Below are 72,089 nucleotides of genomic sequence, written 5' to 3' on the forward strand. Positions count from 1 at the left end.
CTTGGTGAGGGAACAGCAAAGGACAGGGGCAGGTAGAGGACACGTGATTTCAGTGGGCTTGGTCCCGGGCCATGCCAACTAACGGTTGTGTCTGACGTACCCACCGACCGTTGGCTGTAGGTGTCAGAGGTGACCTGGGAAGAGGAAGACGACCGAGCCAACCAATCAATGACGGCAGGGTTGTCGGTGGAGACACGACCGCTGGATGACACCGGGAGCACTGGCCTCTGGCTGCGAATACTGCTGCCTCGACCCCTTCCTCTGCTGCCACGTCTGCTCGCTCCTAAAACATTGCCTCCTCTGCCACTCCTCTGCATGTTGTCTGACATACTATTTAATTCAACGATTAGGTGTCCCTGAGTAACAATTCTCTGGCACTCAGTAACAATTCTGTCTGTCCCTGAGTATGAATTCTGTGGCCCTGAGTAACAATTCTGTGTCTGTGCGAGTAACAATTCTGTGTCTGTGCGAGTAACAATTCTGTGTCTGTGCAAGTAACAATTTTGTGTCTGTGCGAGTAACAATTCTCTGGCACTCAGTAACAATTCTGTCTGTCCCTGAGTAACAATTCTCTGGCACTCAGTAACAATTCTGTCTGTCCCTGAGTAACAATTCTCTGGCACTCAGTAACAATTCTGTCTGTCCCTGAGTAACAATTCTCTGGCACTCAGTAACAATTCTGTCTGTCCCTGAGTAACAATTCTCTGGCACTCAGTAACAATTCTGTCTGTCCCTGAGTATGAATTCTGTGGCCCTGAGTAACAATTCTGTGTCTGTGCGAGTAACAATTCTGTGTCTGTGCAAGTAACAATTTTGTGTCTGTGCGAGTAACAATTCTCTGGCACTCAGTAACAATTCTGTCTGTCCCTGAGTAACAATTCTCTGGCACTCAGTAACAATTCTGTCTGTCCCTGAGTAACAATTCTCTGGCACTCAGTAACAATTCTGTCTGTCCCTGAGTATGAATTCTGTGGCCCTGAGTAACAATTCTGTGTCTGTGCGAGTAACAATTCTGTGTCTGTGCAAGTAACAATTTTGTGTCTGTGCGAGTAACAATTCTCTGGCACTCAGTAACAATTCTGTCTGTCCCTGAGTAACAATTCTCTGGCACTCAGTAACAATTCTGTCTGTCCCTGAGTAACAATTCTCTGGCACTCAGTAACAATTCTGTCTGTCCCTGAGTAACAATTCTCTGGCACTCAGTAACAATTCTGTGTCTGTGCGAGTAACAATTCTGTGTCTGTGCAAGTAACAATTTTGTGTCTGTGCGAGTAACAATTCTCTGGCACTCAGTAACAATTCTGTCTGTCCCTGAGTAACAATTCTCTGGCACTCAGTAACAATTCTGTCTGTCCCTGAGTATGAATTCTGTGGCCCTGAGTAACAATTCTGTGTCTGTGCGAGTAACAATTCTGTGTCTGTGCAAGTAACAATTTTGTGTCTGTGCGAGTAACAATTCTCTGGCACTCAGTAACAATTCTGTCTGTCCCTGAGTAACAATTCTCTGGCACTCAGTAACAATTCTGTCTGTCCCTGAGTAACAATTCTCTGGCACTCAGTAACAATTCTGTCTGTCCCTGAGTAACAATTCTCTGGCACTCAGTAACAATTCTGTCTGTCCCTGAGTAACAATTCTCTGGCACTCAGTAACAATTCTGTCTGTCCCTGAGTATGAATTCTGTGGCCCTGAGTAACAATTCTGTGTCTGTGCGAGTAACAATTCTGTGTCTGTGCAAGTAACAATTTTGTGTCTGTGCGAGTAACAATTCTCTGGCACTCAGTAACAATTCTGTCTGTCCCTGAGTAACAATTCTCTGGCACTCAGTAACAATTCTGTCTGTCCCTGAGTAACAATTCTCTGGCACTCAGTAACAATTCTGTCTGTCCCTGAGTATGAATTCTGTGGCCCTGAGTAACAATTCTGTGTCTGTGCGAGTAACAATTCTGTGTCTGTGCAAGTAACAATTTTGTGTCTGTGCGAGTAACAATTCTCTGGCACTCAGTAACAATTCTGTCTGTCCCTGAGTAACAATTCTCTGGCACTCAGTAACAATTCTGTCTGTCCCTGAGTAACAATTCTCTGGCACTCAGTAACAATTCTGTCTGTCCCTGAGTATGAATTCTGTGGCCCTGAGTAACAATTCTGTGTCTGTGCGAGTAACAATTCTGTGTCTGTGCAAGTAACAATTTTGTGTCTGTGCGAGTAACAATTCTCTGGCACTCAGTAACAATTCTGTCTGTCCCTGAGTAACAATTCTCTGGCACTCAGTAACAATTCTGTCTGTCCCTGAGTAACAATTCTCTGGCACTCAGTAACAATTCTGTCTGTCCCTGAGTAACAATTCTCTGGCACTCAGTAACAATTCTGTCTGTCCCTGAGTAACAATTCTCTGGCACTCAGTAACAATTCTGTCTGTCCCTGAGTATGAATTCTGTGGCCCTGAGTAACAATTCTGTGTCTGTGCGAGTAACAATTCTGTGTCTGTGCAAGTAACAATTTTGTGTCTGTGCGAGTAACAATTCTCTGGCACTCAGTAACAATTCTGTCTGTCCCTGAGTAACAATTCTCTGGCACTCAGTAACAATTCTGTCTGTCCCTGAGTAACAATTCTCTGGCACTCAGTAACAATTCTGTCTGTCCCTGAGTATGAATTCTGTGGCCCTGAGTAACAATTCTGTGTCTGTGCGAGTAACAATTCTGTGTCTGTGCAAGTAACAATTTTGTGTCTGTGCGAGTAACAATTCTCTGGCACTCAGTAACAATTCTGTCTGTCCCTGAGTAACAATTCTCTGGCACTCAGTAACAATTCTGTCTGTCCCTGAGTAACAATTCTCTGGCACTCAGTAACAATTCTGTCTGTCCCTGAGTAACAATTCTCTGGCACTCAGTAACAATTCTGTGTCTGTGCGAGTAACAATTCTGTGTCTGTGCAAGTAACAATTTTGTGTCTGTGCGAGTAACAATTCTCTGGCACTCAGTAACAATTCTGTCTGTCCCTGAGTAACAATTCTCTGGCACTCAGTAACAATTCTGTCTGTCCCTGAGTATGAATTCTGTGGCCCTGAGTAACAATTCTGTGTCTGTGCGAGTAACAATTCTGTGTCTGTGCAAGTAACAATTTTGTGTCTGTGCGAGTAACAATTCTCTGGCACTCAGTAACAATTCTGTCTGTCCCTGAGTAACAATTCTCTGGCACTCAGTAACAATTCTGTCTGTCCCTGAGTAACAATTCTCTGGCACTCAGTAACAATTCTGTCTGTCCCTGAGTAACAATTCTCTGGCACTCAGTAACAATTCTGTCTGTCCCTGAGTAACAATTCTCTGGCACTCAGTAACAATTCTGTCTGTCCCTGAGTATGAATTCTGTGGCCCTGAGTAACAATTCTGTGTCTGTGCGAGTAACAATTCTGTGTCTGTGCAAGTAACAATTTTGTGTCTGTGCGAGTAACAATTCTCTGGCACTCAGTAACAATTCTGTCTGTCCCTGAGTAACAATTCTCTGGCACTCAGTAACAATTCTGTCTGTCCCTGAGTAACAATTCTCTGGCACTCAGTAACAATTCTGTCTGTCCCTGAGTATGAATTCTGTGGCCCTGAGTAACAATTCTGTGTCTGTGCGAGTAACAATTCTGTGTCTGTGCAAGTAACAATTTTGTGTCTGTGCGAGTAACAATTCTCTGGCACTCAGTAACAATTCTGTCTGTCCCTGAGTAACAATTCTCTGGCACTCAGTAACAATTCTGTCTGTCCCTGAGTAACAATTCTCTGGCACTCAGTAACAATTCTGTCTGTCCCTGAGTATGAATTCTGTGGCCCTGAGTAACAATTCTGTGTCTGTGCGAGTAACAATTCTGTGTCTGTGCAAGTAACAATTTTGTGTCTGTGCGAGTAACAATTCTCTGGCACTCAGTAACAATTCTGTCTGTCCCTGAGTAACAATTCTCTGGCACTCAGTAACAATTCTGTCTGTCCCTGAGTAACAATTCTCTGGCACTCAGTAACAATTCTGTCTGTCCCTGAGTAACAATTCTCTGGCACTCAGTAACAATTCTGTCTGTCCCTGAGTAACAATTCTGTCTGTCCCTGAGAATGAATTCTGTGGCCCTGAGTAAGAATTCTCTGGCACTCAGTAACAATTCTGTCTGTCCCTGAGTAACAATTCTCTGGCACTCAGTAACAATTCTGTCTGTCCCTGAGTAACAATTCTCTGGCACTCAGTAACAATTCTGTCTGTCCCTGAGTAACAATTCTGTCTGTCCCTGAGAATGAATTCTGTGGCCCTGAGTAATAATTCTCTGGCACTCAGTAACAATTCTGTCTGTCCCTGAGTAACAATTCTCTGGCACTCAGTAACAATTCTGTCTGTCCCTGAGTAAAAATTCTGTGGCCCTAATAACGTTTCTGTGGCCCTAAGTAACAATTCTCTGGCACTGAGTGAAAATTCTGTCTGTCCCTGAGTATGAATTCTGTGGCCCTAACTAGCGTTTCTTTGTCCCTAAATAACGATTCTGTGGCCCTCATTAACAAGTCTGTGTCCCTGAGTAATGGTTCTCTGTCCCTAAGTAACTTCTCTCTGTCCCCAATTCTCGTTTCTGTGGCCCTAACTCTGTCCCTGTCCCTAGTACAGAGCGGTCTGCCTCTGTTCAATGACTGCAGGCAAATGAAGATTTCCAAAATGGCCGCTATATATACCTCGACCATTACACAGTGCTGGCTGGCTGGCTGCTGATTGGCTGATGCGATCACATGTCGTTGAGGAATGCATTATGGGGCAGCGCGCCTTGTCTGCGCGCCTTCCCCGACATCCCCGCTCCGTCGCCGCACATGTCAGCCACCATTTTCGGAAAAATTTCGATTCGCGCGTCCGAATTAGGCTGTTTTTCGGATTCGGCACGAATCTAAATTTTTCCGATATTCGACTCGAATTCCACTTCGGATACTTCGATTCGCTCATCTCTAATGGTAACTCTAGAGGAGCTGCAGAGATCCACAGCTCAGGTGGGAGAATCTGTCTACAGGACAACTATTACTCATGTACTCCACAAATCTGGCCTTTATGGAAGAGTGGCAAGAAGAAAGCCATTGTTGAAAGAAAGCCATAAGAAGTCTTGTTTGCAGTTTGCGAGAAGCCATGTAGGGGACACAGCAAACATGCTTTTCTTCAGCAGGGACAAGGAAGCTGGTCAGAGTTGATGGGAAGATGGATGGAGCCAAATAAAGGGCAATCTTAGAATAAAACCTGTTATGACTTGAGACTGGGGAGGTTCACCTTCGACAAGGACCCTAAACATACAGCCAGAGCTACAATGGCTTGGTTTAGATCAGTGTTTCTCAACTCCAGTCCTCATGGACCCCCAACAGGTCATGTTTTCAGGATTTCCATTATTTTGCACAGGTGATTTGATCAGTTTCACTGCCTTATTAATTACCACAGCTGCTTCATCTGAGGGAAATCCTGAAAACATGACCTGTTGGGGGTCCATGAGGACTGGAGTTGAGAAACACTGGTTTAGATCAAAGTATATTAGAATGGCCCAGTCAAAGTCCAGACCTAAATCCAATTGAGAATCTGTGGCAAGACTTGAAAATTGCTGTTCACAGATGCTCCCTATCCAATCTGACAGAGCTTGAGCTATTTTGCAAAGAAGAATGGGCAAAAATGTCACTCTCTAGATGTGCAAAACTAGTAGAGACATCCCCAAAAAGACTTGCAGCTGGAATTGCAGCAAAAGGTGGTTCTACAAAGTGTTGACTCGAGGGGGGGGGGGGGCTGAATACAAATGCACACCACACTTTTCAGATATTTACTTGTAAACAATTTTGAAAAACATTTATCATTTTCCTTACACTTCACTATTATGTGCCACTTTGTGTTGGTCTATCACAGGGGTCCTCACACTTTTTAAACAGGGGACCAGTTCACTGAACCTCACATTGTTGGGGGGTAGGACTGTAGTTTGAAAAAAAATATGAACAAATTCCTATGCACACCGCACATATCTTATTTGTAGTGCAAAAAAATTGAAAAAAAAACAATACAATATTTAAAATGCACTCTACTCTGTAACACACTGAACATCAAAGTGCACTGTACACTGTAACGCACTTGACACCGCAATGCACTGTACATTGTAACGCAGTCGTCATCCTAATGCACTGTACTCTGTAACGCACTTGACACCGCAATGCACTGTACACTGTAACGCAGTTGACATCCTAATGCACTGTACTCTGTAACGCACTTGACACCAAAATGCACTGTACACTGTAACGCACTCGACACCGCAATGCACTGTACACTGTAATGCAGTTGACATCCTAATGCACTGTACTCTGTAACGCACTTGACACCAAAATGCACTGTACACTGTAACGCACTGTACACCGCAATGCACTGTACACTGTAACACACTGGACACCGCAATGCACTGTACACTGTAACGCATTGGACACTGCAATGCACTGTACACTGTAACGCACTAGAAACCACAATGCACTCTACACTAACACACTAGACACTGCAATGCACTGTACACTAACGCACTGGACACCGCAATGCACTGTAACGCACTGGACACCAAAATGCACTGGACACTGCAATCCACTGGACACTGTAATGCACTGGACACCGCAATGCTCTGTACACTGTAACGCACTGGACACCAAAATGCACTGTACACTGTAATGCACTGTACACTAACACACTAGACACCGCAGTGCACTGTACACTAACGCACTGGACACAGCCATGCACTGTAACGCACTGGACACTGTAACGCACTGGACACCATAATGCTCTGTACACTGTAATACACTTGACATCAAAATGCACTGTAACGCATTGGACACTGCAATGCACTGGACACCGCAATGCACTGTATGCTAATACACTGGGCACCACAATGCACTGTGCCTGGTGTGCTCTCCTCCTCTCCTGTTGCTCCTCTGGCTGCAGCAGGTGAAATCAGGGGCTTCCAGGCTGCCGCTTGCCGGGTCCTCACGGCCGAGGACCCAGCGAGCAGCCTAGCTATTTGCCGGCCGGTGCCTCTTTTTTTTTCCGGCTGGCTGGGCAGGATAAACGTCTTTGGCGGGCTGTATCCAGCTCTTGAGTCATAGTTTGAGGACCCCTGGTATATCACATAAAATCCCAATAAAATACAATTACATTTTTGGTTGTAACATGACAAAATGCGGAAAATTTCAAGAGGTATGAATATTTTTTCAAGGCACTGTAGATGACACAAATACAACATTAATTTGTGATCAGTGCTACTACAGTAAGAGCAACTGATAACAAGGATAGAAACAAGCATATCAGCTGGCTGATGTACATTTTCAGTGCAGTGTTACACAAACACTTTTATTTAAAGCTGAAGTTTAGTATTTGTTTTGTGATACGGCACCAAACATATTTGTTATGTGTAATGGTGTGTGTTGCACTATCTGCAGGCTTCTGCTTGTTATTAAATATTTCCCTTCATTGCCTCCATTATAGCCATCAGATATTGCTCTGAATAGCTATCTTTCAGTGTTGTATGGGTTAAGCTGCCTCTGCTAATCTTAAAGTAGAAATAACTTTTTTTTTCATTTTGTGTAGAGTCTGGGAGGGTTATAACCTCTGTAAGATTTATGTTTGCCATCTGTGTTCCATTGGGGAGATTTACCTTCCCCTCTTGTCCTATAGCCAACCCAGGAAGTGTGAGGAAATCCCTGCAAATTAAGGGAGTACATTGTGCCTCCCCTCACCAAAACTAGTGTCCCCATTGGAAGATTTTCCTTCTATAAGGCTCCATGTACACTAGCATTTTGTTTAAGCTCCTAGAAGCTATTGTCAGCATTGCTGTTTGTGCTCCTAGCAGCTAAATTGTGTTATCCTATGTCCATGTGTGTCCATGCACACTATTTTAGGCTATTAGCATTTTTTGAGCTTGAGTGTCTAGGAGCAGAAGAAAAATAGTTTTTGTAGAGTTTTTTGGAGCATTTTTTCAGTTGAAAAAAATGCTAAACGCTCCTAACAGCTTTTTTTCTCTCTACATGTATTGTAAAAACGCAAACACTCCTAAACGCTTCTGAATGCTACTAAAATGCTACTAAAAGGTGCTATTACCAGCATTTTTTATCCAGCATTTTTTGTAGTTACAAAAAAAAAAACATTAGTGAGCAAGGAGCCTTTACTTTTCTTGGGGGAACCCAAAGTTTGGGATTTTCTTTCACTTTCAATGATAATGGTAAACAGGACAAATTGAGAGGTTGAATATCCTTAAAGGGGACAGAGGTAGCAATAAAAGCCTAATAGGTGTTCAAATCCATCTCTGTCCAAAACCAAAAAAAAAAGTTTTGCCTTTAGTTATACTTTAAAAGTTGCTCCACTTATCTGCCCCTTTTACCATTTTGTCATATTGCTCATATTACTGTTCTCCCACAATACACTGCATTCTGAGAATGGGCAGTGCAGTTCTCTTCCATTCACGGAACACAATGCATTGTGAGAGGATAGTAATACGAGTTTTAGGAATGACAGTGTAGAAGGAGGCAGGGAGTGCAACTTTTCAGACAGGCAGTGGCAACTTCTGACTTCCACAGTGTCATAAGATGGCCACTTTAGGGCAGTATTCATCAGCTATGAACAAGGCACTGAAGGGAATACACACAATTACACATACCTAATGTATTTGGTGCCATATCCCCCCCCAAAAAAAAAGAAATAGTAAACTTCATCTTTTAGCATCTAATGAAGAAAGTGCTGTGTTTTGTGATGCTTAAGGGTTTTTTTTTGGTTTGAATTGCCTTGTGTTCCAGAAGTGGGCATTTACATTGATAAGGGCTCATGTACACTGCAACTGCTAAACTGACATTCAGGAGCTGTTGAGCGTTTTTTTCAGCAGCCCCTGAACTCTCCTTTATGTTTTCCTATGTGTCCATGTACACATAGTCATTACAGTCATTTACAGGCAGTTGAATTTACAGTCCTTTTTTATTATCGCACCAAAATTGCATTCAGCAGTAGATTTTACTGGAGTTTCAAATGCTTGTAAACGCGGTTAACAACATTTACAAGCGCTTGCGTTTAACCTCCCTGGCGGTATTCCCGAGTGTAGCTCGGGGTAAAGTTTCAGTACCAAAAGCGGTAACCCCGAGCTACACTCGGGCTTACCATGCAGCGTTGCACAGGGATTCCCTACAGCACTTACCTTGTCCTTCGCTCCCGCGATGTCCCCCCTGCAGCCTCCCCGGCAATCTCCTCCGGCCGATGCCGGCATCTGGCTTCCGTGTTGCGGTCCCTGTGACGTCGGGACGTACGGGCGCCGGAACCGGCGGCAAATTTGAAAATTTAAAAAAAATGACTTTTTTAAAAACTATTATTTCATAGCAAAACATTCCTGTATCAAAGCATTTCACATACATTTTGTCCCTACTGCTTTGTCCTGTGCCCTGCCTGTGTTTGACTGTTCTTTCTGCCTGGAAACGTAGAAAAGTCCACGGCGTCCAAAAAGCGTCCCTTTAGGTCAAAATCGGTTTTAGACCGGCTAGAGAACAGCGATAGTAAATCAGAACTACTTGCAGAATTGAGTGATAATGATTTGTGGGGAAATTCGTCATCAGACAGTGAAAACGATTTTGCGACTTTGCTCAGCAATGTACGAACTTGGCGCTATATTTCAAATTTCAGTGTTTTTGGTTTGATTATATTATTGAATTAAATTTATTATTATTATATTATTATTTTTTATGAGTATTTATTAAATTATAATTTATGATTTCGTGCTTCAAGTTTTATCATATCCAGAATGTTTACTAGACTCTTGTTCGGACAGATTTCAGGGAGTTATTCCTAAATTACAGCCTACAATAAAAAAAATACATATTTCCATGCAAAAAAATGGTACCGCTTTCAGCACCAAAAATCTGAAATAATCATACCGCCAGGGAGGATAAATGTGTTTTTTGACAGGTCCATATCTAGATGCTGTCCAGAGCCTTTTTTCTTCATCAAAAATGCATACAAAGCGTTTTCCATGTATTCCAATGGACCCAGTACACCAGCACAGTCAGTTCCAGGTTTTGCGTGAAGGAAAAAATTGTATAACGTGCTGCATTATGCTCATGATGGGATCCATAGTGATTACAACCAGAAAAGATAGGTAATCTCAACACATACTGCTCTCTCTGCTTCTGCTCTCTCTATTTCTCTCAAAATGTCTGAAATAGTTAATTATTATTTTTCAGTGCATTCTGGGAATTTGGGAGGGTCTCCTGAGGTTATCTTTTAAAAACGCTTCTAAACGCAAGCGCGCATAAACGCGGTATGCAAATACGGCTAAACTGACGTTTTTAACCTATATTTTCTAGCAGTCAGTTTCCAGCAGTCAGAAGACTTTTCCAAATGCCCCGTGTACATGAGCCCTAAGGTTGAATAAAACACAGACAAACTACACTGCTATAAATAGACAACCAGGCAAACATATACACATGCTAACATTTCCAAGAATCTACCATGTTTTCCGATGAGCTGTCTTTACTCCAGTATCTTGCGTTTTGTGTACTCATTTACAGCAGCCTGATTAGTCATGGCTTTAAATAGAAACGGCAAAGACTGATTTGTTCAGCTCCTTCATTCATTCATTTAAAATCTTCATCCAAATGGTTAACTGAAAGAACACTTCCTGTACAAATAAGCATGGCAAGTGTGCACATTGTTCAGTTTAACAAGGGAAAAAGAAAAAAAACAGAAAAGGCCTATATCTTTGGTGCAGTGGTTTTATAATTCACTGACTAGCTGCTTTCACACTGACCAGTCTTTGGTGCACTTATGTTAGGCTTAAGGCTACTTTCACTGCTCTGTATGAAACTCATCAAACCACATATGCGTTTTTGCTGCGTTTTTTTTAAAACTTAACGCAACGCATAATGCATTTTTGATGCATTAGGTTTGCAGTTTCCCTATATCACTTTTCACTAGTCTAATGCTATTATCATGTGATTTCCAGTGCCGCTATTGATGCGACTTCAATGCAACTTTAGAAGTTTTCAAGCCCGGATTCACAGAATTCCATGACACGGGAAACCACATTATATTCTGACTTCACTGCAATTTAGACTTCTGTGTTTAGGAGGGAGAGGAGTTGAGGGTAAAAAAAAAGAATTCATTCATCAAAGTCGCATAGGAATGCTTCTTATCTATGCTGATGCTATTACTTCTGTTAGATAACAAAGACGTTTGTGGGGCTAGAATTGTACTGAAGTGCGCAAGAAACCTTTTCCAAAATTGCACTGTGCTGAGTTGATTAGATGGGCACTACTGGATAAAATGTGATTTCCCTTGTAATGCGATTCTGTGAACCTGGGCTTGAGAACTTCCCACAGCTGTGTTATGTTTTTGATGTGATTTCCATTCACTTCAGCGGAGGGATGCTTTTTTTTTACTGGACCAAACATGCACCAAAATGCAGCAAGCAGGTTTTTTTCTTTTATTGCAACTGAAGTACAATGGACCAGTGTGAGGAGCTACAAAGGATTTAAAGTCATGCAGTTTTCTTCCACTTTTTTAACAGAAAAACTGAACAAAAACAGATCAGTGTGAAAGCAGCCTTCAGGCCCTTCCCCTCTCATCAGTTTTTTTATGCACTTTTGTTCAGCCTAAGGGCCCTTTCACACTGATCTGTTTTTGCTGCGCTTTTGCTAACTTACCATTGCCCTTTCACACCGATCAATTTTTCAGTTAAAAAAAGCGTAAGAAAAATGCATCCCTTTAAATCCTATAAAACACTTCACACCCAGGTCAGTTGTGTTTCATTTCCATTTTAAAAAATTCTGCTTGCTGCATACTGATGCATGTTTGGTGCATGTTTATACAGATTAACTACAGTGAAGGAAATAATTATTTGATCCCCTGCTGATTTTGAATGTTTGCCCACTCACAAAGAAATGATCAGTCTAAAAATCGAATGGTAGGTGTATTGTAACACTGAGAGACAGAATAGCAACAAAAAATTCAAAAGAAATGCATGTCTAACAAATTATGCACTGATTTGCATGTTCATGAGGGAAATACGTATTTGATCCCCTTCACAAAACATGACTTAGTACTTGGTGGCAAATCCCTTGTTGGCAATCACAGAGGTCAGACGTTTCCTGTTGTTGGCCACCAGGTTTGCACACATCTCAGGAGGGATTTTGGCCCACTCCTCTTTGCAGATCCTCACCAAGTCATTAAGGTTTGGTGGCTGACGTTTGGCAACTCGAACTTTCAGCTGCCTCCACAGATTTTCAATCGGATTAGGGTCTGGAGACTGGCTAGGCCACTCCAGGACCTTAATGTGCTTATTCTTGAGCCACTCTTTTGTTGCCTTGGCCGTGTGTTTTGGGTCATTGTCATGTTGGAACACCCATCCACAATCCATTTTCAATGCCCTGGCTGAGGGAAGAAGGTTCTCACCCAAGATTTGACGGTACATTGCCCCGTCCATCGTCCTTTTGATGCTGTGCAGTTGTCCTGTCCCCTTAGCAGAAAACCACTCCCAAAGAAGAATGTTTCCACCACCATGTTTGACAGTTGGGATGGTGTTCTTGGGTTCATGGGCAGCATTCCTCCTCCTCCAAACAAGGCGAGTTGAGTTGATGCCAAAGAGCTCGATTTTGGTCTCATCTGACCACAACACTTTCAACCAGTCCACCTCTGTATCATTCAGATGTTCAGTGGCAAACTTCAGACGGGCCTGGACATGTGCTTTCTTAAGCAGAGGGACCTTGCAAGCACTGCAGGATTTCAATCCTTGTCTGCGTAGTGTGTTACCAATTGTTTTCTCGGTGACTGTGGTCCCAGCTGCCTGGAGATCATTGACAAGATCCTCACGTGTAGTTCTGGGATGATTCCTCACTGTTCTCATGATCATTGACACTCCACGAGGTGAGATCTTGCATGGTGCACCAGACCTAGGGAGACTGACAGTTGTTTTGTGTTTCTTCCATTTGCAAATGATTGCACCAACTCTTGTCACCTTCTCACCAAGCTTTTTGGCGATAGTTTTGTAGCCCAGTCGAGCCTTGTGTAGGTCTACAATCTTGTCCCTGACATCCTTGGACAGCTCTTTGGTCTTTGCCATGGTGGAGCGTTCGGAATCTGATTGTTTGATTGCTCCTGTGGACTGATGTCTTTTATACGGGTAACAAAATGAGATTAGCAGCACTCCCTTTAAGAGACTGCTTCTAATCTCAGCTTGTTACCTGTATGAAAGACACCTGGTAGCCAGAAATCCTGCTGAATGATAGGGGATCAAGTACCTTATTCCCTCATGAACATGCAAATCAGTGCATAATTTGTTAGACATGCATTTCTTTTGAATTTTTTTTTGCTATCCTGTCTCAGTGTTACAATACACCTACCAGGGGCGGACTGACCATTTGGAAACTGGGGCACTGCCCGAGGGCCTGGGTTAAGTAGGGGGCCCCATGAGATGCCCCTGGTACCTTTTTCATAGGCTTTTTTGAGTTTGGGCAAGGACACGGGGCCCCATAATCCCCTATTGCCCGGGGGCCCCATGAGTTGTCAGTCCGCCCCTGACACCTACCATTCGATTTTTAGACTGATTTAAAATCAGCAGGGGATCAAATACTTATTTCCTTTACTGTATATACTGTACATTAATTTGAACATTTATATGGCTGGTAGGGATGAACCGAACGTATTTGAATGTGATTCAAAACAGGTTTGCAGAACATGCCTAACGTTTGGTTGCTGAATCCAAACCCCATTGACGTCAATGGGAACCGAATGTTAAAAAATAGTAATGTTTTAAGCAAATAGACAAGGGATTGTCAAACAAATGACATGGAGGACTGGGCCCCTCGGAACAAGTGCCAAAACAAGAAAATGTTTTTACAAATTCTGTTTGACAGAGAGCAGCAAATTTAATAATTATTTAAAATGCAAAGTTCCTTTATAAAATATGTCTGTGGGTGCCCTAAACCTACCTGTGAAGTGGTACAGCTTACTAGATCAAAACCGATATTTGCAAACAGAAAAAATGCTGTTTCAATTTCCAGGCAAATGACAGCTTTGGCCTCTTTACTTCTGATGGCAAACAACTAGTTGGGGATTCCTTTCATATATACCAGACCCTTATGTTAGATGAGGGTCTGATATAGATATTAATGTGGTACCTCTAAAAAAAAACACACCAGACCCTTATTCGAGCATGCAGCCTGGCAGGCTAGGAAATGGAGAGTGGAAGTGTGAAAAGTAAATAATAACACACACAGTTTCTGAGAAACCATTTAACAACTTGCCCTCAGGTTTTACCTCCTTCCTGATCAGAGCATTTTTTTGCTATTCAGCACTGTGCTGCTTTAACTGGCAATTGCTCGGTCATGCAACACTGTACCCAAATGACATTTTTTATCTTTTTTTTTTCACGCAAATAGAGCTTTCATTTGGAACTATTTGATAACCATTGGGTTTTTTATTTTTTATATATAAACAAAAAAGACCAAAAATTTTGAAAAAAAACTACGATATTTTCTACTTTGCTTTATCTTTACACATCACCTCATATTTCACTCTTGGTTTTTTATGTACCCATATAAACCTGAGTATCATTCTTTTTAAAATCTCAAAAAATGTCTCCGGTAGATGTATAGGAAGCATATGAAATTTATACAGTATCTTTGGTACTATCACCATCTTTACCATGTTTATTCATCCAAACCAGGAAAGCGATCCTATTGAAATTTTTCTCAATTTGTCCTTTATCTCATTTATTAGTGGAATGTAGTTTGCCTGATATTTAGTTCTTTAAAGATATAGTAATATAATACTTTAATTTTATTCCCAAATAATTTAGTTCATTTTCCCTCCATGTGAAAGGAAATTCTTTCTGTAAGGCCTGTTCCTTTATTCTTGGAAAGTTGATATTTAATATCTCTGACTTTGAGGGATTCATTTTAGGTTTTATAGTTCTCCATAATATTTTAATATTCTCGTTAGGTTACGTAATATTAATCTACGGTTTATGATATAAAATAACATATCATCTGCATACTCCGCAACCATGTGTTCCACATCCCCTATCAAAATTCCTTTTACGGCTATGTTATTTCATACCGTCGCTAACAACCTATCCAGACATAAAACAAAAAGCAGGGGAAAAAGTGGGCACCCCTGCCTTGTCCCATTATACAGTTTGAAGAACTGTGATGGTGAACCATTATCCTTCACCGCTGCTGATGGGTGACTATATAACTTTATCCATCATCCCATTTTGGGTCCAATTCCTAATGGCTCCAATGTATCAATCATAAATCCCCAGTCTACCCTGTCGAATGCTTTTTCAGCATCTATCGACAGGACCAAGCTAGGAGACTTCTCCCTCTTAATTTTTTGCAGTAGGAGCAAAGATCTTAATCCATTGTCCCTTCCTTCTCTGTCTGGAATGAATCCCACTTGATCTAAGTGTATCCATTCCGGCATTAACTCTTTCAACCTAGTTGCTAGGACCTTTGCCTATAATTTGTATCTATATTTAATAGTGATATAGGTCTATAACTGGCACATTGGGACTGATCTTTCCCCTCTTTAGGTATAATTGTAATATATGCCTGCAACAACTCCTCCCTCATTTCCATCCCCTCTCCTAATGCATTCATATAACTACACATTTTGGGAACTAGTTGTTCTTTAAATTTCTTATAGTATCTCACTGTTTACCCATCTGGTCCAGGGCTCCTTCCTGCTTCTGTGCTCTATAATGCAGTTTGAATTGCTTCCTGTGATATACTATAGGTTTTTCTAAGGCAACTAATCCTTCTCCTTCTAATCTTGGCAATCTGGCCTCCTTTAAATATTCCTGCCTTTTTTCTTCTTTTTTTCTCTCCATTTCTTTCAAGTTCTTAGGTTTTACCTTGTATAATCTACTGTAGTATTTATTAAATGTATTGGCAATATCAGTGATTGAATAGACCATTTCTCCTGTCTCAACTTTAATTTTCTCTATATAATTCCTCGATTTCTTTTCTCTTAACCCTCTCATTAGATATTTTCCTGGTCTATTTTCCCACTGATATCTCTCATTTGCTACCCTATTAAAGGTTCTCCTCATTTCCTGTTCCATTAGGTCCTTTAACTCTTCTCTTTTTGGAGTTATCTTCTGTTGTATATCTATTTCTATTTTCTTTTTATGTATTTGTTCTAAGTCATATAATTCCTAAGTTATTAAACTTATTTTCTTCCCACGTTCTTTCTTTTTTTTGGCCCCTATAGAAATCCTGATTGCCCTAATGTATGCCTTATGTGCTTCCCAAACTGTTGCAACCGATACCCCTTCAGTCTCGTTAGACAAAAAATAATTCTTTATTTCCCTCCTTAATCTTTCTTCCATCTCTGGTTCCTGTAGGAGCGTCTCATTTAATTTCCACATATATATTTTATTTCTCTCCCCTCCTAATTGTAATCTCATTGTGACAGGTGCATGGTCTGATATTGACATTATCTCAATTTTAGATTTCACCAAAGACTCCAAGGGGTTTATTTACTAAAGCTGGAGAGTCCAAAATCATACTCCCTTCTGCATAGAAACCAATCAGCTTCCAGGTTTCATTGCCAAAGCTTCATTGAACAAGCTGAGGTTAGAAGCTGATTGGTTTCTATGCAGAAGGGAGTCTGATTTTGGACTCTCCAGCTTTAGTAAATAAACCCCCCAGAGTCTATGTTCTATCATTATATAATCCAATCTTGAGTACATCCCATGCGCAGCAGAGAAAAAAAAGTATAATCTCTTTCTCTTGGGTAATTAATTCTCCAAGAATCTATCAACTGACATTGATGTAACATAATTTTAATGGACTTTAGATTTCTATCTCCATCTCTCTGCTTACGTGATGATGTACCCATCCACGGATCCATGCAAACGTTAAAATCTCCTGCCACAATCAGCTTGCCCCTTTTAAAGTCCATACGTTTTCTTAGCATATCCTTGAGGTATACCATTGGATTTCTATTAGGACAATAAATATTTGCTAATGTGCATTCTATTCCCTGCAATTTCCCTCTCAAGAACAAGAACCGACTCTCTGGGTCCACCAATCTATCCTCCAAGTTGAATCTTACATTTTTTGATAACCCAATTGCAATTCCTTTTGCTTGATTTATTGAGTACTACCAGGTTGGATAGTATTTGGAATATAACTTAATATTTGCATTTCGAGATATTAGCGTCTCTTGTAAAAACACTACTTCTATAGAATCTTGTGCTTTTTTTACTGGAGTATTCAGTCCTTTCACATTATAGGTCATAAAGTTAACCACATTCATTCCTACTACTGATCTAACTTAATTGAGTGCATGTATATATAATATGGAGCAAGAAAATGTCTTCAAAATATTCTTTACTACCCATCCCTCCCATCCACCACCTCCCTCCCCCATGCCCACACCTCCCCTCCCTTCCCACCCGCCCCTAAGCTTAAAACCCTTTGGCCTATTTCTAGCCCTGGAGTCAGCTGTGGTTCTGGTCCCACTGTTGACTCCTATCCCAGGGTGTTTTGGATCATTGTCCATCTGTATTGTAAAGCGCCGTCCAATCAACTTTGCTGCATTTGGCTGAATCTGGGCTGACAGTTTATCTCTAAACACTGCAGAATTCATCCGGCTGCTTCTGTCTTCTGTCACATCAATAAACACCAATGACCCAGTGCCACTGGAAGCCATGCATGCCCATGCCATAACACTACCTCTACCATGTTTTACAGATGACGTTGTATGCTTTGGATCATGAGCTGTTCCAAGCCTTCTCTGCACTTTTTTCTTCGCGTCATTTTGGTACAGATTCATCGTAGTTTCATCCATCCAAAGAATGCTTTTCCAGAACTGGTCTGGCTTTTTTAGATGTTTTTTGGCAAAGTCTAATCTGGCTTTTCTATTCTTCAGGCTTATGAATGGTTTGCACCTTGTGGTGAACCCTTTGTATTCACTCTCCTGAAGTCTTCTCTTGATTGTAGCCTTTGACAATGATACTCCCACCTCCTGGAGAGTGTCCTTCACTTGTCTGGATGTTGTGAATGGATTTTTCTTTACCATAGAGAGAATCCTGTGATCATCTACCACTGTTGTCTTCTGTGGGTGTCCATGCCTTTTTATGTTGTTGAGCTCACTAGTGCGTTCTTCTTTCCTCAGAATGTACCAAGCTGTTGATTTGACCAGTCCCAATGTTTCTGCTATCTCTTTTGTTTCATTTTTGAAGCCTTAAAATGGCCTGTTTCACTTGCATGGACAGCTCCTTTGAACGTATGGTGTAGATTCACAACAATAGATTCCAAATGCAAATACCACGCTTAGAATCAACTCCAGACCTATTACCTGCTTAATTGATGAATAAATAATGAAGGAGTAGCCCACACCTGGCCATGAAACAGCTTTTGATTCAATTGTCCAATTACTTTTAAACACTGGGGATGGCTACTGTTAAGAGCTGTAATTCCTAAACCCTTCCTCCAATTTTGATGTACAAACCCTCAAATTAAACCTGAGAGTGTGCACTTCCAGCTCATATCCATTATATAACTATAACTTGAATGTTTTGGTAAATACCTGAAAAAAACTAAAATTGTGCCTGTGTCCAAATATATATGGACCTAACTGTAGGTTTCACCCCTCTGCTTTTGAGATTCTACTGTCTACTGAGAAATACTGAGAGTAGGAGGGGTTACACCAAGCTGCTCACTGTTTTTGTTTGCCAGTGTCTTTGAAATATCTGAACAAAGCATATTGGGTTTCATATTTTTTTGTCCCAAACTTTTTCTGGGACCAACTTAGGTTCAAGGTTAAGCAGAAGATACTTATAACTTTTACTGGCCAGTGCAGAATTGACTGCTACTAGCTCCCTTTCCCTGTCCTCTTACCAAAAAAAGGTCATCAGTATAGTCTTATAATATGGCTTACCATCTTTGTTTCTGTTTCTTCTTCATTATGGCTAATTAAAGAAGTATAGCCAAAACTATTTTGACTATACATCTCCTGGGGATGACAGGAATTCAGTTCATTCTGTGATCCTTTTTCAGCCAAAACCCAGCTAAAGGCAGCTGTTGGCTGACATCACAGAGCCAGTCCAGGGTCTGAAAAGATTTCAACCATTTGGTCAAGTTCCAACTAGATGTCTGGTTCTGACAGCTGGCTCAGCCTCTCGCACTGCTGAGAGCCTTAGACATCCACTCCCGCCCCCTCCACAGCCCAGCGCTCCAGTGAACACTGGAGGGGTAGAACAGAGTTGGTGACTGACAGTCACTGCTCTCTGCTAAGAACGGAGGGGAGAACTGAGCAATCAGCAGACTGATCACTCAGTTCTCAGTCTTAGAATAGGCTGGAGACAGATGCAGCATCAGATTGATGCTGTTTCCACATAAGTATAAATGTTTTTTGTTTTTTTAAACTCATACTTCTCTTTTAAATGTAATTTAATGAGGAAAAGCTTTGTATAAGGTGTTTTTTGGAAAAGATCTGCGAAATATCCCTAATTAAATAGTCTAGAAGAGCTATGCACTATTAGCTTTTGTACATACTAAGAATACAAGATAAAAATGATTTACTAAAAATAATTGTGTGAATATTTACTTCATTTACTCAATGATAGGAAAAGCAAATGTTGGTTAACTTTGAATGCCCAGTCATCTGCAGATGCCGAACATTCTCCAGTCCTTAAAGCAGAATTTTACCCAAACCTTTACAACTTGAAAATAAAAAAATGTTCTTTAACAAGGGACATACATTCTGCATGAATAATTATACTACCAAAGTTAGTGTGTGCTGCAAATTGCCTCCAGTATTGTTCCTGTTTCTTCTAGCTGGAGGCTGCTATTTTGCCCAGAGCCCCTTAGCAGCAGTAAATCTTTTGGCTGTCAGCAGATCAGCCTCTACATTTTTGGCTGTGCCAAAAAATAGAGAAAAACTGAGCATGTGCACAGCAGGGTAAGATAGTATATTACTGGATTTTAATCAGTATAATCACTCACTTTTAATGTCTTACATAGTTATACCTGCACAATGGGCGAATTTAAAGTTCCACTTTAACTAAATCAATATTCCAATATTGTTTAACATTGTATTTAAATCAGAGCTTCAGTTGCTGCTGTCATCCACAGACAAACCACTTCTGTTCTTGACTAACACACCTCTTCTGGTTTGAATGACCCCAGCCTGGGCTCACAGTATTAATGCACAAAACAGCGCCATTACTTTCATTGTCATTACTTCAGCCATTAAGTATCATTACTTCAGCAATGTGCTGAGCATCAGTAAGGACTGCTTGTTGCCGCCACCATAGAAGGAGGTTCAGCACTGTGGCTAAATGGTTAGCACTTCCACCTGGTAGTACTAGGGTTGTTGGTTTGAATCTCAACCACTGTACCACCTGCCTTGAGTTTGCATGTGCTTTCTGTGCCTGCATGCGTTGCCTCCAGGTGCTCCGGCTTCCTCCCACACTCCAAAGGACACGCTGGTAGGTTAATTGGATCCTGACTAAATTGGCCCTAGTAATTATATGTATGAATGAATGTGAGTTAGGGATCTTAGATTGTACACCCCTTGAGGGTTAGGGACTGTTGTGAATGTACAATATATATATATATATATATATATATATATATATATATAATGTAAAGCACTGCATAAATTGACAGTGCTATACAAGTACCTGAAATTAATGAGGAGGAAGAGAGCTATATTTATGGTAAGCTGGATTTCTTTTAACTATGGGGTGGGAAGAAAGGCTGAAAGTTCTGCTATTTGAAATATCATTATTGTGCAGTTATGACACAGACAACTTGTTTAACCTTTATTACTGTTCATTATTTTACTAGTACCATTGAGTTATGATCATTCTTTTACCTGTGTCTTTGGGTTTTGTTTTTTGATGTCTGTAGGCATATTTAGAGCTTTCCCTAGATTCCACTAAAGCAATATCATGGGGGTAATTAATAACAAATGTCTGCAACAATCAGCCGGTGCCTTTGCCTATAGCAACCAATCAGCTTTTTCTATTGATTCTCCCCAATGTTTAGAAACAATGCAAAGCCTTAAATGTTACAGATTCCAAGTCACAGCCAATGCATAAAACAGATAAAGATGACAGGAATGTTTTTATATAGAGGTCTAACTGAAAACAATATTAGCACAGGGCCTTTATACAGAAAGATGCGAGCAGTGTGATGTATATTGTGTGTCTGATAAAAGGAAATTGTACAAATTTTTGCTAAAACATAAATATCTGTTAAACTGGTACATCCTTTGTTCAATTTATTCTGTTGTGCTTGATCTGTACTTTGTGTATGACCCAAATAAGAAGTAATGCAAGAACTGACTTGCTGTTTTTCTTTACTAATGTATGTTGATTGATATTTACTCTGACCCAAGGTTCCCACTAGGCATAAAAGCAATAATTTAATATATTGCAGGTAACCAATTTTAGATGTAGTGGCTGCATTAATTTTTCTTGGCTTTTTTCCTTTATTTTCACTTGGTAATTATGAAAATAGCACATTTCCTGTCCCTTTATGCCTACACTCATTTTCCTACTGTATCTACGGGAGGGGCCATGGTTGTCACATTCATCTCCACTACATGGTGGATAGAAGCATTAAGCAGAACAAGATGGAATATGTTACATTTTCAGCTTTTTTAATATTTGATATGTTTTAATGGATTTACCTTACTTTTGTTGTGGCCTTCAAATTAGAAAAACATAGAATACAATTCTGCAGGGTGTTGTAAACCTTAGCCCAGATCATGCACACTTAAAGCAGAGCTCCACCCAAAAGTGGAAGTTCCACTTTAAGCCTTTATCCCCCGCTCCCTATTAAGGATTGGCACATTTGGGGAGCAGGTACCCGCTCCCACTTCCGCTGTGATAGTGTAAGGCGATCGGAAGCGGAACTTGTCCTCCCCCCGCCCTCCCTGCAGTCTTCTGGGACATGTGACAGGCCCCAGAAGACTACAGGGCCATTCAAAAAGTGCAGTAATTCTCGCGCATGTTCAATGGGCACCCAGCTGTGAAGCCGCAAGCTGTCACAGCCGGGTGCCCATACTGAAGATGGCGGCGCCGGGGAGAGAAAACGGCCAGTGAAACCAGCCGTGGTGAGGACACCACTGGACCAAGGGACAAGTAAGTGTCTGTAATTTAAAAGACAATAGCTACAGTTTTTTTTAGCTGCTGACTTTTATTTATTTTTTTCAATTGGAACTCCGCTTTAAGTATTTGCACAATATTAACAAGCAGTAAAGACACTTTAAAACAAACAAACTTAAAGTGATGACTTGTTTTGAAGCCCATTTACTGCTTGTTGGTAAAATAAGCTGGGCATTTTGGATATAATGTGGACTGGTTGGAATCCCTTCTGTTTATATACGATGAGTTTTCCTGTGTGGTTACCAGGACAGAAAGAAAGGAAAAATTAGTGGCCATGCTTGTCAATAAAAGCACTTTATACTTCAGGGCAGGGGTCTTCAAACTTTTTAAACAGGGGGCCAGTTCACTGTCCCTCAGACCGTTGGAGGGCCGGACTATAGTTTAAAAAAAACAAACTATGAACAAATGCGGACACAATACAGGAGATGACCAAAGACTGCGGACATACAACGGCGGCGGGAATACTGGGCCAGCGGCTCCATAAGATGCACAGGCATTTCCCCCCAAGTGTATCTTATGGAGCGAAATAGTGCCCCATCATTGGTGTCAGTGGGAGGAATAGTTCCCCTTCATTGGTGTCAGTGGGAAGAATCGTGCCCCATCATTGGTGTCAGTGGGGGGAGGAATAGTGCCCCATTGTTGGTGTCAGTGTGGGGGGGGGAATAGTGCCCCGTCATTGGTGTCAGTGGGGGAAGGGGATAGTGTCCCATCATTGGTGTCAGTGGGAGGAGTAGTGCCCCATCATTGGTGTCAGTGGGAAGAATAGTGCCCCATCTTTGGTGTCAGTGGGAGGAATAGTACGTCATTGGTGTCAGTGGGGGGGAATAGTGCCCCGTCATTGGTGTCAGTGAGGGGGGATAGTGTCCCAACATTGGTGTCAGTGGGAGGAATAGTACCCCATCATTGGTGTCAGTGGGGGAAAGAATAGTGTTCCATCGCTGGTGTCAGTGGGTGGTGGAATAGTGCCCCATCGTTGGTGTCAGTGGGGGGGAGGAATAGTGCCCCATCGTTGGTGTCAGTGGGGGGGAGGAATAGTGCCCCATCGTTGGTGTCAGTGGGGGGAGGAATAGTGCCCCATCATTGGTGTCAGTGGGAGGAATAATGCCCCATCATTAGTATCAGTGACACCAATGATGGGGCACTATTCCTCCCACTGACACCAATGACACTTAACTTGCAGCAGCACCATCTGCACAGCACAATTACCTGTCAGCTGTCCTTTTTCACTCCGGCCTCTCCCTCACTCGATGTTCGTGGGGCCGCTCGGCTCTGCCTCCTCGCAGGTGATTGGCAGTCTGTGTGCCTTTCCTGAGCTACAGTGCTGGCACCCAATCACCGGTGAGGAGGCGGAGCTGAGCGGCAGCATGAACATCAAGTGAGGGAGAGGCCGGAGTGAAGGACAGCTGACAGGTAAGATAAAGCAGCCCCCTGCCCGCCCCTGTACTTAGTGTCCCTTCCTTGCGGCAAATACGCCCCTGCCGGTGGGCCGGATAAATGTCCCCGGCGGGCCGTGTGTAGTTTGAGGACCCCTGCTTCAGGAATCCTAGTGATGGATGGCAAAGAAGAACAATAGACTGTGTTAATATTCACTTATCAAAATCATGTGAAAAGTAAATTTGTGTTTACTTCTTTCATTTGCACACAACTGGACAACTGACGTTAATATTTGCAGAATCTGTGAGGCTGATTTACTAAAAGGAGTTGAGACTCATCACACAATTTGTGTGAATATTCAGTTTAGTTATTCAATCATTTACAGATAAAATAAATCACTAAACAGGATTTGATTTTCACGGTTAGATTATTGAAGTGAATCTTCACACAATTTATTGTGTAATCATTCTCAACACATTTTGTATATCAGCCCAAGAGAGTCCATGCTGACCCATTATATGTATTGTGTTTTTTTTCATCCCTTTGTTAGGTAACATAAAAACTTGCAGAATTGATCTTCCTGAGGCTTCTGAACTTGAGTAATCTGAACAGAGCACATGCACAGGCAAAATATTTGCAGGCATTAAGAACAGAAGTTTCTAAAACAGCCTTTTTCAACCAGGGTGCCTTGACGTTTATTCTGGGGGTGCCTTGGCAAAATGCCTAAAAATTGCCCAAAAGTCAAAGGTGGATCAAGCCTGCCTTTTAGATACACAAAGCCACAGGTTTTCATTGTGCACCATTACGGCCTTCTAGCTGCCATCATCACATCACAACCAATGACATCTTGAGTTGATAAGAAGGATGTTCGTTGTCTGCACAGCATTCTTGGTTGATCCTCCCCTGCCTCTCTCCATCAGGGGTCACATTAGCTGAGTGAGAGAAAAACGGAGGGAGAGGAGAAACACTGGAATCCTAATCAGTTCCAGTGTTCAAAAGTGCATTTAAATTTGGAAGAATAAATTATCTTTAATGTTGGGTGTCCTACATGTGTGGATGTTGATGCATTATGTAAAACTATTAGAATATTTTTTTACATTTTAAAATGGGGTGCCTCAAAACTGTCCATAATTTTAGAGAGTGCTTTGAGATAAACACTCTCTAGAATTCTTCCTATTCACAAAAGCTCCATGCAGAAGTCTTTGGAAGTCTATCCAAGGACAAAACCGAAATTTGGAAGCTGCAGATATGCATCATAAGCCATTTCCTCACCACAGATGCAGTGGTATATCATCTCTGTACTATATCTCAAGGAAGCAAAAGTATGCTCCTGGCTGCAGGGATACAGTATATTGGTATAAGACTGTCATATCAATTACATATAATAGACCTACCGTATTTTTCGCTCCATAAGACGCACTTTTTTCCCCCCAAAAAAGGGGGGAAAATGTCAGTGCGTCTTATGGAGCGAATATGGAGCGGCCGGTCCGGTATTTCCACTGCCGTGTCAGAATACCGGGCCGGCCGCTGAGCTCTGCAGTGGCGCCTTACCTGTTCCTCTATCCAGCGGCGCGCTGTCTTCCCGGCTTCTGTAGTGTGCGTGACAGCCGGGTCCCAAAAAGCGGAGCTCTTTGTGAATGGTAAGGCGGTACCTGGGACACATGACAGATCCCAGAAGCCGCCGGACCAATCACAAAGCGCAGCGCTTCTCGCACATGCGCACTGGGCATCCGGCTGTCCGCCGAGCGCCCACACTACAGAAGCCGGGTAGACAGCGTGCGGCTGGATAAAGGAACAGGTAAGATCAAAGAACAACTCCGCGGAAGTAAGAGCGGGTACCTGTCAAATTCAGGTACCCGCTCCCCCTCCCTCCCCAAAGGTCAGCAGTCATCTCCTGTACTGTCCGCAGTCTCTGGTCATCCCTGCACTGTCCGCAGTCTCTGGTCATCTCCTGTACTATGTCCGCAGTCTCTGGTCATCTCCTGTACTATGTCTGCAGGCCATTAGTTCATCATTTTTTTTTCCTGTTTTCTGCCTCTAAAACCTAGGTGCGTCTTATGGTCAGGTGCGTCTTATGGAGCGAAAAATACGGTATTTTATTTACACTGAGTGTAGAGAACTATGGAGCCTTGAAAAGGTCTGCTGTTATTGGGATAAAACCGTAAATGTGGCATAGGGTGCGGAACTTTTGCACAAAAAAAAAAAAAAAAAGCAAACACAAAACCTGAAGGTTGATTTAATAAAACTGAAGAGTACAAATTCTGGTGCAGCTGTGCATGGTAGTCAATCATCTTCTAACTTTAGTTTGTTCAATTAACCACTTGCCCTCCAGGGGATTTACCCCCCTTCCTGACCAGGCCATTTTTTGCGTTATGGCGTTGCGTTATTTTAACTGACAAATGCGCGGTCATGCAACGCTGCACCCAAATTAAATTCACCTCCTTTTTTCCCACGAATTGAGCTTTCTTTTGGTTGTATTAGATGGCCTGTGCGTGTTTTTATTTTTTGCGCTATAAAAAAAGACAAACAATTTTGAGTAAAAAAACTATATTTTTTAATTTTTGCTATTAAACATGTCCAGTAAAAAATAAAATTTTGTCACATTTAGGCCAAAATGTGTTCTGCTAAATGTCTTTGCTAAAAAAAAAAATCTCAATACGTGTAAATTAATTTGGTTTACGTGAGAGTTATAGCGTTTACAAATGGTGGTATATATAGTGGGATTTTATTTTTTTTTTAAATTTTACTAGTAATGGTGGCGATCAGTGACTTATAGCGGGACTGCGGCGGGCATTCTGACACTGTACTAATCGCACTGGGCAGGAAGGGGTTAACATGTAAGGTGATCAAAGGGTTAACTGTGTGCTGTTTTACTAAGGGCTGTGTGTTAGTGCTTCACTGTAAGCACACTGCTTTGCATGGCTGTGCTGTGGGACCCGATGATTGACAGCCAAAGCCACGAATGGCAGCGCAGATAGGGTGCACGCCCCCTACCCGGAAATGCAAAATAACGTATTATATATACGTGATTTTGCACACCCGTGCTGGCCTGTAGCAGTATATCTGCTATAGGGCGGACGGGAAGCAGTTAAGTTTTTCCAATAAAACCTGGAAGCCGATTGGTTTCTATGCAGAGCTGCACCAGATTTTTCACACTCCGCTTTTAGTAAATCAACCCAATAATCTGTTGGATGCATGCAAAACAGAGTCACATATTTGTCACCAATACTTTATTATACATGGTAACTTGCACAGTTTAAAACAGACCAGCAAAAATAATGTATAAGATATTTACAACCTTGCAATTGCTACCTAACTGTACACAAGGCAAAGTGATCATAATAACACAATCGGCAGAATAATTGTGCACAAAAGACAATATTTAGTAGACATATTACAGGAACAGAACAGTGAATGACATCACAAGTCCAGTGAAAATAAGAATTTTACAAAACATATCAATTTACTGCAAACAACACCCTTTATTACATTAAGCATCAAATTTAATTTCAGTAGTAACTTAGCTGGAATCTGAAGTACAGATTTCTTGAGCAACTATAAGTCTTTTCAGAGTGGCAACCTCAGCAGATAAATTTGCAATACCTCGTTTTAAATACAAGCTTTCTGGCTCAGAAGCCTTGTAAACATTGTCTGTCATACCGACAATTCCAGCAGTTTTGCAAATATCTGGGATTTTATCAAGTTCCTTATGGTGCCACTGTCCTGATTTAATAGGCCAGTCTGGCATATTAGTCACTTGAACTGATAAAGGGGACAAAGATGTATGTACCACATTTTCACCATTATGGTTTTCGAGTGGAAAGTGCTTTTTTGAGGACATGTCAATTGGCAAGGGCAGTTTTTGTGTGGCAGCAAGCTCATTCTCCAGTGTTTCCGCTTTGACCTGCATAGCTTTAGTCTTAATTCGCAGTTTGTGTGGCAGTGCAGAGGAATTCACTTCAGGAACTTTTATAACTGTTGTATGACCATTTTTTAGTTCAACAGGGGAATGAATTGGACCTTTAGGAACCTGCTGCTCATCCTCCCCATCAGAAGTTTTTCCCACCACACCCTCATCAGTCTCTGATGTCCTTGGAGAGTTACTGGAGGAACTGTTGATTTGCAGTAGAGGAGGAGAATGGGAATAACTAGGAAATGTGCTTCTAATAAAGTTCTGATAAATAGATGGGGTGTAGGAAGGGGTTTCCTCTCTAGATTCCCGAGGAAAAGTCTCTATCTCTAAGGGTTCCTGCTTTATCCTTTGGAACTTCATTTCTGGCGTTCTGCAGCTGTTGTGAAAGGGGTTTGGTTGAATATGATCTCCAGATGATGTCTCAGATGCATCTGACAGAGAACTCTGAGGGGAGTGCTTGATTACAGAAATGCAGCTACTGGTCATGAGAGGGTGTTCGTGTTCATGATCTCCTGAGAAAGATCGTACATTGGATTTGGCAGTTGCGTACTCCTGAAAATATACAGCTGTGCCACTTGTAACCTTTTGTATCTCTTGAGCATATGATGCAGAACTTATTAAACCAAACTTAAGTTTTAAAGACAGCAGTTCAGTTTTCAGGTTAGCATTCTCCTCTCCCAGTGCAAGAAGTTTATTTTCTAAAACCATGTCATTCAGCCTGCGTTTCTCTCGTGATCTTTTAGCAGCCTCGTTGTTTTTCCTTCTCTTCTCCCAATACATAGCATCTTTCTTTTCATCAGGAATGAATTCCCTTTTTCTGCGACATGATGCTGACTTGTTTTTTCCAACACCTTCATTGTACAACATATCATTACTAGAATCCATTGATTCAGATATATCTGCCATATTAGAATTTAACACAAGGATGTTCTCCATACCACTTCTTGTATCTGTGCATTCCTCTTTTTTAATGGTTGGCATTTTCCTTAGCTGCATTAGCACCAGTTGGAGTCAGTCACCATTCACAGTTGCTGGAGAGAAGAATTCCACAGCATTTGTTATAGTAAATCAACATGAAGACACCAGTTATACAAAATTCCATCTGCTATCGATATTTCTTTCCAGGTGCTGAAGTTGTTCATATATAGCCATTTTCTCTAAATGATCCATATAGGCATTGTTGCCTGCAAAAAAAAACAAAAAAACAACACTTTAAATATTAACCAATGACATAAAAGATCAAATGAATGTACAATAACTCAACCTATATGTGAGGGTTTTGGAAAGTCTGTCTATGAGTTGTCTAAAAGTCCCTCTTGCGAAGAAGAAGTTATGATACCACTAGAGAAGTTGGTTTGCTAGTACGACCACAAGTTCATACACTTCTGCATTTTCACAGACCATAATATACAAGTCCTATTTGCGGTTCATATGGAACAGTAATCAGGTGCAGTAATCTTGTTATAAACTTAGATATATTTAACCCTGACATACTACGCACATGCTCGCAACATTGCATGTCTCATTTGAAATCATGCAATAAAAAGAAAGAATTGAGACCGAGTAGAATAATTGGTACTTGAAATTCAGAGAGAAGTAGAAAAAGTGGACTTTTGTGGGAAAAAACACTTCATGAAAACAAAACACTACAAATCATACTTTAATATCTCTCTGCATAGAAATGTTCTCTCTAGTAATAGGATGGTTCTATTTATGGCACATAAATCAATAAACCAGCAGCACAAGGGTATTACTGGCTTTATACATGAAATGCAGGAAGTTTTAAAATCTAATTGTGTTATGGCTGTCCTTTAACACGGACTACCTTTACTACTATATTTAGTAACTTGGGATTAGCACAGTTCACGGATCAAGGTCAAAGGTAAGAATGGATGGAAATACAGGTGGGTGTCAAACAACAACTGACAGTACGTGTGCAGAGTCAGGTAGCTTTCATTTTACACAACACTGTCAGCAAACATAACTCTTGTTAAAAATCCTCAACTCAAGTTATCTGCTATCAGTCTTTATTATTCAGATTAACTGCTATTAGAATCTTCAGTGTTCACTGATGAATACATTATTTCACACGCACAGCCTTTCTGTGTACTGTTCTATCTGCAGCAATTAAAAACTTTCATCATCTCATTTAATTTACACCTTCACTGGTGTGGCAATGTTAGCAATATGTTAGGCATTACAAGCTAGTGCAAAATCAGGAAACCAAATGATTTTAATTACATGACGGACTGGAATCTACAATCTGAAAATGAATTCAATTGCCCATAGCAGCCAATCAGACTTCAGTTTACATCAGTTTAGCACAGTCAACAAATTGTACGATGATTTCTGAATAGTGTCTTTGCATATTAGCTTTTGCTTCATTAAATAAAACCTGCCAACATACTGAGAATTACAGTTGGCTTATTGCTCAGATTATCCTTAAGGAAAAACAAAAGAGTGATTTCTAGCTCTGGAAAACTGAGTTTAGGTGATTCATGTCTGATAACGATATTGCTGCTAATTAAAAATAACAAACGGCGATCATGTGACTTCCTTGCACAGGCAATTCATACCACAAAAGATTAGCCAGTATGTGAAATGGATGGCTTGCCGACTATGACTCTGCTTGGCAGAAAAATGATGCTTCTGCTTTTTGTGACTTACAATGGTTTGTTAGATTTTCAGTGAATCGAAAATAGTAAAAGAACAACTGTTCACATGAACATTTTCAGCCAGCTAATGCTCACTGTGTTTTCTGCCAAGGTACACAAAGGCAGCCAACAAGGTTAGCTCTTCACTCATTTACAACAGCTCATTAATCTAATTTTATCTCTCTCCGTAGTATAAAAACACTCAAAGAGTAAAAAAAACTATTTGAAAAGATAAAGTCAAGAGGCAAATTGAATGCAATGTACAAGCCATCTTTAGCATAAGAGCAAAGAAATTTACTTTATTTATGTTAATGTTTGACACAGTTTTATCCTGCCATAGATCTGATGATCCTGTGTTGTAAATATCAATGATTTGTTTACTTGTCCAATCCACTCTCACCATAACATGACATAATATCCAACTGACAGCATACACATCCTCAGATATTGGACCACATCTATACTGTATATAAAAGATCAAGTGGGGATCAATGCTGGTATTTCAGTTTGATGTGAACATATTTAATTTATTTACAACAGTTACCAATGCTAATAGTGACCTGTGTATTGCACTAAATTGAGTTTCTAATTGCAACATACATCAGGGATGTTGAATTCCTATCGCCCAATGCCTAGGACATGCATATCCGGGCGCCAGACAAGAAGTTTTTTTATACATTTAGCCCTGCTGCAGGCAAGCAGCAGGGTTTAGAGCCAACAGTCGGATCTTGTAAAAGCGTTCCAAGCGGCTCCAGAGAAGTGGGGAGCTGTCCCCTCCTGCTGCCTTCTGCAGGCTGTCTGGACGTCTTTACATTGTATTTTATTTACATTTTATATTTTTGTGGGTAATATCTGATTATTATGTGCAGATTATTATATGTTTTTTATTTAACTTATTTTATTTTTTTTTTAATTAGATTTTTATTTACATTTTTAATTTTTGTTATAATTCAGTTATCTGCAGCCTTGTACTGTCCGAGTCCCATCCACTGGGAAAGGAGACAGAGCCTGTCCAATCCAGGACACCCGAACAACCAAGCAGTGCTTCTGCTGGCTGATCATAGAGGTGGACAAAGACCAGCACCACTCTGTCCGTCTCTAGGATATAGGAAACAGGAAGCGATGAGCATACATCACTTTGCTGGATGGAAACGGCACCATTTTTAAAAATGGAAAGCATTTGACACACCAATCTGTGACCAAATGCTTTTCAGGGCAGAGGAGGGATATGGGATCTTACTGAAAATTTTCCAGCGAAAAATAAAAAACAAGTTTAAGTTGCCATACAGCGCCTTTCATTTTTAAAAGTCCTAGATATTTCTAAAAGCACCTGCCTAAAAAAAAAAAAATGTAAAAATTAAAAAATAATATCAACCTTTTGTATTTTACATTCTGATAATTGTTTTTTTTTTTTATCAAGACAAGTAGATTGTATTGAGGGACAAGTAGATTGGGACCTCGATTAAGTCCCTTGGACAAGTAGTTTTTGTTTTTTTTAATTTCCACCCCTGATGCATGTTTACCCACATCTGTAATTTACTAAGTCATCATATCTATGAAAACATATTATAAAGCTTAATTTGCTATATTTATTTGTAGCAAATTACCACACGTGTGAAATTAGGCATTACTGGGGTAAATTGGTTTCTTTTTACCATTAATGTCCTCCCACATAAAATGAAATTCAGTTATGTTAAAAAAAAGAAAAATTATTTATCCTTAATGCCTCAACCTCACATCAAAAAGAGTCCAGTTAAGTTAAAAATGTAAATAAATCTAGAAAAATTTAAACAATGATCATGTAAAAAGAAAAAAAAAAAAAAAGAAGCATTCCAATAATTGTGCTGCAAAATAAAACCCAAATATAACCACTAGGCACACAAACAGGTGCTGAATCTTTCCCAACAGACACCATGCCCACTGATTAACTAGTTTGGAATGTGGCATGGTGCCTCATTTGTATTTTAAGCGGACAACTGCCAGACTATGTCACATGTATTTCCAGCAATGAAAGATAATGTATTCTAAATATATATATATATATATATATATATATATATATATATATATACACACACACACACCTATGTTTGTAGTTTTGTAACAATGCCATGTCTTCTATAATATCCAGATAGGCTATAGCTAGTTTGCTTTAAGTGGCTATTCCCCTTTTTTTTCTTAAATAACAGACACGTCTATACTTACCTGCTCTGTGCAGGGATTTTGCACAGAGCAGCCCCGTTCCTCTTCTTTTCGGGTCTCCGATAATGCTCCTGGCTCCTCCCCGTTAAGCAGTGCCCCAGGGAATGCCGATTGCCCTGAATGCAGCACTGTGTGCACATCCCCAAGCTGCTGCTCTATCTGTTCAGCAGCATAGAGCCGTGCCCCCCCCATTCTCCGCTCTCTTCACATTGTCTCACTGGCTGTGATCATGGGTTCCCGCAGCTGTCTCGGCCAATAAAGAGGAAGAGTCCCCAGAAAGCAGAGGCTGTGGAACTTTGCTGGATCAGAGGGGGGTCAGGTAAGGTAAGATAAAAAGGTAAGAGGGATGGGGGGGGGACCGCTGCACCAGAAGGTTTTTTTACCTTCATGCATAGAATACATGAAGATAAAAAACCTTGAGCCTTTAGAACCACTTTAACCTACATGTGGTAGCTATTGAGCCTGTGTACATAGAGATCATGCAACCCGGAGGCTTTAACTAAACCCATAAAAGGTCATCAGAATACAATGGTGCAGCAGGGGAGCTCCCTGCATCCACAATTTGTCCTGAAAAAAACAAGGTATAATCCACCTGGATACACTAGGTAGTTGTGATGATATGGGCAGTTTTGCTTATGCATGTCAAAGTTGCAAAATTGGGTTTGGGCATTAAGGTTCGTTTTTACCTTGGTCATGAAGGGGTTAAGGAACACAGGTCCTACCCCTTTGTAGTTTTGGCTTTCTAGTGGAAGGTCAGAAATTCATTGTATTTTTTTGTTGTCAGTGTCCAAATAATCCTGTCTAAAAAAAAAAAAATGCTAACAGGTAGATGTTTATGCCAGAATGGTGCTATTGGTTACAACTGCTTCTTCCTGCCTGGCAGTATTGATGTACACTGAGCTGTGGCCCAGCAAATCAAGCGCCAGAACAGTCCGAACTCGGACGGAAGAAGAAAAATGCCTGTGACTAGTACAGAGGTGGAGGGGATCACTTGTCAGTTAAGTTTGCCAAAGTGTGCAACTATGCTGCATATACTAGCACATGGTGGCTACTAGCTCCTTTAGGCCTATTTAAGAAAAAAAAACCAGCAGCGTTCAGTTCCACTTTAATGAACGCCAAGAAACTGATCTTACGGTAAGTATAAGAATCCTATTTTTTTTAAACTCCTGGCATACTCATCTGGTTCACAGATTTTGCAGTTCCATGTTTTTTCATGGAGGTTATTAAAAATCATAAAGCACATGAGCTCCAGCAATGAAAATCCTATTCTTGTACGAATAAAAAAAAAAAAAGAGATTTACCATGAAAATCAATGATTATCATTTACTGCAGTGATTCCTCATAAAACAGATCTTAATCCTTCTTCACATGAGTCAGTGCTGCTTGTTCTTTTATTTAGTTTGTGGTAATGACAGTAAGAGCAGTTCAAACAGTATAATAGCATTTCTTTCAACAGTACTTTCATTATGTTTTATCACAAAGGCTCTAAATTACCCAGCACATAAAGTAATATGCATACATATACAAAACTGGGGCCACTTGGAGACTTTACAACAAACTTAAGCTGGATTCTAAAAAAATTCTTATTGGATATCGGAATGTGCCTGTTTTCAATAACCACACAGGATTTGTTTTTTTTAAACCTTCCCAACTGAAAATCATGTTTTACTAGAAGGATTAAGATATATATAGATATATATATCTATATATAGATATATATCTAGATATATATATGCATGCTATCGCAGTGGTCCTTTGTTTTAAAGAGGCAACAAAAAGGAAATATTTTTTTTTTTTGTTTATCTGTCAACGTACTTTTTTTAGTTGCCACTTGGGCCACTAGGCTTTTAGCCTGTGTGGGACCAACCGCAATGTTTTAGTGCACCCAGGAGGAATAGGTGCAATTCACCTGCAGCCTTTCAAAGGGTATGGCAGCCTGAAAGCTGCTGCAGGTAGAGGGGCTGAAGGCTGTACTGAGTGGTATTCACATTTATGGCCCTATGTATCCAGGGATGAACAGCCAGAACACAGGTATTCTGCGCTCTGGACATTTGCACTAAATTGCCAGAACTGGCCTCACACTGACAAAATGCCTGATGTGCATGTGGCCTTAGGTGGATTCTGAAGTGAACACTATTTTGCTAAGTAAAGAAGAAATGTATTATTTGCTGACCCTGGCTGGATAAACCTCTTAAATTAGAGCTTGTTCACAGCTTGTGTTAGCATGCATATAACACACACACACTGGCATACATTCTTGGGCTCCATGTACACGGACACTTCTGAATGATGGAAACTGACTGCTGGAAAACATAGGTTAAAAAAACACATCTGTTTAGCTGCGTTTGCATACCGCGTTTATGTGCGTTTGCGTTTTTTAAAGAGAACCTCAAAAGACCTTCCAAAATACCCAAAATGCAGTGAAAAAAAAAATTTTACTATTTTAGACATTTTGAGAGAAATAGAGAGAGCAGAAGCAGAGAGAGCGGTATTTGTTGAGATTACCTGTCTTTTTTTTTTTTTGCGGTGTTTGGGTGTGTTCCAGCTCATTTCTGTGCAGAAATTATTGCAGCAGTGTCTAACATATTTTCTTTCATGCAAAACCTCAAAGTGGTGGTGGTGTACCGGGTCCATTTGAGTACCGGGAAAACACTTTGAATGCATTTTTCATGATGAAAAAAGGCTCTGGACGGCATCTGGAAATGGAAGATTTAAAAAAATTTTCCAAACGCTTATATACGCGGTTTGGTGCATTTAAAAAAAACGACTGTAAACTCAACTGCCTGTAAATGACATAGTGTACATGGACACATAGGAAAACATTAGGGAGAGTTCAGGGGCTGCTAAAAAAAAAAAAAGAAAAGAAAAAAGGAAAAGCTCCTAAATGTGAGTTTATCAGCTGCAGTGTACATGGAGCCTGGCCTCTTGCACACAGTACTGATGTGTGAACATCTGTTTTTTGGACGTAATTTCAGGCATTTATTTTTATGCACCTTTTTGCGCATACAATATTTTCTTAGGGAAAATGCATTATTATATAGGATCATATGTGCATATTTGCTCGCAAGCAGTGTAAATTACTGACCAAAAATGCAGAATTTTTGAGAATATTTGTTTTTGCTGAGGAATACGCTGCACCTGTTTATGTGCTTGTGTGTACAGGCACATTGTAAATAATAGTCTACATGTTACCTCATTAAAAAAAACAAAAAAACAAAAAAACTACTGAGCTTTTTTCAAGCTGCAGTGTGCAAGAGGCTCTTCACCCTGTAAACAAAAATTTAAGTCAGCAGGTACAAATAAGTAGCTGCTGACTTGAAAAAAAAAATCACACACTTGCCTGTCAAAATCAGGTACCCACTACCCCCATAAAAAAGACACATTCTGAATATGGCAGATGAGGGGGAAAGGTGCACGAAAAGCAGAACTTCTTTTGGGTGAAGCTTCGCATTAGGTTGAGCTGCACCGTAATACTTTTTCTTTCTTTTACCTTGTGTATGTTATTGCATTGTGCTGTCGTGTTGTGACACATTACAGCACATCACAATGCATAAAAATGAAACATGTCCTATTTGTTACATACATACTAATGCAGCTCATTGGTCTGAACTAAAAAAAAGGTATTAAATCTATTTGCCTTTTTCTTGCACTGGAACTGTGTTGGGAGCCGCATGCCAAATACTCCTGAGGCCCTAAGAGATCTGGTCAACCTTGGCACAATCTCTGCACAAATCACCCATCTCTTGCCTTTTATGAGCATTGCCCCAAAACTGGGGGAAAAAAGTTTCTGGTATACTGGAAAGTCTGTGTCTGATGATATAACTCAGTTGCTTACAAACATTCACTATCACTAGGTCATCTTGTGATGGTGTGACCATGTATGGCCCCATTCATTTTATTGCAATAGTTTGTTATAGTTGAGTAATTCACACTGGCATTTTTTTGTGGTTGCAGACAGAAACATTACCTATGTTTATGTATCACACCCATTTCAGAAATTGATCATGGTCACTGATGGATTTGACAGCTATCTCACTAAGAAAACTGGTTGCTCGAAATCTTCCCATCACTCCTGGAAGTGGACAGTGAAAGGTTTGTTTGTTTTTCTTTATAAGAAACAGAACATTTTATGCTTAGCTGTGCTGTGATTAAGGGCTGGTTCACGCCAGCACAAAGTGCAGGAAAGGCACATCTCTCACATTACGCTCATAATGCACTGCCTTTGCAATCTGTTGTGGGTGCCAATATATTCTTAATGGCATCTGAAACACAGATGGCAAATGCAGTGCATTTGTGGCCACCAAAATCGCATGGTACCGCAGTACCATGCTATTTGGTGTGGTGCATTTATTAAAAGTAGTGCATGCACTACTTTTTGTGTAGTCTAGTGTGATTTGCAGCACATTCAAATGAATGGGTTGTAAAATCGCACTGCAGGGGAATGTGCAGGAATCAAAGAAAGGTGGACTGCGTTCCCGTGTTATCCAGGTGTGAACCAGCCATAAGGCAGGCCATAGATTAGTAAGTTTTTTCATTCATCTAACAAGTTGAAAGAAAAAAAAAAACCTGACCCGATTACGAATGTGTGGATGCGGAAATCCTCCCCGTTGTCTTTGTATTCTAACAGCGGAGATACTTCCCTGCCATCAGAATATACTGATCAGCGCTGCATGCTAAAGTCTTGCAGCGCTGATTGAGTGGAAATTTTCAAACAGGCTGGTTGAAGTCAGTTGGTAGATGGAATTCTGTTCAACCACAGTGCCCATACATTGAACGAAATTTGTACAGTCCATGTATGGTCAGCTTGAAATGTTACTAAACCCACAACAGTAAAATCAGTCTGTATATGCAGTGAAGCATGCTTGATTTACTCACTGTGGAACCTAAGGGGTTAATCCTCTGCATTGTGTAAAAAGGCTGTTTTATCCTGTCTTCTCTGATCCTCCTCTTCTTCCATTGTCTCCCTCTTAAGTCTTATCTCCTGATAAGACATATAGTGTGGAGATACTCTGCACATGCTCAGTTTGGTGTGTATTGCTAGAGAGGTTTTCTTTTTTTTTTTTTTTTTTGGATGAGTGCATGTGATCAGCACAGGGCAAATCAGCACTGTTCAGACAGAGGTCAGGAGTTCTGCATCCTCCTAGAGCAGAAAGAAAACTCCTTCTACAAGCTTTAACCAGTGCTCTGCTGGACACTAATAGAAGTCACAAGACTGCTCTAACTGCTGACAAGAAAAGGTATTTAGCTGTTTATATTTACTAAAATAATTGCATTTCCATATTCTGTGTATTGTGGGAGACCAGATGTAGTGAATGCAGGGTCCTGGGTTTAGTAACACTCCAAGTCAGAATATCTCTTTTGATATAACAAGCTCACTTAAAAGCTCTTGCTTTCCCTCCGATATTCATTTCTGAATGGGCCAACTGTTGCAATGAATGAATTAATCTGTAGTACATGTCCCTGTTAAGGGACTACACCAACAGTGTAAGAACCAAATCAATAGGACTTTGTAACTTGGATATCTCAAATCAAATACCTTCTTTTCCACCTAGTCTTAGAGCTATTTTCAGGCAACCCCCATGTATAAACAAGACAAAAGTACGTTATGGTGTCAGTTCACACCAGTTTTGCTGTGGCGTGTCCATGTACACAAACTTTTCGAGGAGTTTAGAGGAAGAAAAAAAAAAAAAAGAATGACAGCATGTCCAGGAGAAACAGATTTTTGGCAAGAAAAAACGATTGAAGCGTGTAAATGCGTGTTAATGAAAGGTTCGTTTTGCACTTGAACACTAATTAATTTCAAGGGCCAGAATAAATTCTTTATTCTGGCCAGTGCAACGAATTGATGCCTGTAAACACGGCTAAATGCGTTACATACTTTTGCAAGTGTCAGGCTTTTCTTTTTGCCCAAGACGCTGCTGCCAGGATGAGGCTTCTAGGAGAGTTACATAAAATGTCCAGTTGGCATGAGGCCTTAAAATGGGTTTTCTTCATCATATCTTATTGTACTGTACTTACAACAGTCATTTTGATAAACTGAAGTGTTCTTTTTCATGTCCCTGAGTACATAAAAATCCCCAGACTTTCTTGGGGGTTTTGGGGTGTGCAGCTGGATTACAGAAAGATGTTTTAGGTCGAAACCTATTGGATGTCTTAGAAACAGCTTTACAGACTGAACTGTGATGGCCAGGGCTTTCTTTCAGCTGGAACTTGGTGGAACTCAGTTCCACCAACTCTGGCTCAGGTCCTCTTCTCCTTGCTTGCTACTATCACTTGTAAACACAGAAATCCGGCTTCTTTGTTTACAAGTGACAGCTTGTCTCCCAATGGCTTCCACACATCTGATCTCCTGAGCAGCTCCCATTGAGTACAGGATGGAGCAAGGGAGATGCTGGTGCAAGACCCCAATGGATGGTTTCTCTGCAAGGGAGAGAGACGCCTACAGTGTGTGGGGAAGTACTAGAGCTGGCTAGGTACTTCAGCTTAATATAGCAAGGCATGCGGAAGATGGTGGAGCTTTTAAGGAGGGCAGAGGTCAGAGTTGAAGAGGGGTGAAAGTGAGATGTGGATAGGGGATTCAGTGGAAGGTTGAGTTCTGAACTCTGCACATATTGAACTCCTGATATTTAGAGTCCTTTTAAGACCCTCCCACAATTATTGAAATTTGACCACACCCGCTATTTGATGCAGTTTGAAGGGTGTGTGTGGGGAGGAGAGTGGAGTTTGGGGGGGTCATGGTCATCTTCCTGCACCTCTTTTATGAGAAAAAAAAAGTTCTGGTGATGAGTAACTTCATTGCATGAATTTGAAAACATTTTGTTAATAGATATAATACAGTTAAGCACAAATGAAAGAACTAGCACATAGCCAGTGAGGTCATTTACCGGATTTCAGTCATGACATTTATCAGGGTAAGTTTTAGTCATGCTTGGTGTTTTGGGGGGGTTTAGTTGATTTTTGTTTTCTGTTCATTGGGCAATATGTAGTTATTACTCAGCTGCTACAAAGTATACTTCCTTCAGTTCTGATAACAACATCAAAAGTTACAGAAATTTTATAAATAATTATTTTCTCCAATTATATGAATTCAACAGGTCCAGGTAACTTATGCATTGTGGGCCATGTTACAGCATTGTCTATTTAATGGAATGAAAAGATTTCCCCAATGTTGGTGTTCACCATCTGTCACATAAATTCACATAATCACTTCTGATATGAAACTGTACATGTATGCACAGGCTGGTAATTGCAGTTGGATTTTTTCAGTAGATAGCTATTTTCTAAGATAAAATCAGCACTGGAGATGTATGCAAGTATGCACTATGATTCTGAAAAAAAAAAAAATACTGTCCAGCAGTTAGAACGTGAAGAGATGCTACCTAGTATCCCAACATCTAACCCTCTAATGCCTTTGGCACTTGCAGAAGTTTAGTCATAATTACAGTTTGGATTCATTCACAGGGGTCTAATAAAAATACTGATATCTATTTTTGCATGCACTGGTCAGTAAATTGCTTCTGTTTACTCATGTTTAGACACCTAAACATACATAAAATATTTACATCCATAAAAATTATTCCATTCCTTTACTTCAGTCCCAACATGTATTTGCGTTTACTTGTGTACACGCATAAATTACCCATAAATAATAACTGCGGGCACAGAATTTTCTGCTTTCCATTTTATATTTAATAACTTTATACTGAACACAGCATGCAAAATTACTGAGCACAACACAGATATGTGCATGGGCCCATAATCTTACAATACTGCTGAATTCAGACCTGTAAAAAACGATATACTTTATGGAAAGCGGTTTTCTTTTCTATGTTCTTGAAAAAAAAAAAAAAAGAAGGATTTACATGTTAATCTGAATAAAAGGGGAGCACTAACTACAACTAACTCAATCAAATCTAAGTCATAATTTATAGCAACATAAAGATAGACAACAGTCAAGTAGGGGTGTCTCTCCAATAACCAAGGCACTATGAGCTGGGTGCTTGGGTTCTTTTGGTACCCTAACCACAGATCTACTTCTACAACCTGGTATTGAACCTCTGTCTCCAATCTCAAACCCCTACTCACTCAATCTCTCAACTTTATGCTATCCTCCTGAACCAGGCATTCACTACCAGCTGTATTACATCTCTGCCTGAGAAACAAACCTGAAACATTTTTTCATCAAAAACAATCTCCAAAAATTTTTTTACATTGTATCTGTGGTTTAGGAGAAATCCTAACACACTGGTATCAATTCCCTTCCTCCATACAGATAATATTCCCTTTAGCCTTGGACCAGTAATGGCATTGCAAAAAAAAGGAACCATGCTATACGGTCATGCCCTTTGATTCAAGCCTTCTGGTTACAAATTTTCACTACATATGAGCAAGTCACAAGCCTCAAAATACTACTGATATCAGAAATCACACTCCTGGGTTACATCTCCACCACCAGGCCTGTTGTGCTTCTTTCTTCTGATCACCAGAACCATTATCTTGGGGTACTGGGTAGAACATCTCCCTGAATGGATCACTGATATTACTCACCTACAATGTATAAAGGAAATGATAGCCCTACTACGTGATAGATTTGAATAATACATTTCCAGTTGGAGTATCTGGATTGCTTTTACGAGCTCTATTTAAGAGCTTCCTACTGTAACACCATTCATTAAAACTATATTAAAAAAGCAAAAACAAAATTGTATGAATCTTAGATGTGGTGGCTGCTATAGTTTTCATTTAGTTTTTTTTTTTTTATTTTATTATTACTTTATGATCCAGTGAGTAAGTCTGTTATTTTTCAACTTATTTTTAAAAACCAAGCTATCCAGTATCAGACAGAGGGATGAGATTTAAAACTGCCAGGGATGCTTACAATAGTCAACTTTTATTCATTTATATAAAAAAAAACATTTATCCCAAAATGGAAAAAAAAACTATTTGCTGTAACTAATACTAAAACTAACTGTCTATAAAGTGTTAGCTGGAATTTGAACTGAAACTTGGCCAGTTCAGTAGGGACTGGCTGAATTTCCATTCATATATAGGTAGGCAGGTTGTACAGAAGTCGATCTACCAATCGACTTCTGTACAACCACCCAGTCAGATTTTCCCTGTTCAATCAGTGCTGCATGCTATAGCCTGCAACGCTGATCAGTGTATTCTGATGGCAGCAGTGTCTCCCCTTGAAATACAATAGCTCTCTGGGGAGGATTCTCTCATTCACATTATTATTATACAGGATTTATATAGCACCAACAGTTTGCTCAGCGCTTTACAATACAATATGTGGATGGGGGAAATGAGTCGATTATTTAAGAAAGAAGTGTGTTACAGGCCAGATCACCAGGAGAAATAAAAGAAAACTATGTAGCCGCCACACCTAACAGTTGGTAAGCTGCAATATTAAATTTTACCTATTGGGTTTAATACCGCCGAAACCCATTGACCAGGATCAAAGACTGCTGCCCCACATGAACTACCACAGCCATTTTCCCCCCAACTGCCTGGCCCCCCTTCCCCCTACCCACTTTTCCTATTCTTTTTCTTCTTGTAGTACATGGGGTGACCTGAATACCCACAACACTGAAAACTAACACTTGCTACCACAATGGCCCACACAGCCCAGTGTGAATATACCATGAACACTTTGACTTTCGCTTTGTTTGTGTAAAACCTGATCTTATTAGGATTGCAGACTTCATGACATTGTCATATCCCTTTGTACATTCTAACTTTCCATACTATGGCTTGCTGCTGAAACCGCCTTTACCATTTAAATAAAAAATGGACAATGGGCCATGATTGTTGCAGCTCAAACTAATCCTGTATGTGGGATAAATAATTTCAGGTCAATATCCATTTGTCAAGGTAAGTGATTGAATAGCGGATATTAGCATGACTGGGTGAAATTTGGAAGATGACCTAATTGGTCTAAGAAGCACTTGATCAGATTTTTAATACCTGGCTCCACCACAAACCTGACATGGCACCTACAGCCAATGGATGAATTAACCAACTTAATAGGCAGTTTCAAAATTGCTAGGCAACACTGTTATAATGGTGGATATGTGTTTTATGCTATGTGTTTCACACGGGATGGAGTCTTAGGAGGACACTCCGTTGTCTTAATTACCAAAAATTTCATGTTTTATCCTCTGAAGTTTTTTTTTATAATATTATTGATCAGCTGCAAAAAAAAAAAAAAATCTCTGCTGCCTTTTGTGCTTATCTGAGAATGTATTTTGAAAAAAAGAGGAGAAAACATGGCTCAAAATTGCCCAACAGTTGCTAATGACAGTCACCATAGATGTCATGTTTTCATACATTCACAATTCCAGTTGTCTGATATTTCATTTACACCTTGAGGAAACATTTGTATAGTTAGTAGAAGCTAGGATAAGCTATTTTCATTATGGAAGTTACATGCTATCTTATATTATTGGTCACATTTATAACAGAGATCTGTGCATGACTGAACTACAAGTCCCATCTTCCATCATAGCAGACTGACTTGTTTTTCTCAGTGGAATACAAAATGAGGTGAACTGCTGATTGCTCATATGCAAAAAAAAAATAAATGCCCATTTTTTTGCTGTAAATATATCTGCATTTATTTTTTTCCCAGAAAGGTGGAGTTAGCCTTTAACTAATCAATCACTGTAATTTCAAACACATTCATCAGGAAGTTACAGTTGCAGTGAATGTTTGGAGAATGTCACATTCATTGCTGTACCCATGCAGTAATATTATCTCACATTACGAAAGCATATGTTAGATGTGTAGCCCGTTTTAATTAATATGTATATCTGTAATTTAACCCCCCCCTAAAACTTGAAATAGATTATAACTTGGTCATAGTCCTGTCCATTGGTCAATTAGGTTGTAATGCATTACCATTTGGAAGTATATTTCATTGTACCAGGCCTGTAGAAAAAGTGTGCTAACAAGCACAACTGAAATATAAAACATCCTGTTGTGGCAATCCTACCTAGATCTGTGCTACATATACCAGTTACATAGATGTGACCCAAAAGAAGTAAAATGCCACACACTCTGATGAATAATGACTTGATCATATGCATTGTGATATTTCACAATATGGTATTGCAGATTGTGGTACCATATCATAACTCTATTTCTCGTAATAAGCTAAATTTAATACACTAACTCTCATAATAGGCATAGATTTCCAGTAAAGGATAGATAAATATGCTCGCACTCAACTGGGCAGCACAGTGGCTAAATGGTTAGCACTTCCGCCTGGCAGCACTAGAGTCGTTGGTTTGAATCCCAACCATGGCACCTCCTGCCTGGAGTTTGCATGTTCTCCCTTTGCCTGTGTGGGTTTTCTCCGGTTTCCTTCCACACTCCAAAAACATGCTGGTAGGTGAATTGGATCCTGTCTAAATTGTCCCTAGTATGTATGAATGTAAGCTAGGGACCTTAGATTGTACACTCCTTGAGGGTTAGGGACTGATGCGAATATATAATATGTATGTAAAGTGCTGTGTAAATTGACGGCGCTATACAAGTACCTGAAATAAATAATAAATAAATAACTCATCCCATCGCTTACCACTTGTGGCCTAAACACAGTGAAAAGGTGATGACTATTCAGTAAACATGAGATGACAGGGAAGTGTAGAACCTCTAACTTGCAGCAAAGATTAACCTGAAACTATCTGCATATTTTTGGTAATGTATTTATTTATAATAGTTTGAACACAGATCCAAAACATGACTTTCCACTGTTAACTGCAGTGGCACAGTAGCCATGTGTAATAAAAGAGATGTTACATTTACAGCAGGAAATTATTTTACAGGGAAAACTATATCTTATAAGAATGTAATTGAATGTTTATAAAGGAAGTAACGAATCAGGCATATACTATTATTCCTTCTCCGTTCATTTAGGTTGCACTTATACTAGGTTGAGCTGAACCATGCCTGAGTTAGATGGTCTGCACTCACAATGGGCTGTAAGGCTAGGTTCACACTAATGCGGTGCGGTACATCGCATGTAATTCGCACAGGAATTGCACCGTATTCCTGTACAAATCACATGCGATTTGTGTGCGGTGCGATAGGAGCCATACATTATGTATGGCTCAAATCACCACGCACCCGCACCAAAAAGGTGAAGGACCCTTTTTTGGGTCCCCACTAGAATCGGTTCGCATGGGTATTCACAAATATGCGATCCAATTCTGCACATCGCCCCAATTTTTGCAAACCGATTTTAGGGTGTTGTTCACTTAACATACACACTCGCATCGGTAAGCATGAACAGAGTGCAATTCTGATGTGGTGCGGAATTCGCACAGAAAACGCTGAAAATTCCACACCGCTTCAGTGTGAACCAGGGCTAAGCAAGTGTTCCCAGGCACACTTCAGCAGGCCATAGACAGAGCGATTTTCTTTTATGCAACCACACGTTGCAGGAAAGAAAAATCGCTTGATTCCCCCATCAACACAGTCAATCTCCCATGGAGCCATTGTTTTCTCCCAGTGGGGGGCATCCCACTGATTACTGTCACTACTGCCGCTAGCAATAATCACATGTAAAATTCAACAGGCTGGTAATACCACGTTGATCTCTTGATCAACTTGGGTATATTCAGCCTGCCCATACATGGTCTGAATCTTGCTAACCGGCCGAGATTCAAACCGCCTATGGCCAGCTTTACAGCATCCCCTCTGCCAACCAGACTACAGTGAACCCAGCTTCTGTGCTTAGTCATCTATGGATAACTCTGCTCTGGAAAGGTTTGCACTCATTGAAATGAACACACATTGAAAGGAACCTTACCAAAACAGAAGTATGAACCATAAGTGGCCCCAGGCATGGTACACTTAAAGCGGAGCTCCACCCAAAAGGGGAAGTTCCATTTTAATGACTGCTGCCCATTAAGGATGGGCACCTTTGGGGGGCGGGTACCCGAATTTGACAGGTACCCGCTCCCACTTCCGGTCTGATCGCCTAGGAGATTGGAAGCGGAAGGTGTCCTCCCTCCCTGTAGTCTTTTGGGACACGTGACAGGTCCCAGAAGACTGCAGGACCATTCATGAAGCACAGAGCTACTCGCGCATGCGCAGTGGGTACCCGGCTGTGAAGCCGCAAGCTGTCACAGCCGGGTGCCCACATTGAAGATGCCGGCCTCCTGGAATACAGGACGGCCAGTGACATGTTGCGGGGGACACACCACGGGACCGAGGGACAGGTAAGTGGCTGTTTTTTAAAAGTCAGCAGCTACAGTTTTTGTAGCTGCTGACTTATTTTTTGATAGGGTGAGTGGAACTCCGCTTTAACCATTCCTGGACATGGTTCTGAGCACTTGCACAGGGCCAGTGGTCGGCAAGCCGCGGCTCGCGAGCCAGATGCGGCTCTTTACACATTTTAATGCGGCTCTTCTGTGTGCCGGGCGCCCGCTCATCTCCCTCCTCTCGGGCAGCCGCCCCAAAAGTCAGGACTCTGCAGCTAGCCCAGCAATGGGCAAACTACGGCCCGGCGGACCTTTTAATCCGGCCCGCGGAGCGTGGCAAACATTGGCTGTCAGGATGTAGGCGGGGCAGCGTGACGAACTCCTCTCACAGTCCGCCCTGAAGACCGGAACGGCGCGGGAACACGGCGAGAGGAACGCGCGGAGCAAAGGTAAGTGAATTGACACAATATGGGGAATGAATTACTATAGGGGGGATGAATTACTATAGGGGGGATGAATTACTATATGGGGGATGAATTACTATATGGGGGATGAATTACTATATGGGGGATGAATTACTATGGGGGATGAATTACTATATGGGGGATGAATTACTATATGGGGGATGAATTACTATATGGGGGATGAATTACTATATGGGGGATGAATTACTATGGGGGATGAATTACTATATGGGGGATGAATTACTATGGGGGGATGTATTTTCAGTTTTAAAAATGTGGCTCTCAAAATAAATTTCAATCGTGGTTTTGGCGAGATTTGGCTCAGTTGAAAAAAAAGGTTGCCCACCACTGCACTAGGCAAACCGTCCATGCCCGGGCTTGGTTAAAACTGCCAGTGCGCATACACCCTAAGATTTAGTGACAATTACAGTATCATCTTAGATATCAAATGAAAATTTAAATACAATTTTGCATTCAATATACAAGATTATCCAGTATTAGAAAATATCATATCCATGATGTCTTGAAAGCCAGAGCATAGATGCCATGCAGTGCCAATTAATTTAGGCTTCTAGCTTTCAAGAAGTGCAATCTTTATCTTCTCTTTAAATTATTTAAAGTATAACTATAGGCAAACCTTTTTTTTCCTTTTTGGATACAGTGAGGGAACATTATAACCTGTTTTTTTTCACCATCTGTGTCCCATTGCAGAAATTTCTCTTCACTTCCTGTCCCATAGCCAAATAGGAAGTGCAAATTAAAGGAATTCCTTGGGGACCCCCAGGTCACCAGAACTAGTGTCTCCATTGGAAGAATTCCCCTCTTACTATTCTGGGGACAACCCAAATTTTGGGGTATTCTTTTACTTTCGCTTTCAATGATAATGGTAAACAGGCCAAATAGGGTGAACATCCTTAACGGGGACGCAGACAGCAATAAAAACTGACTAATGTTCTAATCCCTCTCCAATCTATCCAAATCGAAAAAAAAAAAAAAAGATTTCGCCTTTAGCTATACTTTAAATGACAATTGCCACATTTTCTCATCAATGATGACTTTATTTGTTGCTTTTATGGCAAGATTTTTTAAATGAGACGATGGGTTCACAAGGGCAATTTGTGACTTTTAAACTTTGTTATTAATAGGTCTAGATTATGTAACAATATGTGTAACTTCTGCTGTGAGCAAATATAATTGACCCCTACCCTTGAGGTACTTAGGTAAGCGGATCTTATACAGGTGTACTAAGAGCGCAAATAGGCGGAGTGTAGCTGGATCTCTGTTACAACTAATCATAAGGTTAACCAAAAGGAAAAGCTTGCGCATTTTCCTTCACAAATGAAAAAGAAAAAACTTTTTCCAGACGCAGTCTGTCAGTAAAATTGGTAAGAAAAGCCTGGCAACAAATTCATCTTGGCAGCAAAATAGTCTTACACTGACTTAATTAAACAAAACCATCTTAGTTCTTGAATCAAAACCAGTTCTGCCACCTAGGGAGGAAATTCTGTTTACTTTTACATCTGAATGTCCTTTAATCAATTGTTGATAAGGAATTTGATTTGTTACTTAGTCATGTTAACATTATGTGGATGAACGTTCCACACTTTTTGAATTAAAACTTTAGACAGCTTGGTGCAATATAATGACAATTCATGGGGGTATGAAGTCGTCCACGTCCTTTTTACTCTGGCATTCCTGTAGTCCATTTTTAACCTGTGATTTATATTAATCAAAAATGAACTGCACTGTATCCCCATGGGTGCAGGGATGTAAAAGGATGTGCATTCTCCTATATCCACCCATATCTGGGTCTAATCAGGTTCATAGGACCAAATGCAATAACCTTTTACAAACATGGCCGGAAGAGGGCAGATAAAGGCAAAAGCACACATATGAGGATTACACGGGTCTCTTAAATTGGAAAAGACCTGTTTCTGCTCTGATCCAACAGCAATGAATCCGTCTAGATTCTTCTGCTGAGACGAAATGGAGGATGACCTTGTGAAGGGGGGTCTATGTAATTTACAGTGTTATTACGCTTTTCAGTTCTTGCACAGGCATGTATATCTAAGAAATAATATCAAATTTTTTTCGATGAAGGGTATAGGGCATAAAAATGTAGCCAGCTGTAAGCATCAATTAGGCTTCTTTTCAGTGTTTCTTAGATTTAGGGCTGTTCTATTTGCCTCATAGTAAATATTCAGATACAAACCTGCACTGGAAATGACAGTTGGTGAATAAACATCTGAAGCTAATTGGTTACTATGGTGCAATACAGACTCTTTAAGAATGTTGATTAATAAAAAGGGTAATTTGCTCTTAAAGTATAACTGTCGCAGATCACAATTAGATGCAGCCAGCTTTGCGTCTATCGATCCATCTGGTCCCCCTGATAGAATTGTGAGGTTAGAAATGCACAACTAAATTCACAAAGCTCTAACACAAGGATAAGATCTTTATTTTAGCCATGGGACTATAATTTTTAAATGATCACTGTCACTTTTTGAAAAGAAGGATCCTTAAGCTGGCCATACAATTTCTTGTTGAATTTCCTTCAGATTTACCTTCACCGATGTGGTGCAAGCCTGATTGCAGATTGCATACAAATTGAAAGTGTTTAGGTTTGACCTCATATTATATGGTTTTGGTAAATCTAAAGAAACATTTTACAAGAAAATTGTATAAATGTAAGACCAGCCTTATCCTGGTGCGTTACAGCTAATTCACACATGTGCGGTGCAGATTGAAGCTCAGGTCTCACAACTAATTGGTAAAGTAGTTACTCACAGGTTCATGTCAGGTTTACATCAGGTTCAGAACAAGATTAGCTCAGGATTTTATCCTGTTCACACATATGCGGTTTAGAAAGGGTTCTCATAGAAGTCAATAGCCTGTAATCCACACCTGAACCAACCCGCACTGCTCAGAAATCAGACAGCACTCTTTTTAAATCCGCATGCACACTGGATGTTTTTACAGCTGCTGTTTTTGTCGTTTGGCGGTTTTTCCTACAGATAGTAAACTCTCCAGCTTGTTATCCTATGTGTAATCAGCATTTTTTGGCAGGGGGCATTTTTTGGCTGGAAAAAAAAACAGAACTAGTGGGTTTCTAGAGGAGTTTTTTAGCTGTAAAAAAATGCTCTAATGCTGAAAAATGCGGTAAAACACAGCAAACCGGCGTTTTTGGACCTTTGAGCACAGAACATTTTTTCTTGGTTAAAAAACTCAAACGTGGAAAAACGCTGCTAAACGCTAAAAAAAACTTGCATTTTTAACATGACTTTACACAGCTTTACTACGACGCCCAGGGTGCATGGAGCCTAAAACTGCACTGAATCCACACTGCCAGTGCACCGGACATATGTGAACAGGCACCATAGGAAGCAATGTTTTTACATGTCATGCAGATTGGATGTGGTTCAAACCGCATCCAATCCGCATATGTGAACGGGCACTTAGTAGAGTAAGATCTGATCTGTTTACAACACTATTACTTCTGGATTAGTGATCCAAGCCAAAAACTGTCCTTTTCTGTTGTGCATATATGTTTTATTTTTAAAAGCTTTAAATGGTTACGTATTCCTGAGTTTTTTTCTGTTCTTAGATATTATTAGTGCTTGCTAACATACTTCATATATGCACTATGCTTTACCCATCTCTTTCGTTGGCCCAATATTTTTTGTGTTCGTTTTTTGAATATCAGTTGAGAAAAGCAATAGCGCTCCCTTCTCTCTCTCTCTTCTTCAGAGAACTGCTATGTTAATGAACGACTACACACAAACATTGGGAATACGTGACTGGCAAAGCATCACTCCCTCCTCCAGGGCTGCCTTGCCAGATCTGTGCAAACAAACAGTGTTATCCTGTCTCCAGGATCATATTTCAAAACTGATTAGCACAGGGTGATCCTGAGCAGTAACCAACAGACAGGAATGGAAAATGGATATTTGTAAGCTACACAGCCTGTTATGTCACAGCTAGTTAAAGCACTCCAAAGTAGGCTAGACCAAGCAAGCATGTGCATATTAGCTGCCTGAGATTGTTACTGTCTACAAAAATGAAATATGCAGCCTATCCTTCATAGACTGACACAGTGAGGCGGATTTACTGAAGAAGTTGAGAATCTTCACACAAAAGAGGAATTAATATTCACTTTAATTATCCAATCAGTATTTTTAATGACTCTAGGGAAAACTGGTTTAAGATCTTTCATATTCTTCTTTCCCTTGTCAGGTTTTAAGTTATTGTATACTTATACAAGTCAAAATTCTTTATAATTAACAGCAGCAGTTTGAAATATTTGTTAAAACCTAAGAATGATTTACTGAAAGGGAAATGTTTTATACCAGAGAAATACAAATGTGTTTGATAATTAAAACTGAGATCGCACTGCCAGAGAGTTTGAACAATGTTCACTCCCCAAAACATATTCTGCTGTTTACCATATTTAACATTTTTTTAATAATCAAAAATAACAGTAAGGCATAATTATATTTTCCTCATTTTAATTAACTGATCTGGACGTTCACTGCCCACTCCATTGGTTTCAATGGAACAAATCATTTCAGACTTCGCATGAGTTTATATTTAAAGCCAATCACCACCATTCCTTTATGACAGTACTGAATTCGTCTACTGATCTATCAAAGAAATGCCTGCTACCAATGGCAGGGAAAGAAACCCAAATTTTGGTGCATTGATGCATATTGGGTATAATGTAGGACTTTACTTTTGGGTCTATCTTCATATTTAGGGAATATTGTAAAATTTAAACGTATACCTTTTCTTACTGCTGTTTAAGAAACAAATCTATTTCTCCTCAATTACATATGTGTATATGAAGGGCAAAATAAGTTATCAGTTCCTTGTATATACAATTACAGGCATCAAAATGCAAGGAATTTAAAAAACTATTGGATTTATATTTATAAGCAATAATTTGGGTTCGTTAAAATTAAATGTGAGATGGCAATAATTCCGTTAGCTCATTCAAATGATATATTTACTAGTAACCAGTTATCCAAAAAAGAAAATGCGTGAAGACATTGTATTATTTATTTATTTCAGGTACTTATATAGCGCCGTCAATTTACGCAGCACTTTACATATATATTGTACATCCACATCAGTCCCTAACCCTCAAGGGGCATACAATCTAAGGTCCCTAACTTACACTCATACATACACATACTAGGGCCAATTTAGATAGGATCCAATTAACCTTCCAGCATGTCTTTGGAGTATTGTAAAATAACTATATTTAATTGCTTGCTCATAAGAAACAATTGTGACCAGCCTTAGTGAGCTTGCAACCATGTGTGCACTGGAGATACTTCTCATGTGCATACCTGCTCGCTTCATTTTCGTTTTTTGTAAAAACTGAGCAAGGCATTCTGCTCCATTAATGGAGATCAATGGCCTACAAGATGAGCCTACAACCTTGGTTAATGAAGCCAGGCGTGTAAAGTTATAGATATTTTTAACCTATCGATTCTTTCTTTGAATTCAGCATAGGTTTGTTCGGATCATTTGAAACCAGAAGTATCTTACATGGGCCATTTTTTTATTAAAACCAATTTAACTCAAATCTACTGAACTTCTCCACGCATATGGGAAAAACTATGGAAACCAACTGAGACGTGAAAAATAAGAAAAGGTCTTTCTCAACTCCACTCAAGTACGCTCAGCTGGGCAACCAAGAAACTGTGATAATTACTAGGCTAGAAACATTTACTAAATGGCCCATGCAAGGAAACCGATTCTCACAAACGTGACCTTTTAAGGGGTATGGGACTTGAGAAATGTTTTATAACATGTCTACCTTAAAGGACTACTATTGTGATATTGAATTCTGACAGATATAGGTCTCCTAGATTGTAAGCTCGAAAGAGCAGGGCCCTCGATCCCCTCATGTTTTGCATTGTATTGGTATTGTTCTGTCACATGTTCTGTCCCCCTTTGTAATGTACAGCGCTGAGCGAACCATTGGCGCTTTATAAATACTGTATAATAATAATAATAGCCAGTTCATGTACTAACAGTATTTATTATAGTCCTTTTTCATTTCATATGCATTATGTAAGCTTTTTTTCTACATTTACATAGAATTCTTGGTTAGGACCAAGTGTAAGACACTAGCAAGGGTGCTTTCAAGGGTCATGGCTTAAATTTTACATAAGAAAAAAAAAAAAAAAAAAATGTAGCTACAACTGCGTAAGCATCCCTTTCAGCCTTGTACTTTGTCCCCACAGCTGTCACTGTCACTTGGCTGGACAGCTTAGTCTGCATATAAATGTGGAGAAAACGTAAATAACAGTGCAAGAGACCAAAAAAAGGAAATTTGTATACAAATACTATCATAACTTCAAATAGTACTGTTTTAAAAGCTGAATTTTAGAAGATCCATTTTATCCATAACGTGTGTCAGGAAAATTCTGCTGTCAGGGTCAAGTAGCTGGTCTTGTTTACATGAGTGAACAAGTGATGTGTGACACCAAAGGCTTGCTGTGTTTACTGCTACAGCTCAATAGCTCTGGAGCTACCTGCGATGCACTGCATGCCTCATGAGCGTTTGATTTCTTTTAGATATTTGAGCATGAATCATCTTTCCAAGCCTGAATATGGAGGTGTAAAAAGTAAACCGTGTATGGGGTTACTACAAATGAAAAAAAGAAAACAACATGGTTCTTTTAAAGGACCATTAAAGTAATTCCAGCAATTATAGCCAATAAGCAAACATAAACCTGCTTTAAATCTGCAAGCAATAAAAAGCAAATCTCTGCTTTAATCACTTTCATTAAAAATATCTCATTACTATCGAACAAATGCCTTTGTACTAGAAAATAATGCACAGTAGCCTAATACTCAATTCACACATTAGACTGCCAGAATCCATGCTGTCATAATATTATCACATATAGACTCCAACTCCATATTAAGTAGATATCAGTTTGCAGTACTATATAATATGTGTACTTCATGTTTTGATGCAAAGATAGTTGTAAAACGACAGACAAGATTATTAGGTCAGTGACTTGAGTATACGTTCATAAAGCTGCCAATCTAAAATACAAAGCTTACATATATACATATTTGTATTTGATTTAGAACTACATATGCCAGCAGAAGCCATTAATATGAGCAACCCAAAATCCTGCTGAGAATTGTCTCTTTCCAGCAGCAGAAGTGCCCTGATTCACTGAGACAGTTGCTCAATCCCAGTCAATAGGTTCATTGTTAAAAACAGTTGTGCTGTGCAGTCTGCATCCCATCTCTATGGAATCGATGTACACCGCAACAGGGCTTTAACAATTGGGATGTCTACCAATGAATTCATTGTAGTGAAAATACAAGTTCAAGGCTATATGACAAGCCGTGTTCCCTTCCAGAGTGAACACATGGCCAGAATAGAGCTTGTATATTCCTCCCTGCAGGAGAACAAAGGAATGCAGAGCCCAGCTCCCCCTGCTCCTCCCATTCACGTGTTCAGCCCTCAACCACAACAAGCACCCCACCACATATACACTGCTGGATCTCATTGTGTTTGCAATTATTTATGATCCGCCAAGGACACGGGGACTGTCTACGACAATGTTACATGCATGTCACATTCACGGGGAGTGAGGGGAATGCCAAAAAGCCAGCACATCCTACACTGCCCTGCTCAGAGGTCTAGAACAATTAGATCATGGAGGAATTTATTCAATGAACGTCTATCAGTGGAGAAAAATGAAAGCACACCCTGCACTGCCGTAGCTAGAACACTTAGATGATGGCGATCAAGCCTGAAGGGATTGATATATTATTCAAAGAAAGTCTATCAGTAGGGGAGTAATTAAAGCACACCCTACATGACCCTGGTCAGGGGTCTATAACAGTTAGATGGGGGAATGTATTCAATGAACGTGTATAGGTGGGGGGAGTAAATAATGCACACCCTGCACTGTCCTGATCAGAGGTCTAGAACAATTTGGTAGCTGGGATCTAGTCTAGGGGGTTATTCAATTAAAATCCATCAGTGGGTAAAAATTAAAGCACATCCTGCACTGCCTTGTCTAGAACAATTAGATGATGGGGATCTAGCCTGAGGGGATTAAAATATATTCATTGAACATCTATCAGGGGAGTAATAATTACAGCACACCCTACATTGCCCCGATCAGGACTATACAATTAGACGATGGGGATCTAGCCTGAAGGGAATGAGATATATTCAATGAATGTCTATCAGGGGAGTAGTAATTAAAGCACACCCTACATTGCCCCCATCAGGAGTATACAACAATTAGACCATGGGGATCTAGCCTGGGGGGCACTGAGACATATTCAATGAATGTATATCAGGGGAGTAATAATTAAAGCACACCCTACATTGCCCTGATCAGGAGTATACAATTACACGATGGGGATCTAGTCTAAAGGGATTGAGATATATTCAATGAACATCTATCAGGGGAGTAGTAATAAAAGCACACCTTATATTGCCCCGATCAGGAGTATAGAACATTTAGACAATGGGGATCTAGCCTGGGGGGGGGGGGGGCTTGAGATATATTCAATGAAAGTCCATCAGTAGAGGAATAATTAAAGCACACCCAGCACTGTCTTGATCTATAACAATTAGATGATGGGGAAAATTATTCAATGAAATTCTATCAGTGGGGGAGTAATTAAAGCACGCCCAGCACTGTCCTGATCAGGAGTCTAGAACAATTAGAATTTCATTGAATAATTTCATCCCTCATCTAATTGTTCCAAAACCCTGATCAGGACCAGTGCTGCGTGTGCTTTAATGACCCCTCCACTGATAGAATTTCATTGAATAATTTTCCCCATCATCTATTTGTTCTAGTCCTCTGATCAGTACGGTGCTGGGTGTGCTTTAATCACTCCTCTACTGATAGACTTTCATTGAATAATTTCCTCCGTCATCTATTAGTGGAGGAGTCATTAAAGCACACCCAGCACCGTTCTGATCAGGGGTCTGTAACAATAAGGTAGTGGGGATCTAGTCTAGAGGGGTTGTTCAGTGAAAGTGTATGTGGGTAGGAGGGTATTTAAGGAATATCCTATCAATGCACTTGGGGCTGATGACTTAGGCTATATAACATCATCCTATTTCCACACGTAATCCCCCAGATGATCCAGGCTAATGACACTGTAATGGACGCTAAAGAGCCGCCGAGCGATCCACGATGAGACTTTGTAACACTATGCCAAATATAGACCAGTGTTATTTTTACCCAGCATGGCAGCCCTTCAGGAACATGATCTCACCCACCCATTGTCTGCTCTCCACTCCCTATCCCTATTATCCCTGCATGCCATGACTTTCCCCCTTTTAGCACTGAGATTGTCCTAGTTATCTTTTGTAAAAAGGCTTATAAAATCGCCCCATCAGCTCTCTTTTCACACACACAGCCGGGGCTGCCAGCGAATGCTGAGGTTACATAATACAACATTTCCAGGAACTCCTGTGTGTGTGTGCACACCGGCAACAGGAGACAGGAGCTGGTATGGCTCATCGCAGGCATTCATAGATGACACCGCAATTCCTTCCCATTCATTCATACTATACTGATCATCGCTATGGAAGGCTGCCCATACGTTATACAATTTTCCTTTCGATTTACCAATATGAGCTCAAACAAACACGTTCAATTTGGATGCAATCAGGCACTACATAGTTGAGCATAAATCTACAGTAAATTGAACATGAAAATTGCATAGTGTATGGGCAGCTTAAGCCTTCAATCAGGATAGCTTGTGAACAATAAGAGGAAGATCTTGTAGTGGAGGATGGCATGCTGCTTCGTTGAGTAAGTGATGGATCCCCTGCACCAAATCTTACAATCAATACATAGAGCAACAACAACCTGGAGCCCCCCGCCTGCCTACCTCCCTCCCTCTACACACAGCACACGGGTTATGCAATGTATGAAAGAACGAGTCAGCCGAACCCTCCTCCCCCGGCTCCCAGACAACAAAAGGACAAATCATTCCACACTGCACACTTCACCTACCGGTCCAAACTGCACACTCCCTACGTGTGATCGCACAGTGTGTACACACACAATGGATGGCCACATACACACGTGCACTGCTCATCTAAATGGGAAGAACCTGACTGTCAGATCACTCGCTGTCACTTCCATTCACATGTATACGTAGATCAGGAGCCAATCCCAGCGTGTACGTGCCTGCTGTGACCATACAAGACACATGCCATGTAAGAGATGAATGGCTGCATTGTCACATTACCTGTCAGGGCTGCGATCCAAGGATCCTTAGGACATGGTAGTATCCAGAGCTGGCTGACTAGGAGAGTGATGCTGAGCCGGGCAGTAGCGCCTCCTGTGTATGTACGCAGCGTGTACGAGCCTCCCGTCCCCACTCCAGTCTCCAGCCTGTAGAGATCTGTGTTAGTAGGTCAATACTCCTCAGTGTTACTCTCTGTGCACTTCCAGGCTTTGCGTTGACTCAAGTCAGCTCCGCCCCGCGGCCAATCGTTGCGGCGGTGCTTTGAGCCGGCGACCAATGGGAGGAAGGAGCCGGAGACAGGGGGCGGGGGGTGGAGAAAGAATGAAGAAGTCTGCTTGTGAACACAGTGTGACTGTAGAACGTGGAGATCTCGTCCTGTGGATTGCATAACCAGAGCCGGAGGGAGGGGGGCATTTACGTAACCGGCCGACGGGAATACGGCGCTGGCGGAGGGTTAACCCCTGCTGGGCACAGAGTGGCACCCATTTTACGGGCAGCCCAGCGGTGTGCCTTTGTTTATACAGGGGGTGAATGAACGGTGGGGAGAGGCATGTCCACAGGCTCCGGAAAGGGGCACCCTTGGGGTTAGGAAGTGTCAGAGTGATTTGACGTCACCGCGAACAGGAGTGACGTCAGCAGGCTCAGTGAATGAGCGGCGTGGTGTGCAGCGACACGTTGTAGTCTATTGTCTGATTAGCGCTCACTCCTCCGCCAGGAAAGGAGCCATTACACTATCCCCCGATGTACTCCTGTCACCGATCCTTCACTGTCATCCCTTCCCTCCAGTTTATTTTTATAACCGGTACTTATATAGAACCATCAATTTACAGATATATATTGTACATTCACATCAGTCCCCCACCCCCAAGGAGCTTACCATCTAAGGTCCCTAATTATTTATTGCAGGTACTTGTATAGCACCATCAATTTATGTATATATATATATTGTACATCCACATCAGTTTACAATCTAAGGTCCCTAATTCACATGCTCGGGCCAATTTAGACAGCCAATTACTCTACCAGCATGTCTTTGGAGTGCAGGAGGAAACCCACACAGGCACAGGGAGAACATGCAAACTCCAGGCAGGTGGTGCCATGGTTGGGATTTGAACCAACAACCCTAGTATTAGCAGGCAGAAGTGCTAACCATTTAGCCACTGTGTTGCCAAAGTTTATGATAGCAAACCATTCTTATCTCTGTCACTCTTCCCCTCTCCATATCTATCACAGTTTAATTGCCTCCAGGGGTGGTCCCACTAAGCCCAGTGCTATTTGACAGTTCAAAATCGAATAGTGCAACCCCAAATATATATATATATACATAAATTGATGGTGCTATATAAGTACCTGCAATAAAATGTATTTATTGCAGGTACTTATATATAGCACCATCAATTTATGCAACCCTTCACACACACAAACATATATATATATATATATATATATATATATATAAATTGATGGCTCTATATAAATACCTGCAATAAATAAAATAACTAGACCAAAATGAGGGATAAATGAGGAAAGAGGGACAGGAAAATTGTATATAAAATGCACTGTTTATCTTTCAAGAAAGTGTTTCACAGTGCTAAACAATTCATCCAATTTCTAAATTGTTGCATTTGTAAACTTCAAAAGCCAGTAGAAAGGAATAGTATTGGTAAAATAATAGCACTTGTGGGGGGTTTAACTAATCTTTTTTTTTTGTCTAATTCTCCTTTAAAGGGATGTGGCAGAGGGTGTGTGTGTGGGTGGGGGTCCTATGCCTACATACAATTTCTAATTGGTGTCCCTCATTCCCATTTCAAAAAATTGGGAGGTATGCTATAGCCAGGCACAAAGTATTTTCCACAGCTGGGTACACACACTCTTTTGCTCATTGTCTTCAATGACCAGTCTAGGGGATGTTTTGTTTTGGAGTTTATTGTAGAATCGAGGATAGGGATGGAGAATTGTAGTAGGACAGTTCAAATCAGAACTATTCACACTGAGGACATCTAGCTGATCTCTTAGTTGAACATTGTTGAAGACCTGACTGAAAGCAGATATACTGTATCTTTAACTGCTTCCCGTCCACCCTATAGCAGAAATACTGCTACAGGGCAGCGCGGGTGTGCAAAATCACGTATTATATGTATGATTTCGCATTTCCAGATAGGGGGCCTGCATGCTCTACCTGTGCCACCATTCGCGGTCACGGCTGTCAATCGCCGGTGATTACTCGCTGGCTCACGGTGATCTCCAATGGGGAGGAGAACTGTTTTGTTTACTAACAGTTCTCCTCCTTGTCAGCTTGGGCACGCTGCTTTGGATGGCTGTGCACAGCACAGCCATCCAAAGCAGTGTGCTTACAGTAAATCACACTGACACGGCCCACTATGTAAAACACTCCCACCACACAGTTAACCCTTTAATCACCCCTCATGTTAACCACTTCCTGCCCAGTGCCATTAGTACAGTGTCAATGCTTTTTTTTAGCACTGATCACTGTATTGGTGTCACTGGGTATCAAAATGCCCACCGCAGTCCCACTATAAGGCACTTATCTAAGAGGACCTGTTGCCATGTCTGTTCATCTACATCAGAGAGAGAGGACAGACCTGCATCTAAGCCTGCTAAAGTCACATTCAGAGACTGAGCTGTGTCTACAGGGTTGGAGTTGAGAGACTTCGGCCTGTGTGAAGATCCTGGACCCTGCTTCTGGAATCTGCTGATCACTAAACCATTGGGACCAGACCAGCAGCATGTCATGGAGTGATGAGCTGAATCATACATCCACTGCATACTGCGAGCCCAAGTAGAGACTGCTCTTACTTTGCAGCCTGTTTTCTTCCCTTCACCCACACTCTTAATGGGACAGTGAACCACTTAAAGAAGGGCCCCACCAGAAGCCAGTCAACAATAACTATTAGGCGTCAGGTACTTTACACCATATTCATGAGGTACCTCATGTACTAGGAAAGCATACTCGCACCCGCTGCTGGGGCTGTATGCACTGTGTGGACACTATTCTTTTCAGACGGTTAATGCAATTCTAGAGACTCTAGTTTGTTCCTGTTATAGTTCAATTTGACTTTGCTATGGTCTTTTGAGTGCCAGTTAGTGCTTCATTGATTGTTTATATCTTATAGTGCTTCTAAGTCTATATAATTATCTATTGATTTATACCTTGTTTGATTGCACTTGCCATGATATACTTACTTAATTTACCACCAAGTTGTTTGTGGCCTAATTCCTGTGAATTCTTAAAGAGTAGTAGCCTACTAATTCTTATGCCCACAGGTATCAACAGCTTTTAGTCTACAGGCAGGTGTTTCTACTGGACCGAGAAGGTAAGAGAGTCGTGGCAGAACAGAGAACCTCACCAGTGGCTCCTGAGGGGATAAGCACTACAATTATATAAATATTTAAATCAGGCCTGCCCACTAAATTCCCAATTTATTTCCATGCAGAATTTAGAAAGTGTCTGAAAATATATCTACTTGTGACAAGACAGAGATTTCCACTGCCTTTGATGAACATCAGTCTCACCATGCTAATTCTCTGTCTAGTTGCTTCTTTTTGAGGTCTGAGGGGACTTTGGGGAACATTTATTAATAAAGTCACAGTCTTTGCATCTGTTAATGTACAGGAGTTTGATATTCTGTGATAGAAATGCGAGATAATTACCATAATGTTGCTTTTTATGTAATAAATGTATTGTATCACCTTGCACTAGTTGTTTTGTCAGGTTATAGCTGATCCCTGAAAATTCACCTCTTCTGGGAAGTCTATTTGGCCTTACCTAAAAACAGCTCATTGCTCACATTTATTACCTTTTGTACTACTTTCCCCTCTCTTAGACTAGCCATAGACAGTTTGAATCAGAAGAAACCGGACAAGATTTGAACCGTGTATGGGCAGGCTCAGGGGCGGACTGACAGCTCATGGGGCCCCCGGGCAATAGGGGATCATGGGGCTGTATTCAGCCATTGAGGTCCACACTTTGGTATGCTCCCTTGCAATCCTCCCTGGGACAAGTCACTCTAGCAATCATCGTCATATGGAGGAGAGGAATGCTACTGTGCCCTGGATGGACTGACGGCTGCTGCATATGTACAACATGGAGATTGTGTGACCTGTCTATGTCCATTACTGGATGCATAGGCCAGCGGTATACTTTCTTATGGTCAACATAACAACTCAAGGTAGAGCAGCTGGACCTTAGTGATGTCTTTAATGCTGATATTCACCAGATTGAACTGAGCAATTACAGTCAGGTCCAGGGGAGGACTGACAACTCATGGGGCCCCCGGGCAATAGGGGATCATGGGGCCCCTGTGTCCTTGCCCAAACTCAACAAAGCCTATGAAAAAGGTACCAGGGGCATCTCATGGGGCCCCCTACTGACCCTGGGCCCTCGGGCAGTGCTCGAGTTTCCAAATGGTCAGTCTGCCCCTGGGAAGGCTGAATGTACCAAGTTGATCGATCGATCAACTTGGGTGCAACTGGCCTGCTGGATTTACTTGCGATTATCCCTAGTGGCTGCTACAGCCGCCAGCAATAATCACTGTCTTCTCCCGGCGGGGAGGACTTCCCTCCCCCCGCCCCCCTGCCAGGAGAATACATTGTCTCAGCAGAAGGGAATCCCCTGTCAGCACTGCCTATGTTGATGGAGGAATCGTGAATTTCTTTCCTGCAACCCATGATTGCAGAAAATATATTTGTACCATCTATAGCCTGCCTTAGATTGTAAGCTTCCATGCTCATCAGGGCCCTCCTTATCCTTTTGCATTGAATTGTATTGTAACTGTACTGCCCATCTTTATTTTGTAAAGCACTGTGCAAACTGTTGGCGTCTTTGGTGTATGTTAGTGAATTAATAAAGTCAGATGCAACCATGCAAAAGGCATTTTCAGAAAAAAGCCAGCAATAGCAGCCCAAATGTCTCTTATGTCAGGTGTGCTTTAATCCTGGGTGCTAGGAAATAGTGCAGGGTTTTAGCAGCAGCTCCCTTTGTGTATGTAGCATAGATGATTAAAATGTAACAATCCTAGGTTGTATACTGATCTATCTTTTGATCAAAGTAAATGGTTATGCATGAATATGGAGTTTTTATTCCAACTCTTTTAGCTAAAATTAGTTGTTGGGTTCAAGCCGAGTTCAAATTCAAGGTAGCATCTCTGAAAAGAAACACGTTTTTGTAAGTTAGTGTTTCAAAGACAAAGCTTAAGAGCATTCTGTTTTCAAATAATGAGATGTTAAATCAATGACTGTTGCAGTATTCATCTCAAACTATATTTGTCACAAACATACAAATAGTCATACACTTATGCAGGTGGTTGCGGGTGCCAGAATCGCATCTGTTCCCGCACCTTCAACCACCCACAGCCAAAACGTGCTGATCTTTACAGACGTGCGGGGCTGCCATTAATTTTTAATGGTACCCCCACGCGTCTAAAAACGCAGTGTGCCTTCGGGTCCATGTGATTTTCTGGGTACTGCATTTTAAAAATGGTGGAGGAACCTTTTTTAACCACTTCCTGTCCGTCCCATGTACATAAACAGCCAGACGGGAGCAGTGCAGGAGCGGGTGGCTGTTTATAAACATCCTCCCACATTCCCTGCCTTTGTGCGCTCCCTGGGAGCGCATGGCACCGCAATCTGGTGCCCGCTGTGTCTTCCAGACACAGCGGAACACCGATCGCTGTACGGGACCTCTGTGTGATGTCCCAATCATATGATCACTGATTGACCAATCAGTGATCACATGAATAGTAGTAAGCAAGATGTGACTTGCTGACATCATTGCTTACTACTATTAAAATCTGTGAATGATCACAGAGGTCACATGGTACAAGGCTATTCACAACAGCCTTGAACCATGTGACAAGCTGTGAACAATCACAGCTCTCACAGTATTTCTCAATGGCTGCAATAATGCAGCCAGATAGAAGGAGAAATGATTGCTTTTACAGCCTTTATGGGTGTAAAAGCAATCAGTGTAAAAAAAAAAATCTTCATCACCCCCCACAAGTAGTACAGTGTCACTGTTAAGTTTGTTCATCTCTTAGGTGCGTTGCTAGCCCTTGAGGAAGTGACCATAGTCACGAAACATGTCGGGCTTCATCTATACAGCTTGGTCATTGCCCTCACCTTGAAGGAAGTGGATTGTATCTACCATCTCTACAAAACTTCCAATGGAAAGCCTATAATTTTTCGAATTGATGGGGGAAATACATTTTAGATATACAGTGGGGATCGAAAGTTTGGGCACCCCAGCTAAAAATTTGTATTAATGTGCATAAAGAAGCCAAGGAAAGATGGAAAAATCTCCAAAAAGGCATCAAATTACAGATTAGACATTCTTATAATATGTCAACAAAAGTTAGATTTTATTTCCATCATTTACACTTTCAAAATAACAGAAAACAAAAAAATGGCGTCTGCAAAAGTTTGGGCACCCTGCAGAATTTGTAGCATGCACTGCCCCCTTTGCAAAGCTGAGACCTGCCAGTGTCATGGATTGTTCTCAATCATCATCTGGGAAGACCAGGTGATGTCAATCTCAAAGGTTTTAAATGCCCAGACTCATCTGACCTTGCCCCAACAATCAGCACCATGGGTTCTTCTAAGCAGTTGTCTCGAAAACTGAAACTGAAAATAGTTGACGCTCACAAAGCTGGAGAAGGCTATAAGAAGATAGCAAAGTGTTTTCAGATGTCAATATCCTCTGTTCGGAATGTAATTAAGAAATGGCAGTCATCAGGAACAGTGGAAGTTAAAGCAAGATCTGGAAGACCAAGAAAAATATCAGACAGAACAGCTCGCAGGATTGTGAGAAAAACAATTCAAAACCCACGTTTGACTGCACGATCCCTCCAGAAAGATCTGGCAGACACTGGAGTTGTGGTACACTATTCCACTATAAAGAGATACTTGTACAAATATGGTCTTCATGGAAGAGTCATCAGAAGAAAACCTCTTCTACGTCCTCACCACAAAAATCATCGTTTGAACTTTGCAAATGAACATATAGACAAGCATGATGCATTTTGGAAACAAGTTCTGTGGACCGATGAGGTTAAAATTGAACTTTTTGGCCGGAATGAGCAAAGGTACGTTTGGAGAAGAAGGGGCACAGAATTTAATGAAAAGAATCTCTGTCCAACTGTTAAGCATGGGGTTGGATCAATCATGCTTTGGGGTTGTGTTGCAGCCAGTGGCACAGGGAACATCTCACGAGTAGAAGGAAAAATGGATTCAATAAAATTTCAGCAAATGTTGGATGGTAACTTGATGCCATCTGTGAAAAAGCTGAAGTTAAAGAGAGGATGGCTTCTACAAATGGATAATGATCCTAAACACACCTCGAAATCCACGGGGGATTACATCAAGAGGCGTAAACTGCAGGTTTTGCCATGGCCTTAACAATCTCCTGACCTCAACAGAATTGAAAATCTATGGATAGACCTTAAAAGAGCAGTGCGTGACAGACAGCCCAGAAATCTCAAAGAACTGGAAGACTTTTGTAAGGAAGAATGGGCAAAGATACCTCAAACAAGAATTGAAAGACTCTTGGCTGGCTACAAAAAGCGTTTACAAGCTGTGATACTTGCCAAAGGGGGCAGTACAAGATATTATCTGCCTTACTCAAAAGTGCAGTATTAGACAGCAATTATAGCCACTTGACTTCTGGAAGGTTTTGTTGCTTTCATAACCAGGGTATTTTTTGCTACTCAGCACTGTGCTACTATAACTTGCAATTGCTAGGTCATGCAACACTGAACTCAAATGAAATATATATTTTTTTCACAGAAAAGGGTTTTTTGTGGTGGTGTTTGACCACCACTGGGTTTTTTATATTTTACTATATAAAATAAAAAAGACTGAAATTTACTACTGCTACAGGGCAGCAGGGCTGCACAAAATCATGTACAGTGGGGATCGAAAGTTTGGGCACCCCAGCTAAAAATTTGTATTAATGTGCATAAAGAAGCCAAGGAAAGATGGAAAAATCTCCAAAAGGCATCAAATTACAGATTAGACACTCTTATAATATTTCAACAAAAGTTAGATTTTATTTCCATCATTTACACTTTCAAAATAACAGAAAACAAAAAAATGGCGTCTGCAAAAGTTTGGGCACCCTGCAGAATTTGTAGCATGCACTGCCCCCTTTGGCAAGTATCACAGCTTGTAAACTCTTTTTGTAGCCAGCCAAGAGTCTTTCAATTCTTGTTTGAGGTATCTTTGCACATTCTTCCTTACAAAAGTCTTCCAGTTCTTTGAGATTTCTGGGCTGTCTGTCACGCACTGCTCTTCTAAGGTCTATCCATAGATTTTCAATTATGTTGAGGTCAGGAGATTGTGAAGGCCATGGCAAAACCTTCAGTTTACGCCTCTTGATGTAATCCCCCGTGGATTTCGAGGTGTGTTTAGGATCATTATCCATTTGTAGAAGCCATCCTCTCTTTAACTTCAGCTTTTTCACAGATGGCATCAAGTTACCATCCAAAATTTGCTGAAATTTTATTGAATCCATTTTTCCTTCTACTCGTGAGATGTTCCCTGTGCCACTGGCTGCAACACAACCCCAAAGCATGATTGATCCAACCCCATGCTTAACAGTTGGACAGAGGTTCTTTTCATTAAATTCTGTGCCCCTTCTTCTCCAAACGTACCTTTGCTCATTCCGGCCAAAAAGTTCAATTTTAACCTCATCGGTCCACAGAACTTGTTTCCAAAATGCATCAGGCTTGTCTATATGTTCATTTGCAAAGTTCAAACGATAATTTTTGTGGTGAGGACGTAGAAGAGGTTTTCTTCTGATGACTCTTCCATGAAGACCATATTTGTACAAGTATCTCTTTATAGTGGAATAGTGTACCACAACTCCAGTGTCTGCCAGATCTTTGTGGAGGGATCGTACAGTCAAACGTGGGTTTTGAATTGTTTTTCTGCGAGCTGTTCTGTCTGATATTTTTCTTGGTCTTCCAGATCTTGCTTTAACTTCCACTGTTCCTGATGACTGCCATTTCTTAATTACATTCCGAACAGAGGATATTGACATCTGAAAACGCTTTGCTATCTTCTTATAGCCTTCTCCAGCTTTGTGAGCCTCAGCTATTTTCAGTTTCAGTTTTCTAGACAACTGCTTAGAAGAACCCATGGTGCTGATTGTTGGGGCAAGGTCAGATGAGTCTGGGCATTTAAAACCTTTGAGATTGACATAACCTGGTCATTTTTTTGTTTTCTGTTATTTTGAAAGTGTAAATGATGGAAATAAAATCTAACTTTTGTTGACATATTATAAGAATGTCTAATCTGTAATTTGATGCCTTTTGGAGATTTTTCCATCTTTCCTTGGCTTCTTTATGCACATTAATACAAATTTTTAGCTGGGGTGCCCAAACTTTCGATCCCCACTGTATATATGTGATTTTGCATTTCCGGCAGGGGGCACACGCGCGTGCACCGCCCTACCTGCACCGCCATTCGCGGCTACAACTGTCGATCACCGGGTCCCCGCCGGAGATTCCCCACTGGCACCCAGCGATCGCCATGGAACACTGACAGGGGAGAGGTCTGTATGTAAACAATACAGATCTCTCCCGTGTCAGCACCAGCATGCTGCTTTCTATTGATCTGCATAGCAGTGCAATACAATGAAGCATGCTTACACAGTAAAACACACACAGGCCACATAGTAAAACGGCACACAGTTAACCCTTTGATCGCCCCAGATGTTAACCCCTTCCTGCCCAGTGTCATTAGTAGAGTGTTGGTGCTTTTTATTAGCACTGGTCACTGTATTAGTGTCACTGGGGATGTCAGTGGCAGTTAGTCAGTTCCCCCCCAGTGTCAGATTTCCCACCTCAGTCTCGCATTCCCGCTATAAGTCGCTGATCGCTGTCATTACTAGTATAAACAAAAATTCCAGTATATATACCGCGGTTTGGAAACGCTATAACTTTCACATAAACCAATTAATTTACACATATTGCGATGTTTTTTTTCACAAAGACATGTAGCAGAATACATTTTGACCTAAATTTATGATGAAATTTGATTTTTTAGATTACTGGATTTTACTGGATATGTTTTATAGCAAAAAGTAAAAAATATTTTTTTCAAAATTGCAAAGGCAATCAATTACCACCAAAAGCAAGCTCCATTTGTTGGAAAAAAAAGGACATACATTTTATTTGGGTACAGCGTTGCATGACTGCGCAATTGTTAATTAAAGTAACGCAGTGCCGTATTGCAAAAAAATGGCCTGGTCAGGAAGGGGGGTAAATCCTCTGGAGGGCAAGTGGTTAAAGGCTGCCTTAACTGAAAAAAAGGGTGAGAAACACTGCTCTAGGCAACGTACCCATACCCTCCTGTTTCCGAATTGAGCTTTCTTTTGGTGGTATTTGATCGCCTGTGATTTTTTTTATTCTTTGACCGACAATTTCGAGAAAAAAAACAATATTTTTGACTTTTTGCTATTAAACATGTCCAGTAAAAAAATGTAAAAAAAAATTTCAGCATAAATTTAGGCCAAAATGTATTCTGCTACATATCTTTCCTAAAACAAAAACGCAATATGTAATTAATTGGTTTACGTGAAAGTTATAGGGCTTACAAGTGGCAGTATAGATACTGGGAATGTTTTTTTTTTTTTTTCCACTAATAATGGTGGCAATTAGCGACATATAGCAGGACTTCAGGACTTTGGTGGGCATTCTGACCCTGGGGGGAACTGACTTGGTGTCACTGACATCCCCAGTGACACCAATACAGTGATCAGTGCTAAAAAAAACACTGACACTGCGCTAATAGCACTGTGCAGGAATTGGTTAACATGAGGGGCGATCAAAGGGTTAACTGTGTACTGGGAGTGTTTTACTGGGGGGGCGGTGTGTGTGGGCTTTACTGTAATCACACTGCTCTGGATGGCTTTGCTGTGCACAGCCATCCAGAACAGTGTGCCCGAGCTGACAGGACTGTTAGAAAACAAAGCAGCCCTCCTCTCAGAGGATGCTCGGTAATCACCGGGCACCAGCGGATAATCACCGGCCGGGACCTGATGACTGACAGACGCGGCCGCGAATGGCGGCGTTGCTCGCACGCGCCCCCTACCTGGAAATGCAAAATCACGTATATATACGCGATTTCGTGCACCCCTGCTGCCCTGTCGCAGTATATCTGCTATAGGGCGGCGGGGATGTTGTTAAAATTCTGCACAGTCTTGAGGCACCCTTTACAAAATTACTAAACTAATAGTTTTAGAGAACACAGCAACATCCACACATGAAGGACACCCAACGTTAGAGGTGATTTATTCTTCCAAATCAAATACACCTCTGCACACTGGTACTGACTAGTATTGCAATGTTTCTCTTCTCCTTCAGTTTCTTTCTCTCACTTAGCTAACGTGACCCCAGTGCTGATGAAGATGGGGGGGGGGCAAGCAAGGATGCTGTGCATGTGCCGATGTCTTCCTTATCAATTGATGACATCATTGGTTGTTATGTTGCCCGTGGCTAGAAAGTTGTAATGGTGCACAATGAAAACCTATGACTTTGTGTAACTAAATATAAATCAGGTTCAGGTAGCGATTCACCTTCATACAATCAGTGCTCTCACTCTTTTTTATTTTCTTCTATAATTGGGTGCTGTCTTGCTCTTGTACTCAAGCATCTCTGTCATAATGGGAAGAGCTGGACTCCAGTGGGATACTACCAGTCGCCTCCTCCTCTTCCTCCTCTGTACTCACAACACTAAGGCCAAATCCTGACACTGGTGAAGAGTGAGGGCACTGATTGTATAAAGGGGAATCGCTACCTGCACCTGATTTATATGAAACGCTATCTTGTTGCACACTTATGGGGCAGCTTATATGGGCGGTGAGTGCACATTGCATATGTGTGGTGGACGAAGTCTCTGGACATGCACTTTATTACATTATTAGATTGATTTTACGGGTGTATTAATGTAGTGTGAGTAAAATACTTCACTATATAGCTCTTTATTTTTAGATGATTTATGAGCACATATAAGTGGATGAAGTTGTCTACTACAAGCTGGAGGACTGGAACACCAGTGCTATAATTGCAGTCTAATGCATTTATGCTGCACTTTTGAGTAAAGCAGCCTCTATCTCTGATGAGTTGGCAATTTATCTAATTTACACGGAGAGAAGTATTTAAGATCACCTATGGGGTATTTCTTTTCATATGAACTATACTTTAAAAGAACTTATAGATCGTTATATTCATAAGGAATTTCACACTATTAGTGAGCCTGTTTTTGGACTTTTCTTTAGTCTTTATATTTCAATGCTGCAATTATTGTTTTTTAATGTACTGAGGATGCAACTGAGGTGCTGTAGAGGCTGCAGGTGCAGCAGAGACTAGCGGAGATGCAACATAGGCTGTAAAAGCTGGAGCTGTAATGCAAGAAAATATTACCTACGGTATCCCAGGGTAGCTATCAGTCTCTATGATCGATCGCTGACAGTCTCCCACTTGAGTTTGAATGGGGGGTTCCATTCACATGCGGACAAATGCCCTAGGCCGCGCTACAGTGAGGTGGATCATAGGTAACTATGATCCACAATTTTATAATCCACAAGTAAATCATTTAGGGAAAGCATTACATTGCTTGAGTTTGCATATGGCCACAAGCAAAATGTGGACATTTTCAAGTGGGCACAAAGGAAACATCAGAACCCTGTACATGCCTTATGGATCAAAAGAAATCATGAAAGCTACATGAGTTGATTAGCTTGCTGCTCTAGTTAAGAATGTCAGTTGAGCATAAACTGTATAAGGTGTTACTCTTTATATAAAAATCTTATCTTGTCTATCTAGTCTGTCTGTCTGTCTGCCTGCCTGTCTGTCTGTCTATATTACAAAAATTATATATATATATATATATATATATAAAATTAAGAGCACTTCCCACCTACCTCTGTTTTTTTGAGGGTGCCCTAGGGTTAATAATTTCAGGATACATGTATATAACACTAAACATATGGTCTTTATCAAAAACCTACATTTGAATCCACTAGAAGTTTTCCTTTGCAAAAAGCCTGCTGACTGTAAGCCGCTTTAAGTTGGTAACCCAGATCCTTACTTCTGATGCTGCTGCTGCTGCTGCTGCAAAAATGTTTGACAGTATAGAAGATAACCTCATTGCCTTTCATTGAGTTCAAAAACAGGGTAACACAAACAATGTTTTTGAAAAGCTCTACGGGATTATAATTTTGAAAATCTTGTAAATTTTTTCTCTATTGGTTGAAAACATTTTGCCTTCTATCTTTATCCCTTCTAAATCCCCATGGTCACCTTGTGTGTTTATAGTGGACCCTCCTCTTGGCTTATATTCTCAGACAACCTCCCTTTTTTTTTCTTCCCCTCTAGACATCTCCCATCTCCCTTTTTCCTGATCTTCATTATTTTTTTATCACAGCTATTTGCTGTATATAGTTCAGCACCTTACATACTGTACATTCACAATAGTCCCTGCCCTCAAGGAGTTTATAATTTAAGGTCACGTGTATACACACACTAGGGCCAATTTAGACAGGAGCCAGCTAACCTACCAGCATGTCTTTGGAGTGTAGGGTTAACCAGAGTACCCAGCGGAAACCCACGCAGACATGCCAGCACTAAGATCTCTAAAAGCCATGAATGAGAATGTTCATTCTGTTTTCAGCATGTTGCATCTACACCCCTGGAATTGACTGTTTATGTATCATTGTGACCCTACTAAGTCATCTCAAATCCTTTCGCTTAACCTTTTTAAGGTGGCCTGTATGTGCTGTTTGATTTACTGTCATTGCAGTGAAGGTTCCCTACATTATTCATCTGTCACTCTTCTGTAACTGCGCAAAGCCTTCAGTCTTGATTTGTATTACTATTTTGTTCTCCGAAAACTCTGAATAAATATTCTTGAAAGAAAACCAGTAAAAAATAAGCTGCTATTCATAGCATAAACACGCTTTTCTTCGCAGGGAACTCGTGTTTCAGACAGAATGCTGACACCTGGCACAAACTTTATTGTATTAGAATGTACAAATAAGATGGCTTAAAAGTTTATACGGTTGTATCTTTCAATATTTCTACCGATAAAACATTCATAATAGATTTCTTGTGATACGTTACTGTCTGTAGTGTGCAGAGTTTTGTCTTGCTATGCACTTTTTTATTTTCTTTTACAGTGTTTGATTTTTCAAATGAAGAATTGCCATGCTGCATCCTTATTTCATTATCATATAGATTGATTTTTTGGCTGTATTTTGTGGAATCAGCCATGTGGAAGTCACTAAGCAAGACTGTATCCTTGCCAGTGGCTGAAGGTAGTAGCTTTTCTACTCTATAGTGTATTAACTGGATATGAAGTGCTGTCAAAAACTACTCCAGTGCACACTATCTAAGAATTTTCTCTGTATTATATACACAATCCACAGGGAGAATATGATGCTTTGTGGCTGTTTTTTTTTGTTTCTGATTTCAGCCCTTTAATAGGTAATATTTGACATCAAATGGTTTTGAGTCAGGGTAATTTTCAGATTCCAATGAAAGGAGTGCAGTGATGAAAAGCTAAGATACAAGGCATTATGAATGAGAACACACCAACAATTCACCAGTTTTTCTTTTGCAACACACCACAATTGCAGAGGTGTGAATGCAAGCTTAGAGTTGCTATGCTAAGCTGCAGAGGAGCATCTGAGCTGAAGGGATACTCTTCTTTATAAATATCTTTAAACCCTTTTATTCTTTGTTAGCAAAATCTATATACGCGATTGGTTGTAGCCATCATGCTACATGTTTAAAAACAATAAGGGAAATAATGTTTAATACACCAATCAGCCATAACAATTAGACCACCCACGATGACATGACCTTCCACCTTGGATTGAATAAGTACCCCTTTCACTTCCAAAACAGCCCTAATCCATCAAGGCATGCAGTCCACTAGACCTCTGAAGGTATGCTTTGGTATCTGTCACCAAGCAATCAGTAGTAGATCCTGTAGGCCCTGTTAGTTGCAAGGTGAGGCCTCATAGATTGGACTTGTTTTTACAACACATCCCACAGATGTTTGATTGGATTGAGATATGGAGAATTTGGAGGCCAAGTCAACACCTCAAAGGCACCTTCTTCCATTGCTCAATGGTCTTGGTTTGTTGCTCTTGTGCCCATTGTAGATGCTTTTGACTGTGAACCAGTGGTGTATTTAGTTTTTTTGCTGCCCTAGGCAACACAAAAATTGACCGCTCCCCACTTCCCTGCCCCAGTGGTACCGCCCCCCTGAAAAATGCCGCCTAGTGGTAAATACGCCCCGGCTCTCCACCAAGTATAGACCCCCTCCCCCATCAATACAGACCCCCTCTCCACCAAGTATAGACCCCCCTCCCCACCAGGTATAGTCCACCTTCAGAGCAGCCCCCCCTCCCTGAGTACAGACCTCATTCCCCACTAAGTATAGATCCCCCCTCCCTCAGTATAGACCCCCATCCCACTAAGTACAGATCCTTCTCCATCATTGTAGACCCCCCTCTCAGCACAGTCCCCCCTCCACTTGTGCTATTAGGGAGGTGGGGGGGTTGGATATGTGCTGGGAGGGGCTTTGGGAGCAGAGAGGGCTTGTGCTCTTGTGTAGGGTCCGATTTCAAATCCAAAACCAATTTCTAGCACAGATCCTCTCCCCTCCCAAAGTGCCCCTGTAGCACATATCCTCTTAATCCCCCAATCACTCATTTCTTTAACTTTCCCCCCCCTTGTCGGTCACTCTGTCCCCCTCCTCTGCCTAGGAACAATATAAGAAAATTGGTACTGACCTCAGATCAGTACAGACATGTACAGTG

At 40.8% G+C, this 72,089-nt stretch overlaps 1 protein-coding gene across 1 annotated transcript; it reads right to left on the reverse strand.

The window, feature by feature from the left end:
• Positions 1-26,759: 26,759 nt before the first annotated feature.
• On the reverse strand, positions 26,760-56,443 carry NFIL3 (nuclear factor, interleukin 3 regulated). The gene is made up of 2 exons (XM_089677151.1): positions 56,246-56,443; positions 26,760-28,641 (listed from the first exon to the last, which is right to left on the reverse strand). The coding sequence occupies exon 2, from the start codon at positions 28,451-28,453 to the stop codon at positions 27,065-27,067; it is 1,389 nt and encodes a 462-aa protein (XP_089533277.1). The 5' UTR covers positions 28,454-28,641; positions 56,246-56,443; the 3' UTR covers positions 26,760-27,064.
• Between the last annotated feature and the right edge of the window lie 15,646 nt (positions 56,444-72,089).

The sequence above is a fragment of the Staurois parvus genome, unplaced genomic scaffold (genome assembly GCF_062004578.1).
Source record: "Staurois parvus isolate SC_StPar_1 unplaced genomic scaffold, SC_StPar_1.0 ptg000178l, whole genome shotgun sequence".
Taxonomy (NCBI): domain Eukaryota; kingdom Metazoa; phylum Chordata; class Amphibia; order Anura; family Ranidae; genus Staurois; species Staurois parvus.

What these genes read in the sequence shown, in the direction of transcription:
- NFIL3 (XM_089677151.1), bottom strand. Translation starts at nt 28,453, where the DNA reads ATGCAGCTAAGGAAAATGCCAACCATTAAAAAAGAGGAATGCACAGAT.